Source organism: Acinonyx jubatus, chromosome X, assembly GCF_027475565.1.
Source record: "Acinonyx jubatus isolate Ajub_Pintada_27869175 chromosome X, VMU_Ajub_asm_v1.0, whole genome shotgun sequence".
Classification (NCBI taxonomy): domain Eukaryota; kingdom Metazoa; phylum Chordata; class Mammalia; order Carnivora; family Felidae; genus Acinonyx; species Acinonyx jubatus.
In genome coordinates this window covers 95452100-95504153 of record NC_069389.1, presented here as the reverse complement: position 1 = coordinate 95504153, position 52054 = coordinate 95452100, and the positions used below count along the sequence as shown (strand labels likewise).

The following is a 52054-nucleotide window of genomic DNA, read 5'->3' as shown; positions in this document are numbered from 1 at the left end:
CTGACTGTGCGTTTCTCTCACTTGGTCCTTCACTCTGCTTACCTAGTTCTGATCTCAAATTTCTGACCACCGAGGACCAAGACATCTGAGTGTCCAGGGCAGGAGGCCCTACGGTAATAAATCAGACCCCACTTGACCTGATCATACTCGCAGGAACATTTTGTAGCTGTTCCTAATGATAAGTGGGCGTCTTTGGGAGAGTCTCAGGAAATACTGGGCCTCAGAGACAAGGCAACAGGCTGGGAAGTTCAGAGTACCTTGGAGAAGAAAAATGGGATTTCATGAAACTTATATGTCTTGTGGTCAAAAACAATCTCCTGAGGTTCAGCAGTTCCTTCAATCTCCTGTGTTTCTTTTTCTTCTAGTAAATGAAGTAAAATTTAAATTTAAGATTTTTCATCTTGTTTACCACATATGTAGTATGATTCCAGTCTTATTAGATTCACTCTGCATACACACATCCATTCACCCTTTCTTCTTCATCCTTGTGTGTGTAGGGGTGTCTGTAAGAATATCAAGCAATATTGAATATCACCAATACCAACTCTGATTATTTCTTCTTCATGAAATGTGAGTAGATTTGTTCTTTCGGCTTTGGACTTCTATGAATTCCTTGAATTTTCATAATGCCAATCATGCCTTATGACTAAAATAAAATATTATATAAGAGAGCAAAAGAACAGAAATTCAAAACATTTTAAATGCATCAATATTTTAATCTTGTTGATTTCCAAGATTGGAAAATAAATTTGCCCTGGCAGATAAAGTGCAGAACTTTCATTTATATTTGAATTTCGAATAAACAACAAATAATGTTTTAGTATAAATATGTCCCGAATATTGCATGGGACATTCTCATTGAAAAAATAGTGTTATTTGTCTGTAATTAAAACGTGATTCAGCCTCCTGTATTTTTTATACTGAATAATGCAGCAGCAATATAAACATATTGCCATTTCTATAGAAAATACTTTCAATACTTTGTACTTTTTTTCCCATTCCATTCACATTTTTCTTTTAATTCAGGAGAGATTAAAAAAATATGTGCTTTGAGGGGCGCCTGGGTGGCTCAGTTGGTTAAGCATAGGACTGTTGATTTCGGCTCAGGTCACGATGTCACGGTTGGTGAGATTGGGTACTGTGTTAGGCTCGTGCCGAGAGTGGAGCCTGCTTGGGATTCTCTCCCTCTTTCGCTGCCCCTCCCCGCTTGTTCTCTCTCTCTCTCTCTCTCTCCTCTCTCTCTCTCTCAAAATAAATAAATAACATTTTAAATATATGTATGTGGGGGCACCTGGGTGGCTCAGTCAGTTAAGCATCTGACTTCAGCTCAGGTCATGATATCGAGGTCCGTGTGTTCGAGCCCCGTGCCGGGCTCTGTGCTGACAGCTCAGAACCTGGAGCCTTCTTTGGATTCTGTGTCTCCCTCTCTCTCTGCATCCTCCCCTACTCATGCTCTGTCACTCTCTGTCTCTCAAAAATGAATAAATGTTAAAAGAAAAAAAAAATTTTTAAATGTATATGTGCTTTGACTTGAGCCATTTCTATATTATTGCACATGTATTATATATACACATATATGCGTAGAGATATAGGACACAGTAGACAGCCTGTATCATGTAATATGTGATACACACACACACACACACACACACACACACACACAAGCTGAATGGACCGTACTGTCAAGCCTGGCTCTCTGTGAAATGCTTTCTGGCCCATCGCCTCTCCCTTCAGTCGTTTCAGGCACCGGGCTGAGAAAGGACACGGTCTCTTATTCAGCTTAGACTCCAATCTCCGAGGAACTGGAAGGATGCAGGGAACTGGGTACTTCCGAAGCTCATTTCCTTGGATGCGCACAGCCCGTTCGGTCGTGGGCAGGACCCCACTCTAGGCGCGGGAGGGGCTTTGTCGACTTCCCTGGAACTGGTTCCAAGTCTCCGATTTGGGCAGGTGAGTGGCATCGCATTCCAGAAGCCAAGGCATCACTCGTGGCGACAGTGACTCCAGTGGCTCCAGTGGCGGGTTTGCACCCCCAAGAGCAGGAGGCCTGGGGCTCCGGGGGTAGGGGGGCAGTGTCACAGTTGGTCAAAGAGTCTGGAGCCCCCCAAATCCGCCCGCTCCCCTTGGGGCAGCCGCTCTCACTCTCACCCTTGCTCTCCATCCAGTAACTGGAATGGTCTGAGCCATTAGCGTGCTGGCCTTGACCAAGGCTCCTGAAACCAGTCATACCCATCCCTCTCCTGATCACGCACGCGCCCTCTGTGCCACGGGGCATCCCCTTCTCTTCTGTCGCGTCTGCTCCCCGCGCCCACCCTGCCCCCCAACCAGAGCGGAGCAACAAGCCATGGCCTGGCCTCTGGGGACAAGGAGAGGGAGGAGGTGAGTGAGACGGACGCACCTTTGCCTTGAGGAGCCCACCTGCCTTTAGCGTCCCCTTCATCGTTCATCCCGCTCTGGAGCGATCCCATTGAAGCGTTTTCTGTCTTCCTTGCACCCATTTTCATCCTTGTCTTCAATCCTTCCAGTCGAGCCCTTATAAATCCTACTCCCTTACATTCTCACACTTACTCGAGTCCCTTCATATGGTGCCCTGGCCTCCCACTCACCTTTCCACCTCCCGACTTGGGGCTGACAAAGCCAGCGCCTCCTACCTACTGGAATTTACTTGTTTACTTTAATTTTATTTTGCTTTAGTTAATACTTTTCCAGCCAGGTCAGGCGAAGCAGCCCTGACGATCAGCGAGGTGATGAGAGGCCCCGTGCAGATCGCCTTCAGGGCAGGAACTTACTTGTTTTACGTTTCCTTTTGACACCATGTTTTATTCCCCTACTAGATTCCTGCATGGAAGGAAGGAGCCCCATTTTTTTTAAGTGTTAAATTCTAATTCCAGTATAGTTAACATACAGTGCTATATTAGTTTCGGGTATACAATATAGCGATTCAACAGTTCTATACATTACCCAGTGCTCATCATGGGGAGTGTAGTCTAGGCGTACATCAGTACATCCAGGAGTACTCTGGAATTCATCACAGAATTCCATAGGCACTCAGCAGCTGCCTGGGGGATGATGAGCAAACGGCTTTAGTTTGAGATAATAACAGATCTGTAAGTGCAAATTCTTTGTTGGGAGTTGGGGAGGGTGGAGAAAAAGGGTTACAAGTAGGAGAGGAAAGCAAGAAGACCGTTCTAAGTGCTCTATAATACTTAGCTATTATTCCTATATAACGGTTAGTTATTATTCCCATGATTGTCGTTGCAGATGCCGTTCTTTTAAATGTCCTTACCTGGTGTTCTTTACCAGTTTCTTCTTCCCGCGCCTCTATTTCTGTGTCTGTTTTATTCTACCTGAATTTTTTCAGCTTTATTGAGGTATAATGGACAAATAAAAATTCCATATATTTAAGAAGTACAGCTTGATATTCTTTTTTTTCTTTTACAATTTGATATTCTGATATATGTATGTATACATCGTGAAATGATTGCCAAAATCAAGATAATTAACATATCTGTTACCTCACGTAGTTGCCTTCTATTTCTGGAAAGAACACTTAAGATCTGCCTTCTTGGGGTGCCTGGGTGGCTCAGGCACTTAAGCGTCAGACTCTTGATTTTGGCTCAGTTCGTGGGTTTGAACCCTGCGTCGGGCTTTCTGCTGTCCATGCAGAGCCTGCTTGGGATCCTTTGTCCCACTCTCTCTCTGCCCCTCCCCAACTCTCTCTCTCTCAAAAATAAATAAACATTAAAAAAAAGGGATTTGGGGCGCCTGGGTGGCTCAGTCGGTTGGGCATCCGACTTCGGCTCAGGTCATGATCTCACGGTCCGTGAGTTCGAGCCCCGTGTCGGGCTCTGGGCTGACAGCTCAGAGCCTGGAGCCTGCTTCGGATTCTGTGTCTCCCTCTTTCTGCCCCTCCCCTGCTCATGCTCTGTCTCTCTGTCTCAAAATAAATAAATGTTAAAAAAATTAAAAAAAAATAAAAAAAATTTAAAAAGGGATTTGACATTTATATTTATGTATTTTAAAAAATTTTTAATGTTTATTTTTTTAAATGTTTTTATTTATTTTTGAGACAGAGAGAGACAGAGCAGGAGCAGGAGAGGGGCAGAAAGAGAGGGAGACACAGAATCTGAAGCAGGCTCCAGGCTCTGAGCTGTCAGCCCAGAGCCCAATGCGGGGCTTGAACTCACGGACCGCGAGATCATGACCTGAGCTGAAGTCGGACGCTTAACCGACTGAGCCACCCAGGCGCCCCTAATGTTTATTTATTTTTGAGAGAGAGAGAGACACACACACACGGAGCGTGAGCAGGGGAGGGGCAGAGAGGGAAGGAGACACGGAATCCAAAGCTGGCTCCAGGTTCTGAACTGTCAGCACAGAGCCCAAGACAGGGCTCAAACCCATGAACTTCAAGATCACAACCTGAGCTGAAGCCGGAGTCTTAACTGACTGAACCACCCAGGCCCCCCTACATCTTTTTGTAAAAAAAATGTTTATTTATTTTGACGAGCAGGGAAGGGGCAGAGAGAGAAGGAGATAGAGAGAGAATCCCAATCAGGCTCTGTACCGTCAGCACAGAGCCCGACTTAGGGCTCAAACTCAGGAACCGGGAGATGATGGCCTGAGCTGAAATGCAGAGTCAGACGCTTAGCTGACTGAGCCACCCAGGTGCTCCTGACATTTATATCTTAAAAAAAACAGTCTACCCTCTTACCAAATTTCAAGTATCAATATGGTATTGTTAATGTACTCACCATGCTGTACATACGGTCTCTAGAACTTATTAATCTTGCATAATTAAAATTTTGCACCCTTTGTCCAACATCTCCCCATTTTCCCAAACCTCAACTTCTGAAAACCACCATTCTAATCTCTGTATGAGGTGAATTCTTTTAGATTCCACATATAAGTGAGATCATGCAGTATTTATCTTTCTGTGTCTGGCTTCTTTCTTTCTTTCTTTTTAAAATTTATTTATTTATTTTGAGATAGAGAAAGAGAACCAGCAGGGAAGGGGCAGAGAGCAATGGAAACAGAGGATCCTATGTGGGCTCGGTGATGACAGCACCTTTGTCTCATGCGGGGCTGGAACTTGAGAACCATGAGATCGTGACCTGAGCCGAAGTCAGATGCTTAACTGACAGAGCCACCCAGGTGCCTCCTGGCTGATTTCATTTAGCATAACGTCCTCCAGGTTCATCCAAGTTGTTGTAAATGACATTCCCTAATTTTTAAAGGCCAAATGATATACCATTACACACACACACACACACACACACACACACACGCATTTATTTATTTCACCACATGGAGCCATGAACAGTGGTGATTCTACAAGTTTCTGGGTCATAATGGTCTAATATATCAGACACAATTGAAAGAAAACTCATTGAATTTTACCCTTAACACCAGATTACAGCAGAGGGACACGGTGTACCAGGCTCTAGACTGGAATTTAATGTGCAAATGATACAGCTTCCTGGAACAAACCTGAAGAGTCCATGGTGTCCCAAGATAGGGCAGTGAACACAAAATCTGCTTAGCTTTTTAAAAAAAAATCTTTATTTTTGAGAGAGAATAAGTGGGGGAGGGGCAGAGAGAGAGGGAGACAGAGGATCCCAAGCCGGCTCTGTGCTGACAGCAGAGACTCAAATGTGAATGCGGGACTCCAACTCACAAACCATGAGATCCTGACCTGAGCTGAAATCAAGAGCCAAAGGCTGAACCGACTCAGTCACCCAGGTACCCCGGGTCTGTCTATAACTTCCTCCTCTTCATTCTTTTTTTTTTAAGTTTATTATTATTTTTTTTTAGTACTCTCTATACCCAATGTGGGGCTCAAACTCATGACCCGGAGATCAAGAGTCACACGCTCTTCCCACTGAGTCAGCCAGGCACCCCACCTCCTCCTCTCTCTAAGGCTGGAATTCTATATGCAAATAACTCCATTGAGATCTCTATTTCATCATTGCAGATGCAACAAAGTGTAAGTTCTAAAATTATTGAGGTAATCAGGGAAATCTAAATGTAGGCGACTGGGCGATGATTCCAAGAGATTATTGTTGTCACTGTGCTTATGTAGCCGAAATTTCTATGTTTTTTTGGAAAGTCCATACAAATAAAGATGTAGAGATGAAAACACATATTGTCTTGAGGTTCTTTTATTTTTTTAGAAGATTTTTAAATTTTTATTTAAATTTTTTTTAACGTTTATTTATTTTTGAGACAGAGAGAAACAGAGCATGAGCGGGGGAGGGGCAGAGAGAGAGGGAGACACAAAATCCGAAACAGGCTCAAGGCTCTGAGCTGTCAGCACAGAGCCCACACGGGGCTCGAACTCACGGACCACAAGATCATGACCTGAGCTGAAGTTGGACGCTTAACCGACTGAGCCACCCAGGCGTCCCTAAAGATTTTTTTTAATTTTTAAAAAATGTTTATTTTATTTGAGACAGAGCACGAGCAGGGGAGGGGCAGAGAGAGAGGGAGACACAGAATCCGAAGCAGGCTCCAGACTCTGAGCTGTCGGCACAGAGCCCGATGCGGGGCTCAAACCAACGAACCGGGAGATCATGACCTGAGCCGAAGTTGAAGTCTGACGCTTAACCGACTGACCTATCCAGGTGCCCCTATGTTTTTAAAAAGGATTTATAAAAAAATTTTAAAGTAATCTCTACACCCAATGTGGAGCTCAAACTCACAACCCTGAGATCAAGAGTCGCATGCTCCACCAACTGAGCCAGCCAGGCACCCCTTGAGTTTCTTTGAAATTGTCACAGCAAGAAGAGAAGAATGAATGGAGGAGAGGAGGATAAAAGGAAAGAATGGACAGAAGGAGGGAGGAGAAGATGGAGGAAGGAAGGAGAGAGGAGGAAAGGTAGGGAGAGAAGGAAAATGGAAGGGAGGTAGGGGAGGGGAAGGGAGGGAGGGAAGGAGACAGGAAGGGAGAGGAAGAAGGAGAGAGAGAAGGAAACTGTTTTTCCATACTTCATTCCGACTTCCTAAGAACTCTGTGAGTTGACCATCATTAATTTAGTAAACAGTGGTAGTAATAGGAAGAGTTGCCCTATTTCCAGTTGGGGAAACGGAGGCACAGAGACAGGAAGGCTTGCCAGTGTCATGAGGTGAGAATATACCATGAAAGCAGAAGAACGCGGCTGTGCCCGGAAACCAGACACGTGTGCTCCACCCAACTCCAGAGCCCGCTCGCTTTCCTCAGCCCCCTGTTCTCTGCTATAATATTTATGAAGGCGGAAGGGGGGGTTAGGGGCGCGGTCGCCACTCTAGCTGATGAAAGGTGCACACATCACCGTAACGCCACTACACGCACAGACGTTTACATTCCAATTCCAGGGGACGCCTCATGCACCCTGTGGACCGATGTGGCCTCCAAGCAGGGACTCTGGCTCTCCACCTTGATCCCCTAGCCCAGTAACTGCAGTGAGCCGAACCCAGAGCCATCTGGGACTCCCCTCCAAGAACCCCATCCTAAAACACTGTTTTCGTGAGTCTCGCTTGCCCCAAACTTACAGGGTTCCATCCTCCCAGATGCACATATCCCAACACCTCCCTTGAATTCGACCCCAACGTAATATTTAAACTTGATTTCCCTGCTGGATATGGAGTTCTCTGCAGACTCTTCTCTAGCTCCCTCTCGAGAGAGCCACCCTGGCTGTGTCTGGGTTTCCTGAGATCAGCTTTCTACTTCTTCCTTCCTGGGGTTGCTCCTGATACCCTTTCCTATTGTCTTTGTTGGTACGGACGTTTGTTTATTTAGAGAGCAGGCACGCACGAGTCGGGGAGGGGCAGAGAGCCGGAGACAGAGAATCCCAAGCAGGAGCCACGCTGGGCCGCAGCCCCATATGGGGCTTGATCTCACAACCACGACATCATGACCTGAGCCAGTACCAAGAGTCCGTCGCTTAACCGACTGAGCCACCCAGGCGCCCCTCTCCTCCCCCCTTTAACTGCAGTTCTGCGCACAGCCTGCTTAGCATTTACCAAACTTTGGCTCACTCTGAGACGTGAGGGAAGCCCCACTACTCCCCGAAAGCCAACTCCGCTTCTACCAGGGGCTGCCGGGAACACTCTTCAGAGGTTTGGATCCTTGCCCACTTCCACCAAGCTGCATAACCTTGGGAAGGTCACCCAACCTCTCCAAGCCTCCGTCGCCTTGCTTCAGTAAGAAACAGTGATGCCTCGCACCACTCTCCTCCCCTCCCCGCGGACAGCTGCAAGATTCGTCAGCCAGGCCCCGGTGCGCAGCCGGCACTCACGTGAGGTCACCAGCACGAGCAAGCACGGCCACGTTCACTCCACAGGCTCGCACATCCACCCAGGGGCAGGGGTTATGCTCCATGTCCGGCACCTTCGATCACAGCGAGGGCCCAAGCACAGCCTGAGCCCCCTCAGCCCTGACCCCTTACCTCCAGCATCAGCTCCGGTCGTCTGAGCCCGTCCTGTGGGCCTTCCTTCTATTACCTTGTACACGTCTCAGCTCAGGAGAGGGGGCACCATCGTGATCCCCATTGTACAGATGCGGCACGGGAGGCACAGGGATGTCAGCTGATTTACCTGGGCCACAGAGCAACTTAGTGGGGGTGGGGCTCCATCATTTTCAGCGTCTTTCTCTCATGTGGGCTGATCCCTCTGCTCAGACTGGGAGAAGCCAGGGCACAAAGGCTGAGTCTGCGCTGGAGGCACTGCCCACACTACCTGCCACGGGGCCCTGTAAGCACAGCAGGCCACGAGGTTTGGTGACTGGAGCCCAGGTAGGTACAAACAGACATGCAGCGGGGCGCCTGGCTGGCTCAGTTGGGGGAGTGTGACTCTTGCTCTCAGGGCCATGGGCTCGAGCCCCACGTTGGGTGGAGAGATTACTGAAAAAAAGAGTTAAAAAAACAAAGACCCCAAATGACGTGTGGCCCTGGAGACCTGACGGTCACAAGAAAACTTCCTGTCCTCGTTGTCAACTGCCAGAGAACAACCAGCACCTGTCTTCTCTCACGGACCCTTGCAAATAAAGAAACACAAAATTGGCTGAAATCAGAAATGCGAGACAGTGTGGTGTGGCCACCGGAAATATTTTATTTTTGTCACCTCAATTACTCCCGCAGCACCCTGGTGAGGTGGTGGCTATTGCTGTCCTCGTTATACGGATGAGGACACCTGAGGAAACCGAGACTCAGCAACTCAACAGGCTAGCCAGCTAGCCAGGGCGAGCAAGCCGCGGCGCAGACCCCGGCAGGCTGGCTCCAGAGCGCCCACGGCCATAAACCCGGCACATCGAACCCCAGTCGTGGCTATTTTTGCTCAGGACGAGGCTCCATTCGGTTGCTAAGGTTTGCAAAGTGTGAAGTTACTGAAGAAAATACTACCACAACTGATGCCAAGGTAGGGCAATAGTTGTCTCGGGACACGGGAGGGACTGAGATGGAGCCAACGGGAAGGCTCCGTGGGAACGGGAGACACGAAAGAACGCGCCCCCTCAGCGGTCACGGATGACCGCAGCTAGTCCAGCACAAACAGAATGAAAGCCCTCGTAGGCCGCTCACGCGATAACTAATCTCAAGTCGAAACTGGGCATAGGGTGTCCAGCCGAGGCGGGGCAGGTGCCTGCGGCATTCAACAAGGGCCTCCCTGAGGAGGAAACATCTGGTTAAAGTCATCAGGAGGACGCAGTCACCTTGCATCCCTCACCACCTCTTTGAAAACGAATTGGTCCGCAAACCTCTTTTAGTTAGTTTCTTACCCATCCTCCAGGGGCATGAGGCAGGGGCACTTATCCCTGAGACTCAGCGGGTGAGGTGACTAGGGCCCGTGATGCATTTAGGAACCCACAGAAATGATGGAGTGTCTGAATTCAAATGGGGGCGAGGAGAATGGCCGTGGGGTAAACGAGGGATATAAATCGAGCACGTTGTCGAGCATAAGGCCCACTGTGGGAAGCTGTTTTCAATATTTAGGGTATTAACGAGTCTTGGAACATCAATAAAACAGTTCTGGCGGGGAAAACCACAGAGCCCTCAATCTGGTCTGCTCCCTTTTATTTGACAAGAAATAAGCATGCATACCATTAAGTGGAGTTCAGTATTTGCTTACAGGTTTCCTCTGTTGATGTAAAAGTGACATACAAAAGAGTGCACAAATCTCAAACTTACATTTGTTGAGTTTTGACAAACTACATAAAACTATGTAGAGTCACTCTTTATCACGGATTCCTTGCTATACCCCAAATCTCTTGTCCCCTGTCTCTTTTCTGTACTCACCTGGAGAAACCAAAACCCTACATAAATTCAACTCTCCGACCAATAAAAACGTATCCCTGCCGTAAGAAAAATAAATAAATAAAAAAGGAAAAGAAAAAGAAAGAGAAAAAGGAAACAACCAACAAGAAACGAAATTTATTTAGGGGTGCCTGGGTGGCTCAGTCGGTTAAGCATCTGGCTTTGGCTCACTTCATGGTCTCTGGGTTCATGAGGTCCAGACCCCATCGGGCTCTCTGCCTTCAGCACAGAGCCCCCTTGAGATCCTCTGTCCCTCCCGCCCCGCTTGTGCTCGCTCTCAAAATAAATAAAAACAAAAGAAGTAAACTTCATTTATTCCCTCAGCGAGGGCTCAGGAAGATCTTTCTAGAAAAACCGAGAGGCTGAGGGAAGGGAGAAATGGCGGCGGGAAATTACCCGCGTCCCAAAGGTCCCAACCCTTGAGGGATATGCATGCTTGTATAGAGAAATCTATAGTTAGAGGCATAGCTGCTGTGCAGGAATGCTTCAGGATAGGCGGTTACAATGAGACAAAGAAACAAATATTTGAAAAAGAAAAATTGCAAGAAAAAAAAAGCAGGAGCTTTGTGCACTTTAAGCAGCCTTGAATGCACTGTGCAGGTCTGTAGCCCTGCACCGAGATGTAGCTTCGTCACTAAAATTCTGGAGGCACCGGACTTTCCCAAGGGGCACGTGTGGTTTTATTTGCATAGTGCATCCGAGCACCAGGCACGATCAGCAACCCCAAGCCCCAGCTCCTGTTCCCGGGTACCCGGGAGTTTGGCGGGCTCTAACTTCAGCATCTCGCTGAAAAAACTCAGAGTGTGCCACCTCAGAGCTGATCACATTCATTTGATGACTATTCCCTGCTTTGTACCGGCTGCTAGGTCCAGAGGTTGGGGGGTGGGGGTGGGGCTGGCCCAAGAGAGATTGTCCCAACATTTCTGCCAGGTCTCCAGACCTAGGGTGAGGTCTGTCTCTCACCCTATGGAAATAGGCAAACACAATGCAGCACAGCCCCTTGCTCGGGAGTGGGGGAGACATGCCGCCAGTTTGGGGGACACGAGCTAAGCTACAACCGAAGCCGCCAGTTCTGGTTACCCATAGTCCCCTCCGATGCCTTAGAGCAAGTGCTCCCCACCCCAGCCCTCTTGGCAGGAGCACCCGCCCACTTGGTGCCCAAGCCCAGCCGCATGCGCACCTCGGCGAGCCCAACCCCCACTAAAGGGTGGTATATATAAAGCGCCTAGCCGGACGCTGAGTAGCTGAACTCGACGGCACGGCAGCGTAGCCACCGCTTCACGTGTGACCCAGCGATCCAGCAGATCCAGACGCAGATCCACACAGGACGGCAGAGGGATACTATGGATCCTTTCAACCAATTCAAGCGCGAAGTCACGGGCTTCCCCAGCCTGGGAGTCGACGAGGACCGGGAAGAGCTGCGTGGTCTGTGCCCGTCGGGACCAGCGTCTTCGCCACGTCCCAGAAATGAAGGGTCCCTGGGCGAGGGGAGCGGTCTGGCCACCCCTCAGATGCCTCCCCTGGTCTCCTCCCCACAGCCCGGGCTCTGATGCTGATATTTGTCTCTGGATTTCTTCCTTTGCAGAAACCAAGCAAGTGGGGATGTCGCCTACCAGAGACCAAGCGGCTGAGGAAGCAGGGTCAGAGTTCGCACCTCAGCAGCGGGCGGCAGGCATACAAATCAAGAAGGAAGGAGATAGCCATGGGGACGACAACCATGGTGACGGTGACGGCGAGGAGGGGGCTGGCGATGTGGGCGCTGGATATCCGTGGCCCGCGGGTCGCGAAACCCGCGATGAGAAGCCGGAGGAGCCGAAGCCGGAGGAGCCAAGGCCAGAGGGACAGTTGCCCCCGGCCGTGGCTCCGGGTCCCGCTCGGGGAGGGAGGTGGACGGTGGGTCGCCTCATCAAGTTCACCCCCCAGCAGATGCGCCAGCTGGAGAGCTTGTTCCAGAGCACCCACTGTCCCAGCCCCACCACGCGGTAAGTTGGCCGCTGCGCTGGGCGCGGGTGCCCGGGTTCGGGGGGAGTGGCTGGGGTTGGCGGGGACGGCGCGCGGGGTGGGGGGGGGAGGCGGGGGGGGGGAGAAGGGATGCGGACTGGGGCGTTGGGGGGACCTCGGCGGAGACTGGCGGGGGGAGCGACGGCGGGAACGGGACGGCGGCGAGTGGGGGGGGGGTGGCGGCGAGTGGGGGGGGTGGCGGCGCGGAGGCTTGTCACGTGTCTCTCTCCTCGTGGCTGAAGTAAAACCTACCGGGCCCTCGAGGCTGCCGGTCCCGCGCCTCCCTTGGTTTAGGCGGGAGCTGAGGGCTCTGCGGGTGGGGACCAAGGGGGACGTTCAGGTGGAGTGGAACATCTGGAGCCGGGAAACTGTCCGCTGCGGCTAATAGAAGAAAAGTCCTAGAAAGTCCTACTAGAAGCGAGGGGGGGGGGGCGGGGGGGAAGGGGCGAGGGCGAGAAGTCTGAGACGCGGGAGCAAACGGGCTAGTAGGATCCCGCCTTTGCTTAAAATGGTGATAAATCTGCTCGTTGTGGATTATTTCTGCACCGGTTTTTAGTGTTATTTTTACATTTTAGTGTTATTTTTAAATTATTTACGTATTTGAGGTGATCCCAACTCACTAAAGTAATCCCAATTTATGTATTTTAAATACACCCAACGTGGGGCTGGAACTCATGACCCTTGACGTCGAGAGTCACAGGCTCCTGCAACCGAACCCGCCAGTCGGCCCTGCCCTGATTTGGATATTTTTAAATAGTGCGCCGGAAAACGGTCTCGAGTAGTGAATGTCCTGCATTCCCTTAAACTTTGCTAGAGGTCTTTAAAAATAAATTAAAATTTACAGAAGAAGAAAAGGGGCGCGGCTGGCTCAGTCCGTAGAGCATATGAATTTTGATCTCGAGTCGTGAGTTCAAGCCCCATTTTGGACCCGTAGCCTACTTAAGAAAACCGTAAATCGGGCGCCTGGGTGGCTCAGTGGTTGAGCGTCCCACTTCGTCAGGTCGAGAGATCTCTCGGCGTTCTGGGATTCCAGCCCCACCTCTGACTTTGCCTGAAATGCTTTGGATTCTGTCTCCCTCCCTGTTCACCCCTTCCACGCTTGCGCGTGGCGCTGTCTCAAATATAAGTAAACATTTAAAAAAAAGAAAAGAAAAAATAATAAAATTGAAAAAAAATTAAAATTAAATCGTGCCGACGGAAAAACTGCCCTCAAAGGAAGCCTCAAGCTACCCCTTACAGAATAGTGGGGGCGGGGATGGGGGGGGAGAGAGCGTGTGTGTGTGTGTGTGTGTGTGTGTGTGTGTGTGTGTGTGTTGGGGGGTGGATGGTGGATGGCAGGGGGGAAGTTAGTGATAGAAAAATGTAACAAAGCACGACCAAGGAATAAACAGCAGTTTGTGCCATCCTTTAGCCTCTAGTGGGCATGTACTCTTAACTGGGTTCATTACTGGTAGATAAAGAGAGATGGGGGAGGGGACGGGATGGGAGGGGAGGGGAGAGACAGAGAGAGAGAGAACGCATGTTGTTTTAGGGCTCTAATTTATCATTATTTTTTATTTTTATTAAAAATTTTTTTAACGTTTATTTATTTTTGAGACAGAGAGAGACAGAGCATGAAAGGGGGAGGGGCAGAGAGAGAGGGAGACACAGAATCTGAAACAGGCTCCGGCTCTGAGCTGTCAGCATAGAGCCGGACATGGGGCTGGAACTCACGGACCTCGAGATCATGACCCGAGCCGAAGTCGGACACTCAACCAACTGAGCCACCCAGGCACCCCTTAGGGCTCTAATTTAACCCATAAATTGGGTAAGAGCAATGACTGAAAGTCCACACAGATAGTTCCTCAGTCAGATTCTTTTTCATTTTGGTGTTGATAACACTAAAAGAAACTGAATTAGAATGTCACGTGTTCTTGGGGACTGTGCCTCCTTTACCCACCAAGACTTGGCTTCCCTTAAATTCTTTGTCAACTGAACCTCACTGTAAATCCTGAAATGGCGTGACTTTTCCCAGTGCAGAAACTGGTTCATAAAATGTCACTGACATCTCCCCGAAAACAATTTTTCAAAAGATGAATGAAAAATGCTGTATTTTAACTCACTGCCAACTCCACATACTGATCCTTGCGATTTTTCTCCCCTCAGCCAGGAACTTTCGAGATTCATGAATGTGCCTGTAGCCAGAGTGCAGGTCAGTAAACCCGAAAAAAACAATTTCGCTGGGAGCCATTTTAAACCTGTTTCAGGATTTGGGGCACCTTGGTCATAGACTTTCTCACGTTTCTGTGTTTTCGTTGCCTTTTTTAGATTTGGGAAATAAGTGTTGAACTTTTGGGTCTTGTGGAGGGGAAGGTGGGATACATAAAGCCCAGGTTTTGGAAATTGCCCGTTACCAGAGGGAACATGATTTCCTAAAGGAATGAAAAAATTGGTATAGTATAGTATCCCTTGCATACACATATATATACACCTTTGTCTAAGCTACATCTTACTGTATGTACTTTCATAGGTCACTAAAGTAGATTTATAATACACATTTTTATAATTATATGTCACATGTATAGTATACTGATTTTTATGTGCAATATATATTTACGTGCTAATATAACTATATATGTATTTTATATATATTATAAATACAAAAATACGTGTGTAATGTAGTAAATATAAATTATATAAGATATACAATACATTTAATTCATAGAATAATGCTTATATTTATCTAAAGTAGAAATACACTTAATATATAAATGTACATATAAAAAATATGTAGTATATTGCACGTATATTCCTTTTTTAAGTTGAGAGAGAGAGAGAGAGAGAGAGAGTCTGTTGGAGCAGGAGAGGGGCAGAGAGAGAATCCCAAGCAGGTGCTGAGCTGTTAGCACAGAGCCTGACATGGGGACTTAATTTCCCGAACCCTGAGATAATGACCTGAGCAGAAATCAAGAGCTGGACGCTTAACCAACTGAGCCACCCAGGCGCCCTATGTGCTGGTTTTCCTTTTGAATATGATCTTTTGCTCTAGGATCCAGACTAAAGCAATTTTATTTTTTAATTATAAAATTCGTTTGATTTATTTTTTAAATTTTATTTAAAAATTTCAAAAATGTTTTTTATTTTCACTGCTTATTGCTTTTAGTTAAAGTACCTGGGTCTCCTGTTGTTGGTTTCCTTTTGTTTTGTTTTGTGTTTTGTTTGTTGTTTAACATCTATGATTTGTTACTCTAGGATTTGGAGTAAGGCAGTTTTATTTTTTAATGAAAAAATTATTTTATTTCAACATTTTTAAATTTAGTTAATTCCAATTTGGAGCTATTGCTTTTAAGTGTTTGGTAAAGGGGTGTGGAGAGTGGCAGGCCTCCACTTTAATTTCCCAGAATTCTTTGATCTGTCAGCCTGAAAACATAGTTAAAGAGTAGATTGTGCATTATGGTAGACGTGGGGGGGGGGGGGAGTCGCAACCTCTGAAATCTGTCCAAGACAAAATAAACTCAAACAACAATTTCAAACCAGGTTGCATCAACTCAACAAAGGGGGAAGCCAGTCTAACGAGGTGGAGGGTAAGGGGAGAATTATTTGGGGATATCACTCACGTTCAAATTTGTGAGAGTACCAAACGCATTAGCGAATGGTCCTTCGAGGACTGTCTGACACCTGAGATTTTGGTCTTCTTTTTCTGTTTTTAAGTGTACTTATTTATTTTGAGAGAGGGAGAGACAGGGGGCACAAGAGCAGGAAGGGGGCTCCCAGCTTGCCGCTGTCAGCGTGGAGCCCTCTTGGGATCCTCTGTCTCCCTCTCTGTCTGCCTCTCCGGCCTCGCCTGCTCGCGCTCTCTCTCAAAAATAAACAACCATTAAGAAAATTGAATCTCTTAACTGCCATACGTACCACGTGGCAGTGTTAAGTCTAGTCGTTATGTTACATTATCTTCCTGGTACGTATTTATCTCAAAAGTGGCCATTTTTACCTTGTGACCGACTCTAGGCCCTTCCTCCACCCACCCTTCTAGCACTCACAGATCCGATGTTGCTCCATGAGTTTGTTGAGCTTTTTTTTAGATTCCACATATAACTGAGAACATAAAGCGTTTGTGTGAAGAACATTTCAATGGGTGTCCCCTCGACCATTTTGCGAGTACAGTTAAGAGTTGTTTTGATAACCCAGTATTAGGTATGTGGAACTAGTATCAGTGTCTACCTCAGTTAGGCTGCTTTGCACTTGTGTAGACTTGGCCTCTGGTAAACTTGGATCCCCAAAAGGAGCTCCCAGCACTGGTTTCTTTAGACTTTTCATATTCAAGCAGCAGAAAGACCAAGTAACTACTAAGCTGGGAGAGGGAAAATGAGGCAACAGAGAGAGTAGAGGCCCTTAGTCTCAAGTAACCTTTGCCAACTGGGAATGTCTACAAATATTAAATACAAAGGAATTCCATTAATACGATGTGGAAAGGACAGTGGAGTCCAAAGGACAGGAGTTTTGTTTTGTTTTGTTTTGTTTTTTGTACTGTTCGTAGCTGGCAGATAGGCGGGAGGAGCCATTTTGTGACTCCTCTCCCACATGCTTAGCTGTCTTCCTAAAGTGTCAGTTTCGCCTTGTTGCCTTAAGAATACCATATGATTTCACTTATGTGTGGAATCTTACCGAACGGACAAAACAGAAGCAGACTGTAATACAGAGGAGACTGGAGGTTGCGGGGTAGGGGGAGAGGGACGGGCAAAATAAGTGAAGTGCATTAGGAGGCGCCAAGTTCCAGTCATGTAGTAAATCAGTCCCGGGGATGAAAAGTACAGCAGAAGGAATATAGTCAAAATACAGCAATGACTTTGTATGGTGATGATGGTGATTACACTGATCGTGGTGAGCATTTTGTAAGGTAGAGGAATGACGAATCACTGTGCTGTCCACCTGAAACTACTATAATATCGTATCGTCAGCTATGCTTCGACTCAAAAAAGAAAGGAGAAGAAGGGATGGGATGGGGCTCTCCTGGTGGAGGAGAGGGGCTTAGGGGGCCCTGCCCTGCTGGGCAGCAGTGGCTCCTGTCCAGGGTCCTGGAACTGTAGCCAGAGCAGAGGGCGCTGACCGGGTGCTGAGCCCAGGGAAGTCTGGAGGGTGGGGCAGGGTGGAGGGTGCAGAGTGGACAACGGTGGTGTGCCTCTTTGCCCCCGAACTGTTGGCTGGGCAGAGATTTTGAGAACTTGAGTAAATGTGGTCCTAGTCAGGCTAAACCTTCGTTGCCCCCGAAGTGTAAAACATCCAGGTGCTGTCCGGTGCTTCAGCTTAACTTGTGTCCCAGCAAGACAAGCCACAGGCTCCTGGGCCCTCCAAGCCCAAGCCTCGCTCACAGTACCATCCTTCAACTATGAAGAGGTTTCAGAAAATGAATGAGCCTTTAGTCATCCTTCAAAGAAACCTTTGGTTTCAAAATCCCACACGTGCCTGTGGATTACTTACTGCACATTGAAGACGGGCTTTGCAAACTGGGGGTTGTCGCCCCAGCAGGACTTTATGCTGAGCTTCCCCACAAGCAGGGTGACACTAGCCTAGTGATTAGGAGTCAGTGGCAGCTGGACAGCTGAGGGCCAGCTGTCAGGACACAGCCCAGCACGTGTAAGAGTAACAGCAGGGACGGAGTGCCATTCCTCAGCTACACCTGTTTGTCAGGGTGGGGAAAAATAATACGCAAGGTGGGAGGACAGAGTGAAAGCAATAAGCCAAGCCACAGCCTGGCACATAGTGGGTGCCGTCTGAGGGTGAGCTGAAGGGAGACCCCTCGGTGCTAACTTTCCTAGGATAATTTAGCAACAAGGAAGTAGCTTCCCTGGTGCAGTTTAAAACCCTGAGGGTGTAGAGAGTAGCCTGCTGGTTTTTTTTTTTTTTTTCATGTATGACATTCAATGCTCAACATACTAAAACGATCCTTTTTTTCTCTCTGATTGAAGGTTTGGTTTAAGAATAGGAGGGCCAAGTTGAGAAGACAGCGGAGGGCACTGAGGCTCAGAAACATGCCCCCCATGGCCACGGTCCCTCCTCCCATCATTAACATGGGTCAACCCTACCGTAGCATCTTCATTCAGCAGCTGAATTTTGTGTGGATTTTTCAGGAGCCAATGATGCCTGGGCCACCTCGCCCGCCCAGGCCACCCTTTCCTCCTATGTTCCTGCTTCCTCAACCTTGGTCCTGTCTAGGTTTCCCTCCCTATGTCTGCCCTCCACCCTTCCTTCCCTATGGCTACTTTCCACCTTTCCCTCCCTATGGCCGCCCTCCACTTTTCCTTCCCTTCGGCTGCCCTCTACCTTTCCCTCGCTATGGCTGTCCTCCTATGGCCCATCCTGGTGCGGTACCACCCATAGCTCTTCTTTAATTCTTTTCCCAAAGAATGGGATCTGTGGAAGTTTTTTTTCCGAGGTGTTTTTGAGCCAGATTCAAGTTTCTGTATCTGTCGCCATAAAGAATAGTTCATTCAATGTGTGCTGAATGTATTAAAGAGAAGTCAAATTCACTGACCCTCTATTTTAGGGCACTTTTTACATTTTCAATAAAGTTGTGAATTCTCTACAATTGTTTTTGCGTGTGGTGTGGGGTCAGTCAGTTGCATGGGCAATGCCATTCATAGGGAAAGGCGAGGACACCTGCTCTCACGCAGTACTGTCCCTGAGCCACCATCGGCAGGCCAGGCACATCCCCGAAGGTGCCCACGTGCCCGGGGCAGGGTTACAGAGACCCACCCTCTCCTCGGCCACCCCGTCCTCCCGCCCCGCGCGCAAGCCCGACCCCGCAGAGGTGCAGGACCGGGTGGCGTCAGCCCCTAAGGAGGGACCGGCGGGCTTCCGGGCGGGGCTGGACCCCAGTCGCCCCGAGGAGCTGGGGCACAACCGAGCACTGGCAGGGAAACTCGGAAGGGGCTACTCACAGCTCCCGGAGAAGCGGCATGTGCATCTGGTGCTCTCCAAGTTGCGTCCGGCGCCTGCCCCGCGGGCGGACCAGACCGGGCCCGCGGCCTTCCAGCGGGAGGGTCCGGCGCCGGCGGAGGCACCGCGAGGCGAGACCCCCTTCCAGGCCGGCGCTGGGCTCGCTCTCTCTCCCCGGTCCCCCACTCCCCAGGGGTGCAGGGCCCGGCATCGCTCGGCCCCCAGCTCGCAGCTGTCGGGCACCTTTCCGCGAAATCCTTCCTATGGCCCGCCGTCCTCGCGTGCGGTCATTTCAAGTCCGCAGCTGAGAAAGGACCTGGGTCTTTGTCCCCTCGGACTTGGGGTGGCGGAGGGGCTCCTGCGGAACCGAGACCGTGTACCTGGTGCCCGATCGGGTTGTTTACACTGGCACACACAGCCCTTCTCGTTGCCAGGACGACCCCGGCCCCGGGGACGAGTTTTGCCGGTGCACCCAAAATGTCTCCCCCCGTCCCCCAGGTTTGGGTTGTGGCGCCGCAGCGGGGTCTGTGAGCCGGGGCGTCGCAGATCTCCCGGATCTGATATCGGGGGCCACCCCCCCCCGGGACCCCCCCCCCCCCGCGGTGGCGATGGTTCCAGGCCGTGGCCTCGGGTTGGCGGAAGCGTAGGCTCCCATCGAGGCCGGTCCCCCGCCCCCTGCCCCTCCCCCAGCGCTGCGAAGCCGCAGGCTGTCTGCGTAGCCGCCGCCGTGACTCACCTTCTTCTTCCCTGCCGGGACCTGGACGGCCTGGGTCTGTAGCCGTGGGCCCTCCACCCAGGCTCCGCAAGCCCATCCTACATCTCCCCGGGCAGGTGTGTTTGCAGGAGCAGTCTGGGCACCATCGTCGTTTCTGACCCCAGGATCCTTGCGTGTAAATAGCAATTTTTTTCTTTAACAGTATGAAACGTTTTTACTACACATGATCTGTGGTCCAAATCAGTAATTACAATAGTCAGATCTTTGTATCATATATATTAAATGTACACCACAATAAAATCACCTCTTCCATGAAAATTTTGTCGGTTCACTTTACGTGTTATCAAACGCAAGGCTCACGTGAGACTGTATAACACTTAAAAGTCTGTTCACGTGCCAAGGGACAAGGCTAAACAGTAAATTAAAGTGTTAAAATATCTTATGCCAGGACAGTTTTCTTTTTGAATTTGATAAGCCAAGGACCATCAAGGACTATTTAGAACCTGAATAGAATCCAGTGGCTATGAAATGAAAAAGCGGGTTTGAGGGAAAACAGATAAGCATCCCCCCCCCCCCCCAGTTTTTTGTTTAGTTTCAGATAGCAAGTCAATGGGAAACTTTTAACCATAACATTCATTTTCACTTTTTAGAGCTTGAATAACCACCTCTTCAGCCCGCCTTGCTAAGGTTACTGAGAAGATTAGTCATCTTCTCAGGTGGGAGGATTCCAGACTCACTGGGCTACTGTCTAGATCTGCAGTCTCAATAGCAATTTTTGAATCTACTTCCAGGTATGTTCCTTGATGGAGATCAATGTATTCTTTTTGTTATTCTTTTTTGCGTATTTTAATAGTGTCAGATGCCAGAGGAAAACTGGGTATTTTTAATTTAATTTAATTTAATTTCTTTAAAAAAAGTATTACTCTTAAAGTTTAGTTGATGTACAATCTTGTATTCGTCTCTGGTGCACAATGTAGTGATTCGATAATCAAACTGGCTGTTTGTAATTGTAATATCTGGCTTCATGTGTCCTCATCACTATCCTGAGGGATTTAACCACCATGAGACCTTAGATGGAATCGTGCCTTGACACAGGTCACGTTTTCAGTGCTCATTCAAAGTCTTACTTGGCAGTATCTGCATTCATTTCAGTGTAAAAAAACTTAAGGCCGAAAGTAGCATATGGTTTTAAGCTCTACCTGATCTTGAAATCTGGATATTAGACCTTATTTATCCACAGGGGGAAAAAATACCATCAAGCCTCCCACAATTCAAAATTTGAAACCAATTTCAGGAAGAACAAAAAATACAAAGGGATTAATGACCTACTTTTAGATTTTGACCCTTTATACCTTCAGGCTTTCTTTCTCAATGTTCATTCTATTATTGCCCGTTTCATCAGTATGTGCCCAGACAACAATTAGATTTTCAGGAGAGTGGGATTGAATTGGGGGAGCATAGTACATACAAGAGGCCTATGAGCTTCAAACTGATGCCTTGTCCCACATCTTCGGCCACTTGTGCCCTTTATCACAGTCTTTCCATAATGATTATTTTTCCCTTGTATCTTTTTTAAAAGTCGTGGTAAAATTCAAATAACAAAAGTACCCACTTTAAAGTGTACGATTCAGTGGCATTTAGTGCATCCACAATGTTCCCTTTTTTTTCAATGTTTATTTATTTTTGAGAGAGAGAGAGAGAGCACATGAGCAGGGGAGAGGTAGAGACAGAGAGAGGAGGACAGAGATGTAAAGCGGGCTCTGCATTGACAGTGGGGTTCGAACTCGAACCGGGAAATCATGACCTGAGCCCAGTCGGACACTCAACCGACTGAGCCACTCAGGCGCCCCAATTCACAATATTCTGCCACCATGACCACCATCTAGTTTCCAAGCTTATTCATCACCCCAAAATGAAACCCCTTATTCATTTGGCCATCATTCCCCCAATTCCTCCCTCCTCCAGCCCCTGGCAACTTCTAGTCTGCTTCCTGTCTCTATGAATTTGCCTCATCTGGATATTTAATATTTATGGAATCATAAAATATGTGACCTTCTGTGTCTGACTTCTTTCACTTAGCGTAATGTTTTTGAGGTTCATCCAGTTTGTAGCAAGTATTAGTACTTCATTCCTGTTTTGAGTTGAATAATAGTCCATTATGTGAATATGCCACATTTTGTTTATCCATTCCTCAGTGGATGGAAATTTGGGTTATTTCCACCTTTTGGCTGTTGTAAATAGTGCTTCTATCTACATTCATGTACAATTATTTGTTTGAGTACCCATTTTCGATTCTTTAACGTATATACGTAGAATTGGAATTGCTGGGTCACAAGGCAATTTTATGTTTGAATTTTCAAGGAACTGTCACATATAACAACTGTACCATTTTACATTCCCACTTGCCATGTGCGGGGGTTCCTGTTTCTTCACATCCTCACCAACACTTATTATATCCCATTTTTTAAATTATAGACATCCTAGTGGATGTGAGATAATATCTCGTTGTGGCTTTGATTTACATTTCCCTAACGACTAATGATATTGAGCATCTTGTCATGCTTGTTGGCCATTTGTACATATTCTTGGGAAAAAAACATCTAATCATTTAATTTGGTGGTTTATTTTTTCACTGCTGAGTTGTAAGGATTCTTTATGTATCCTGGAAACTACTCATTTTTAAGGGTTTTTTTCTTAAGTTTATTGATTTGAGAGAGAGAAGGGGAGGGACAGAGACAGAGAGGGAGAGAGAGAATCCCAAGCAGGCTCCGTACTGTCAGTGCAGAGACGAGGGGCCGGATCTCACAAACCATGAGATCGTGACCTGAGCTGAAATCAAGAGTTGGACACTTAACAGACTGAGCCACCCAGGCGCCCCTGGAAACTATACTCTTATCAGATATATGACTTATAAATATTTTATCTCGTTGTGTTGGTTGTCTTTTCACTATCTTAATAGTGTCATTTGATGCACGAAGTTCTTAATTTTGATGAAATCCGATTTATGTAATTTTTCTTTTGTTGCTATTATGCTTTGGTGTCATATTGAAGAATCCATTGCTGGGGCACCTGAGTGGCTCAGCCAGCTAACCATCTGACTTCAGCTCAGGTCATGATCTTATGGTTCGTGGGTTTGAGCCATGCTTTGGGCTCTGTGCTGACAGCTCAGAACCTGGAGCCTACTTTGGGTTCTGTGTCTCCCACTTTTTCTGCCCTCCCATGCTCATGCTCTCTCTTTCTCAAAAATAAATAAACATTAAAAAAAAAAAAGAATCCATTGCCAAATCCAAGATCATGAGTTTTTCCCTGTATTCTCCTGAAGAAAAGGAGTTTTATAGTTTTATGACTCCTTCTTCCTCTCTCTCTCCCTCTCTCTCTCCCTCCCCCCATATATATCTCACTATATATATATATATATATATATATATATATATATACACACACACACATATATATACATATATATATATATATATACACTCTGTCTCTATATATATAGTGGGATATATATATATATATATATATGTAGAGAGAGAGAGTTTTATATAACTATACATATGAGAGTTTTTAAATTTTAACTCATATTTAGGTATTTTGTCCATTTTCAGTTAGTTTTGGTATATGATATGAGGTATATTTCCAACTTAATTCTTTTGCATATAGCTATCTAGTTGTCCATCATTTCCTGAACAATTATTTCCCAGTTGAATTATCTTGGCACCTTTATCCAGAATCGATTGACCATTGGTGTATGGGTTTATTTATGGTTTCTGGTTCCTCGAGTCTATTCCATTGATCTGTATGACTATCCTTATGCCAGTACAATGCTGTTTTGATTAGTGTAGTTTTGTAGTAAGTTTTGAAATTTAGACGTCAGGGTCCTACAACTTTTATTTTCTTTTTAAAGATTATTTTGGCTTATTATATTCCCTTATAATTCCATATGATTTTAGAATTCTTGTTCCTTGCATTTCTTGTTAAAAACCAGAAACTCTGAATATTAGAATGTGACAACTTTGGAAGACACATCTTCTCCCCTCTTATAGGTTTGTTGTTCCTAATTGTTTGGGCTGCTGTGGTTGGCTTATTTAGTGACTTCCTAAGCTATTTTTTGCAATATCTGTGTTAGTTTTTTTTAATTTCAGTATTAAAAAATAAAAATAAATACAAAGAGAATAAGTAAAATTTCACTATATTTGACATGCAATATTATATTAGTTTCAGTTATACAACTTAGTGATTTGACAATTATATACAACATGAAATGCTCACCACAATAAGTGTAGATATCATCTGCCATCATACAAAATTATTATAATATGATGGACTATATTCCCTATGCAGTACTTTTCATCTCCATGACTCATTTATTTTATTTATTTATTTTTAAGTAAACTCGACCCCAGATGTGGGGCTCAAACCCATGACCTCAAGTTCAAAAGTCACATTCTTTACCAACTGAGCCAGCAAGGTGCCCCGACTCATTTATTTTATAACTGGAAATTTGTACTTCTTAATCCCCATTCACCTATTTTGCACATGTCCCCCCCACCCCCACCCCCAGCCTTCTGGCAACCACCAGTTCGTTCTCTGTTTATGACTCTGTTTCTGATTTGTTGTTTTTTGAATTCCATATATAAGTAAAATCACATGGTATTTGTCTTTCCTCTGTCTGATGTATTTCACTTAACATAATATGTTCTGGTTCCATCTATGTTGTTGCAAATGGCAGGATTTCATTCTTTTTTATGGTTTGAATAATATTCCATGCTGTGTGTGTGTGTGTGTGTGTGTGTGTGTGTGTGTATGGCATCTTCTTTACCCATTCATCTATTGATGGACACTTACATTGCTTCTGTATCTTGGATATTGTAAATAATGCTGCAGCAAACATAGGAATACATATATCTTTTCAAATTAGTATTTTGTTTTCATTTGGTAAATACCCAGTAGTGGACTTACTAAATCATATGATATTTCTATTTTTAATTTTTTGAGAAACCTCCATACTGTTTTCCATAACATCTGCATTCTTTGTCACGTAGAGCCACTCAAATCTACATTCCGTTAGCTTAGTGGCCAGCAAGTGTTTTGAAATACTTACCATCAATTCCTGGATTCAGAAATGAACAAAGATCAACAAAACAAAAAGGCAACCTAGTGAATAGGAGAGCATCCAACTTTGGCTCAGGTGATGATCTCAGTTTGTGAGTTCAAGCCCCACATCAGACTCTCTGCTGTCTGTGGAGAGCCTGCTTCCTATCCTCTGTCTCCCTCTCTGCCCCTCCCCCGCTCACTTTCTTTCTCTCTCTCTCTCTCTCAAAATTAAATATTGAAAAAAAGAATAGGAGAAAAATACTTGCAAATGATATCTTTGATAAGGGATTAATATCCAAAATTTATAAGTAACTCCTACTACTCAATACCAAAAAAAAAAAAAAAACCCAAAAAACGACACAATCAAAATATTAAATGAGCAGGGGACCTAATTAGACATTTTTCCAAAGAAGACGTACAGATGGCCAACAGACACATGAAACATCACTAATCATCAGGGAAATGCAAATCTAAATCACCTCACATCAGTCAGAATGGCTAATATCAAAAAGACAAGAAATAAGAAGTGTTAGTGAGGATGTGGAGAAAAGGGAACCCTTGAGCATTGTTGGTGGGAATGTAAATTGGGACAGTCACTATGGGAAACAGTGCGCAGTTTCCTCTAAAAATTAAAAATAGAGGGGCTCCTGGGTGGCTCAGTTGGTTGAGTACCCAACTTCAGCTCAGGTCATGATCTTATGGTTCATGAGTTCAAGCCCCGCATCGGACTCTGTGCTGACAGCTCAGAGCCTGGAGCCTGCTTCGGGTTCTGTGTCTCCCTCTCTCTCTACCCCTCCCCAGCTCGCACTCTGTCTCTCTCTCTCTCAAAATAAATAAATGAATGAATGAATGAGTGAATGAATGGAGTGAATGAATGAATAAAATTTTAAAAATTAAAAATAGAATACCCTACAAGCCAGTAATTCCACTCCTGGATATTTAGCTGAAGAAAACAAAAACACTAATTTGAAAAGATATATGCACTCCTATATTTATTGTAGCATTTGGGGGTATAGCTCAGGGGTAGAGCATTTGACTACATTATTTTTAATAGCCAAGATACGGAAATAACCTAAGTGCCCATCAATAGATGAATAGATAAAGAAGATGTGATACACACACACGCACACACACACACACACACACTGGAATATTCCTCAGCCATATAAAGAATAAAATCTTGCTGGGTCACCTGAGTGGCTCAGTTGGTTAAAAGCGTCCATCTTATGCTCAGGTCATGATCTCATGGTTCATGGGTTTGAGCCCCATGTCAGGCTCTGCACTAACAGGTATGGAGCCTGCCTGGAATTCTCTCTCTCTCTCTCTCTCTCCCTTTCTCTCTCTCTCTCTCCCTCTCTCTCTCTGCCCCTTACCCACTCATGCTCTCTCTCTCCTTCAAAATAAATAAATAAAATGAACTTTAAAAAATAGGGGGCCATTCTCTGCACTTTTCTCCTTAAGATCAGGAGATCAGGTTTGGCCCAGCCGTGAATAAAATCTTGCCTCGCTTCTAAAAAAAAAATAGGGGTGCCTGGTGGCTCAGTTGGTTAAGTGTCTGACTTCAGCTCAGGTCATGATCTTGCAGTTTATGAGTTCAAGCCCCACGACGGACTCTGTGCTGACAGCTCAGAGCCTGGAGCCTGCTTCGGATTCTGTCTCCCTCTCTCTCTGCCCCTCCCCTGCTCAGGCTCTGTCTCTCTCTATCTCTCAAAAGTAAATAAATGTTAAAAAAAAATCTAAAAGATAAAGAATAAAATCTTGCCATTTGTGACAACATGGATGGACCTAGAGGATATTATGCTAAATTAAGTAAGTCAAACACCCAAAGACAAATAACTGTATGATTTCACTTATATGTGGAATCTTAAACAAAACAGACAACATACACACACACAAAAACCCAGAAACAGAACAAACTGGTGGTTGCCAGAGGGGAGGAAGATGGGGAGATAGACAAAATGGGAGAAGGGGATTAAAAGGTACAGGTTTCTGGGGGGCCTGGGTGGCTCAGTCAGTTAAGTGTCTAACTTCAGCTCAGGTCATGATCTCAGTTTGTGAGTTTGAGTTCTGCATCAGGCTCTGCGCTGACAGTGTAAAGCCTGCTTTAATCCTCTGTCTCCCTCTCTCTCTGCCTGTCTCTCTCCAAAATAAGTATTTAAAAAATAAATAAATAAAAGGTACGTGTTTCCAGTGATTAAACAAGTAATTCAGGGTGAGGAGAAGTACATCACAGGGGATACAGGCAATAATCATGTGATAATTTTATGCGGTGACAGCTGTTAACTACACTCACAGTCATGAGCATTTCGTAATGTATATAAAGTTGAATCACTGTGTTGTACTCCTGAAGCTAATATAATATCATATGCCAACTCTACTTCAAAAAAGCAAGACGAAAAAAGAAAAAGGAGACGTAATACTCTCCCAGTGTTTGGGGATCGTGTCTGTGCTATGCTTTTCTTCAGTGCTTAGCCAGACTATTCACAAGTCTGCCTTCTCTCTTACTTCCTGCTTGCACAGAGCCTGAGAGCCATCCGGAAGTGAAAGCTTGTGGTCCTCTCAGCTGTTTCTGAGCATGTGGCTAGCACATGACCTTCTTGATTCCTCTGTATACCTGAGATCTTTTCAAAGCCTTTGTTCTTCCATCTACATTTTCTCAAGCTTGTGTTTCCTACTCTTTTCAGTTGTCTGTTGCTTGTCCTGACTGTTGTCTCTTGCCCCAGGATGCTGTGGCCAGTGCTTGTGCCTTTAAACGCTTTGAGCAAGCAGCCTCGGCCCAGGGTTCGCTCCTAGTCAGACAAAACAAAGGCAAAACACCATGCCAGTCCTTGAGGGAGCCGGCAGAGTGGAGAAGACCCGGAACCACAATCCTTTGAGAATAAGGTCCATACTGCTCCCTCTAGTACCAGGAGTGCGGGCCTCCCATCCTCAAGGCCACTGCAAGTCTGGGGTGTGAGGGATGGTAGGCAGACAGTTTGAAACACCAAAGTGTTCTCTTACCACTGTCGGGGAGGAAAAATTTGCCTCTAGACTTCCAAATTCTTCTGGGCAGTCTTAAGAATTAAATTGACATGAGACAGATTAACAAGAGAAAATCAAGTTTAATTCATACGTATGGAGGCCTCAATGATGCAGGACCTAAGAAATGATCAAGGCAGGGGCACCTGGGCGGCTCAGTCGGTTGAGCATTGGACTTCGGCTCAGGTCATGATCTCACGGTTCGTGGGTTCAAGCCCCGCGTCAGGCTCTGTGCTGACAGCTCGGAGCTTGGAGCCTGCTTCAGATTCTGTGTCTCCCCCTCTCTCTGCCCCTCCCTTGCACTCTCTCTCTCTCTCAAAAATAAACAAACTTAAAAGAAATGATCAAGGCAGGTAGCATTTATACTGTTCACACAAAGAAATGATACATTTGTGAGGGATCAACAGGACAAAGAAAACTTCTGTTTGGGAACTTCAGTTAGTAAGGAATTCCAAACAAAATTTGGGCTGGGGTAGTAAATTAGTAGTCAAAGTTACAAGGTTTGTTTACATAGACTTCTTGGGCCCTGACTTCCCTGTCTCTGATGTTAAAGATGTTTCTCTACCTCCTGGTGCAGAGAGGGTACCTTTCGCATGGGAGATTTATTCCCCACTTTCTGGAGACAAAGGGGGATCAGAGTATTGTTCCTGCACTGGCTGTTTATTCACTGTGGCATATCTTGGGGTGGCCCACCTTGAGCCCCCACACCACAAAGCAGTGGATTCTTTTTACACCAAACCTTATGAGGTTGTTGTGAGTTTTTAGCTGAATTCCAACATTCACCGGAAATGGATTCTGACAGCTTTTGCCAGCTCAGTAGTTGCTCTGGGGGGTGGGATGGAGCCCTGGAGTTCCCTTCTCCACATTAGTCATATTCAAATTTCTTTAACACTAGGGGGGCCCGGTGGCTCTGGTGATTTCAGCTAAGGTCCTGATCTCACAGTTCTCGAGTTTGAGCCCCACGTCGGGCTCTGCGCGCTGAGAGTGCGGGCCTGCTTGGGATTCCCTCCCTCTCTCTCTGCCCCTCCCCCCCCCAAATAAATAAACTTAAAAAATTCTTTAATACTAAAAAAAAATTCCTCTGGACTTTGCATTCTCCTTCTGGCAACTTCCCAACATCTCTCCTTCACGTCTCAGAAAAACTTTCTTCAAGGAGTAGTTTTCATACCCTCCCTCAGTTGTGATAAACAAAAATATCTCCAGACATTCACTAATGCGACCCAGGTGAAAAGTCATTTCAGATTGATACCCACTGTAGTAACTCCAATTCTGAACATATTTTGATTTAACCTGTTTTCACATATACTTTTTAATTGTTTGGGGGTTTCGTTTGGTTGGTTCTTGTTTTTCATTTGTGCTGTACAGCTCTATGAAATTTTATCACATGTGTAAATGCATGTAACCATCACCAAAATTAGGATATAGGACTCTTCTATCCATACAAAGAAACTTCTTGTGGGGTGCCTAGGTGGCTCAGTCGGTTAACCGTCTTGATTTTGGCTCAGGTCATGACCTCACAGTTTGTTGGTTCGAGCCCCACATCTGGGGAATTCTCTCTCTCCCTCTCTCTGCCTCTTCCCCTCTTGCACTCTCTCTTCCTCTCAAAATAAATAAACTTTAAAAAAACAAAGAAACTCTTGGGGCGCCCAAGTGGCTCGGTCATTTAAGCGTCTGACTTTGGCTCAGGTCCTGATCTCGCGGGCCGTGAGTTCGAGCCCCACGTCAGGCTCTGTGCTGACAGCTCGGAGCCTGGAGCCCGCTTTGGATTCTGTCTCCCTCTCTCTCTGCCCCTCCCCCGTTCATGCTCTGTCTCTCTCTGTCTCAAAAATAAATAAACGTTAAAAAGAAACTCTTTGTTGTTATACAAACGATTTTTCTAACCAAATGGCATAAAGGTGAAGAAAATTGTAAAATTCTACCTTTGTGTAACAAAGGGAAGACACAAGAACGTGTTTTTGTATTTTTTAATGTTTATTTTATTTATTTTTGAGAGAGCATGCAGCATATGCACACAGGGTCGGGTCAGAGAGGGAAACAGAGGACCCAAAGTGGGCTCTGCGCCGACAGCAGAGAGCCTGATGCGGGGCTTGAACTCATGAACCATGAGATCATGTCATGATCTGAGCCAAAGTTGGACGCTTAATCAACTGAGCCATGCAGGCGCCTTGTGTTTTTATATTTATGCTTGCATAAATAATACACTGGGTAGTAATTGGGTACATGTGGGGCAGGGGATTTCAGTGATTCTTTTCACTGAATATATTATATTTTGGATTTTTGAGCTATACCATTATGTTAAAGATAGTAAATGAAACCAAATGAATGGCATGGTTTCCAAGTAGCATTTCAACAGGCTTTAAGAGCAGATGACATATCGAGGTGTCTGGCTGGCTCACTCGGTAGAGCATGTGAGTCTTGATCTCCGAGTCATGGGTTTAAGCCCCACACCGGGTGTAGAGCTGAGTTAAACTAACAAATAAACAAACAAATAAATTACTGATATATGCTACAATTTGGATGAACCTTAGAAAACTTATAAAAAAGAGCATATCACGTATTGACTAGACCACATCAGTCAGAGCTGCTATAAGAAAAGTTGAGAGAAATAGACAGGCATCAATAGATTCAAAAGTAGACTTAGTAATATCATCTCCATGGCACCTAATTTGTCTTCCTTTACAGAGACAGTTCCCTTAACAGTCAACTAAATTAGGCCTGTGAAGCACTTAATCAACACTAGAGATTGCAGTACATGAAGTTTATACATCTTTCCCTTAACAGTTAAAGGTCATTGCCTTATCATCGGGATGGCACAATATAAAGTATTCCTCTAGGCTGGAAGGCTACCTGCTTCCTTCCGTAAACTCTGCCCTATATGATGGAGTGAATGCAGTCACACAGGGCAGATGTTTTTAAGGTCATCATGAGATCAAAAGTTAGATTGCATAGGGGCCCCTGGGTGGCTCAGTCGGTTGAGCGGCTGACTTCGGCTCAGGTCATGATCTCGCGGTCCGTGAGTTCGAGCCCCGCATCCGGCTCTGTGCTGACAGCTTAGAGCCTGGAGCCTGTTTCAGATTCTGTGTCTCCCTCTCTCTGACCCTCCCCCGTTCATGCTTTGTCTCTCTCTGTCTCAAAAATAAATAAACGTTAAAAAAAATAAAAAAAAAAAAGTTAGATTGCATAGGGGCACCTGGGAGCTCGGTCAGTTAAGTGTCTGACTCTTGATTTTGGTTCAGGTCATGATCTCATGGTTTGTGGGTTCGAGCCCCGTGTGGGGTTCTACACTGACAGTGTGGAGGCTGCTTAGGATTCTCTCCCTCTCCCTCTCTCTCTGCCCCTCCCATGCATGCTCTCTCTCTCCCTCTCTCTCTCAAAATAAATAAATAAACTTAAAGTTAGATGGCACAAAAGATCATGATACACGATTTTGTTTTCTCACTTGCAGATACTGATGTCAGCTGTGACACTGATGTGTACATAAGGAGCAGTCATGCTCTTACAGATGTTATTTGGTTTCATTTAAGGGTGGACATGCGACACTTTATTTGAGTTGACCACTACAATCTCCTTGTACTAGACATTTCAAAAACTGTTTCTGGTTGTGCCTGTGGTTATTTTGTGGTCGTCGTTGTTCCTATTCTATACCGACATCAATATCAATGTTTACACAAGTATTATGTGTTAGATACCATACAGAATGCATGAAAGCTGGAGGTTAAATCTCAGTTTTAAGAGAATCCTAACCGAAAATTTTTTAAGTTTATTTATTTATTTTGAGAGAGAGAGAGAGAGTGCAGGCGCTCAAATGGGGAAGGGGCAGAGAAAGAGGGAAAGAATCCTGACCAGGCTCCACACTGTCAGCAGAGAGTCCGATGCGGGGCTCGAACCCACGAACCCTGAGATCATGACCTGAGCAGAAACCAAGAGTCAGATGCTCAACGGACTGAGCCACCCGGGCGCCCCCTAACTGAAAATTTAAACATTCTGGGTTGCACACAGAAAAGGGACTAGAAAGAAACAATACTTTTTGCTTTTCCTATATTGCTCAATGATCTACCTTTTATGAAGTATTAGGCACTGGGCACAGTGATAGGTGCTTGAGATACATTATGTCTATAATTTTACAAACTTCAGTTGTGTCCTAGTTTTTTTAAGTGATAAAGATGCATTAGTTATATTTTTTTGGTCGTGTAATACTATTAAAATAAGTAAAATTTTCTTTTTCATCTTAATTTTTTAAAAGTAGATAGATACCATACAGATACCATGCCCAGTGTGAGGCTTGACCTCAAAACCCTGAGGTCAAGAACCCCATGCTCTACTGACTAAGGCAGCCAGGCACCCCTCATTTTAATTTAATTTTTTAATGTTTATTTATTTTTGAGAGAGAGAGAGAGAGAGAGAGAGAGTGAGAGTGGTGAAGGGACAGAGAGAGAGGAAGCCACAGAATCTGAAGCAGGCTCCAGGCTCTGAGCTGTCAGCACAGAGCCCAATGAGGGGCTCGAACTCACAAACCGCGAGATCATGACCCGAGCTGAAGTCGGACGTTTAACTGACTGAGCCACCCAGGTGCCCCACCCCTCATTTTAATTTTTAAAAAATTTAGTAATACATAACACACCTGCACATATATCATATACTGTGTTAGGAAGGAAAATTTTTTCTCTATCCTGGAAGGTCCTTCTGACTGGCCTAAATATTTAATTGACATCACACAGATTAACATGAGAATATCAAATTTAATTATGTAAATACAGGGAAGCCATATAAACAGGAACAATTCCATAGACAGGCAAAATGAGGTATGTAAGTCATGCTGGACTAAGTAGAAAGTGGGTAGGGATCTGGAGTTTTCAAGGGAAGGAAGGCAAGTCACAGGAAGAAAGGGAAGAGTAAATGTTTGTTAAACAAAAGGTTTTCTGGGATATCAAGAAACAATGAAACATACCATGCTAGATTTCTCCTTGTCTACCATACCTAGTTCATATCATATATAGTTATGTATGGTGATAGCTCCCTTCCTGGAACAGGTCCTCTATCTAAATTCTTTTAGGCAGTTAGCAGGAAGGCAAAAAAGAAAAACTTCTTAAAGTCTTCTGTTTCTTAAAAATAACTCCCTAGGGGTGTGTGGGTGGCTCAGTCAATTGAGCATCTGACTTCGGCTCAGGTCATGATCTCACAGTTAGTGGGTTCGAACCCCACATTGGGCTCTATGCTGACAGCTCAGAGCCTGGGGCCTGCTTTGGATTCTGTGTCTCCCTCTCTATCTACCCTTCTCCTGCTCTCTCTCTCTCTCTCTCTCTCTCTCTCTCTCTCAAAAATAAACATTAAGAAAATAAAATAAAATAAAAATAACCACCTAATATTCAAATCAGCAAAGAGGAAATAAACTTTTACTCTTCACAGACGACATGATACTCATGGAAAACCCAAAAGACTCCACCAAAAAACTGGTAGAACTGATCCATTAATTCAGCAAAGTTGCAGGATATAAACTCAATGTACAGAAAACAGTTGCATTTCTATACACCAGTAATGAAGCAGCAGAAAGAGAAATCAAGGAATCGATCCCATTTACAATTACACCAAAATCCACAATATACCTAGGAATAAACCTAACCAAAGAGGTGAAAAATCTATACACTGAAAACTATAGAAGGCTTATGAAAAAAATTGAAAAAGACACAAAAACACAGAAAAACATCCCATGCTCATGGATTGGAAGAACAAATATTGTTAAAATGTCAATACTACTCAAAGCAACCTACATATTCAATGCAATCCCTATGAAAATAACACCAGCATTCTTCACAGAGCTAGAACAAACAATTGTAAAGTTTGTATGGAACCAGAAAAGACCCCAAATAGCCAAAGCAATCCTGAAAAAGAAAACCAAAGCTGGAGGCATTACACTTCTAGACTTCAAGCTGTATTACAAAGCTGTAATCATGAAGACAGTATGGTACTGGCAGAAAAACAGACACATAGATCAGTGGAACAGAATAGAAAACCCAGAAATGAACCCACAAACATATGGCCAACTAATCTTTGACAAAGCAGGGAAGAATACCCAATGGAACAAAAACAGTCTCTTCAGCAAGTGGTGCTGGGAAAACTGGACAGCGACATGCAGAAGAATGAACCTGGACCACTTTCTTACACCATACACAAAAATAAATTCAAAATGAATGAAAGACCTAAACATAAGACAAGAAGCCATCAAAATCCTAGAGGAGAAAACAGACAACAACCTTTTTGACCTCGGCGACAGCAACTTCTTACTCTACATGTGTCTGCAGGCAAAGGAAACAAAAACAAAAAATGAATTATTGGGACTTCATCAATTAAAAAGCTTCTGCACAGCAAAGGAAACAATCAGCAAAACTACAGAAAACTGTCAACCAACAGAATGGGAGAAGATATTTGCAAATGACATATCAGATAAAGGGTTAGTATCCACAATCTATAAAGAACTTATCAAACTCAACACCCAAAAAACAAATAATCCAGTGAAGAAATGGGCAAAAGACATAAATAGACATTTCTCCAAAGAAGACATCCAGATGGCCAACCGACACATGAAAAATGCTCCACGTCACTCATCATCAGGGAAATACAAATCAAAACCACAGTGAGATATCACTTCACAACTGTCAGAATGGGTAAAATTAACAACTCACGGGGCGCCTGGGTGGCTCAGTCCGTTGAGCGTTCGACTTCGGCTCAGGTCATGATGTCGCGGTTCGTGAGTTTGGGCCCCGCGATGGGCTCTGTGCTGACAGCTCGGAGCCTGGAGCCTGCTTCAGATTCTGTCTCCCTCTCTCTCTGCCCCTCCCCCACTCACACTCTGTCTCTCTCTCCTTCAAAAATAAATAAACATTAAAAAATTTTTTAAAAATAAAATAAAATTAACAACTCAGGCAATAACAGATGTTGGCAAGGATGCGAAGAAAGAGGAACCTTTTGCACTGCAAACTGATGCAGCCACTCTGGAAAACAGCATGGAAGTTCTACAAAAAATTAAAACTAGAACTACCCTATGACCCAGCAATTGCACTACTAGGTGTTTATCCAAAGGATACAGGTATGCTGATTCGAAGGGGCACATGTACCCCAATGTTTATAGCAGTGCTATTGACAATAGCCAAAGTATGGGAAGAGCCCAAATGTCTATCAACTGATGAATGGATAAAGAAGATATGGTGTGTGTATATGTGTATATATATATATACATACATACATATATATATGTGTGTGTATATATATATAGTGGAATATTATTTGGCGATCAGAAAGAATGAAATCTTGCCATTTGCAACAACGTGGATGGAACTAGAGTATATTATGCTAAGCGAAAAAAGTCACAGAAAGACAAATATCATGATTTCATTCATATGTGGAATTTTTTTTTAATTTTTTTCAACGTTTATTTATTTTTGGGACAGAGAGAGACAGAGCATGAACGGGGGAGGGGCAGAGAGAGAGGGAGACACAGAATCGGAAACAGGCTCCAGGCTCCGAGCCATCAGCCCAGAGCCTGACGCGGGGCTCGAACTCACGGACCACGAGATCGTGACCTGGCTGAAGTCGGACGCTTAACCGACTGCGCCACCCAGGCGCCCCTATATGTGGAATTTAAGACACAAAACAGATGAACATAAGGGAAGGGAAGCAAAAATAATATAAAAACAGAGAGGAAGACAAACTGTAAGAGACTCTTAAATACAGAGAACAAACTGAGGGTTGCTGGAGGGGTGTTGGGTGGGGGGGGTGGGTTCAATGGGTGAGGGGCTTTAAGGAGAACACTTGTTGGGATGAGGACTGGGTGTTATATGTAAGTGATGAATCACTAAATCCTATTCCTGAAATCATTATTACACTATATGTTAACTAATTTGGATTTAAATTAAAATATATATATAACTACCTAAAAGAATCCACACTCCAATGAGACAGGTACATGTACGGTGAGGGGGTCCGAATTGTGCTGCCCTACACAGCCAGACATAGAAGGGTAAAGGGAAACTTATTTTTCCTCCGCTTCAGCGCTCTGAGACAAGAGGATGTCCTTCTCCCTGGGGACCACCGTGGCAGGTAAAGGAGCCCACGGGGCGGAGACGGCAGGCTGAGGCTGAATGCTGAGGACACTGGGAGCAGTCACCTTAGTAAACGGCAAGCTTGTCTCTGCTGCTGTCACACTTGCCTCTGCTGTTGAAGATGACATCACTCTAGCCTCTCCCCACAGGGGTATGGAGGCCCCCCATCCTTGGGCTGAGCTGGCTAGTGCTCCTGGAAGTGACTAAAAGGCAGAGAGGTTGCTACTCTTGTCCCTCCCAGGACGGAGGCTGCCGTCCTCTGGAACAGGTGCTTCAAACTGATGACGGAGCATGGGGCAAGCTGAGGGCAAAGTAGGCTGAAGGAGCCCGCCTCCTCCACAGGTGGAATATGGGTGATATTCCTTGGACAATCTTGACTACCCAAGAACAAAGGAAAGGGGTTTAAGCGTTTGCCATGGTGATGTGGGAAGCTAAGGCAAGTGAGAAATTAAACTCCCTTACTGCCTACAGCCCATTGACAAGTCCTTGAGACCAGGAGAGTGTCCTCCCTCTAGGAGCTCAGCTGCCTTGATGACACTTTACTATTGGCAAAAGGGAATCTTGGCTTAACATTATCCTGACGCCCCCCCCCCCGCCATGATCCTGTAAGTCTACTGTAACATGTAAAAATTCCTTTGGAAACTTCCTTTATCTCAACTCCCCCAAGATATATGCTGACAATCATACTTCAAGCTTATGGCCCCTGATATACATCTGAAGGGTCTCGTGAATGAGGCTTTACTAAATGGTAAAAATGGCCTTTTCCTAACAGCAGCTGGCCCTTCAAGATCCTGGAAAGCTTGCTTAAAAAGTTCCTTAGAAACTTATGCTGTCCCTGACCCCCTCCCAACCTGAGGGTATCTAATCAATTACTCGTCACAACCCCAGTGCAGCTCTTTCTGCCCACGGGTCCTATCCCCTCACTTTAATAAAATAAATCACTTTTTGGGGGCATCTGGGTGGCTCAGTCGGTTAAGCATCCAACTTCAGCTCAGGTCATGATCTCGCAGTTCATGACTTTGAGCCCCACATCCGGCTCTGTGCTGGCAGCTCAGAGCCTGGAACCTGCTTCAGATTCTGTGTCTCCTCTCTCTCTCTGCCCCTCCCTTGCTCACACTCTGTCTCTCTCAAAAAAAATAAACATTAAAAAATTTTTTTGAAATAAAGATAAAATAAAATCACCTTTTTGCCCCAAAGATGTCTTCAAGAATTCTTTCCTGGCCGTTGGCTCCGAACCACCCCACCATCACCCAACAACCCCATCATTTTGTGACTTTAACATGGGCTTCGAGTCTTTTCATCTGGGCTCTGAGCTGGTGCAAACCCGGTGAGTACTTTCTCTTTTCTCCCTTTACTCCCATTTCAGGGGCTTTTCGAGGAGGATGGTCTTACCGGAACACTTTCATGTCAATTGCTCAGGTCGCAATCCTCTAGCCCGTGGCTACTCTACGGGGAGGAGAAAGCCGGCCTTTCGGCTGGAAGTTAGTACCCTGGCCGGAATGGTAGTAAGACCTGGAAACTTGATGCCCTCTCTTTATTCCTGTCCTTATACAAAGTTGTCTGTCTTGGGCATGGGACAGCCACTAAGTCACCAGGATGGCTGTCAGTCTTAAGACTCCTGTTTGAGGTTTCCTCCTCATTGGTCTAACATGATCCCCTCCACATCTCTGATCTAGCCGCTTCTGGCTGAGAGACCTCCACTGGGAGCCGGCCGAAACCAGTACCCCATTGAATGAAAACCCAACTGGGGACCGTTTTCTAGGGAAGTTGGCTGTAAAGACTACATGTATTGGAATGTTCTTAGCTCATGATGGATTTGTCTTTACTGTTTTTAGTCAATGTTCTCTGCTAACTACTACTTAAATTACAAAATTGGGTGATTCCCCCTTGTAAAACTTTTCCAGTATTCTCCATGGGTTAAAAACAGCAGTTTCTTCTCTGCCTTCTTAGCAAGACAAACTCAGGTCCATACGCTGGCACCCACCTGTAGCCTAGGATGCAATGGGGAGGTGGGGAGACACTAGCATCTTTCCTCAGGGGCCATAGCGACTGGTCCATGATCATAGCGACTTCATTTGAGGGATGCTTCAGGTCGCTTTAACACCTCAGGAACCTCTGACATATCCTGCACGTGGGATGCCACGTGTCAGGGGGATTCTCGTGGCAATGGACCTTCACTACTTCTCTGTCTCTGCTCTGGAGAAGCATGGGAGCTTCTCTTCGGTCCCCAGGGACTCTCCCCTGGGATGCCTTTTTAACCACTGGAAACAAATCAATGAAAACATTGCAAAATGTAGGAAAGGACTGATCTCCTGTAACATTGCATGGCCTTAGTAAACAGGGCAAATGGACGGAGGTACCCTAGGTCTAGGCCTTCACTGCTCTAAATCAGGACCTGGACCCAAGGGCCTCTTGCAGAACATGTTTAGTCAGTAACCAGGCCAGTAAACTCCCTTGTGATATACCGGATGATAATGATCTAAATAGGCGTCCTCCTAATAGAACTCAGTCGCTGGAGGAAGCACCGGCCATCCCTGGCAAAGGAGACGCTGACTCTTTCTGCCTGTTCCTCCTCCTAATAGATGTGAGGGCTTCTCCCTCATTCATTTCCCAGGTTAATGGCTATGATAACTGGAGCCAACTCTGGTTAGTCTACCTCAGGACGGGGACTTTAAGGACTATTCCCAAGCAGCTGCCAAAACTCCATTTGTTTCCGGGAAATTCCCTGTCTACTCCAGCCAAACACGGACTCTGTATTTCCACGTTGGTGGAAAAAACATGGCGTCTGCTCCTCTGTCCGAGTGGACAAGGTTTAGAACCGGGAATTCTGTCTGCCTTCCGGGGGCATCTCATCTCTCCTGCCTTCCCCTCCCCCTCTTCCTGTTTCTGCACCACTTTGGGCGTGGCCTACATTACTGGTTCCTATACCATCCTCAGCCAGCACCACTGGCTCCTCCTCCCACCCTCGATGTCAAGGAGTGAAGAGCATCCACTTGGACCGCCCACCTCAGGTTCCTGCACTGGTGTCCCAGGTAAAAACTGACAATGGGGAAAAATTGATTGACTTTTAAATGGATGCAGATGAAACATATTCGGTGCTTAAGCTAATTTAAGTTTGCTGGTTTAATTAAGATAGATCTGTCTTTAGAGTTACCAGCATTAAATATAAAACTTTTAGGGGCACCTGGGTGGCTCAGTTGGTTAAACATGCAACGTTGGGTCAGGTCATGATCTCAAGGTTTGTGAGTTCTTGCCCTGCGTCTGGCTTTGCGCTGTCAGCTTTGGATTCTGCCTCTCCCTCTCTCTCTGACCCTCCCCTGCTCACACTCTCTCTCTCTCTCTCTCTCTCTCTCTCTCTCTCTCTCTCTCAAAAAGAAATAAACATTAAAAAAAAATTTATATGAAACTTATTCTACCAAGGTTCACTGAAGGTCAAGTAAACTCATGTTATCTCTGTTGCAATTTGTTAGCAAAGAGACGACTTTAATGGTTAATTTTGTCTGTCTCAAAGTTTTTATGGGTAATTGTTAAGATAGCCTTCAAAGCCTTTGGTAACCTAAAACTTTAAAGTTTTGATTGCATGATACATGGGATTAAATTCATTGGATATCTAATGAGATAAGAAGCTAAAGCATTGATTACTGGATGTAGGTTTGTGCTTTTGACTTACTGCAGAGAAACTAAGGCTGTTTGGGTCTATTGGTAAGCAGGCTTTTGTGGTTAATTGATTTGCAAATTTGCCATCTAAAGAACTGTGGTGTAACAGTTTACAATTGGTTACTACGTTTTCATGGGAGATGAAGGTTTCTAAGAGTTAAAATTCTGCTAAGTGTACTTAAGACTGATGGAAATGAGGAAAAAACTCTGTATGTAGAAAAGTAGGTGATATGTAAGAAAGATACAAGGAATGGAAATACATTTTTTGTTGAAGGTAAAAGAAAGTAATTTTGTCCTAAATGAGACTGTTATTTGGAGAGAACTGGCTTGGGAGAAAATCTGAAGGCAAAGGAAAGTTGTAGAAGGTTCGTGAAGGGATATCTTTGGAAAGGAACTATATGTGTGGTCAGGATGGACTAAGGTTGAGATTAATGGATTTTAAAAGTATCCTGGTACGAGATTAAAATTCTGCCATTCTTTCTGCTCAAAAGACAATGTTTTCTTGGACTGTTGATCTGCTCTTGATAAGAAAATGTAAACAAAGGCGTTTTTCTCTTTTGTCTGCAGGGAAAACCAAAGCTTATGTTTTGACTTTTTCAGGTCTTTGATTACTTAGTTAAAACTTCTCAGTGTTAAAGGAGCGTAGCTTTGCTAACAAGTACAGAACCCTACATATTTGCCTTTGAATCTCTTATTGGCATCTTGGGTAAATAAATAAAGATTTGTAATGATCTGTAATCCCATGTAGGATGTGCTTTATAAACTTTCTAAGATTTTAACAAACTTCCCAGGGTTTAAATTGTAAATGAAGTCTTTTTATTTGGTATGTTAAGTTACTTGGAAAAGCACTCTCAAATAATGGTAAACCTTAGGTTGTATTTCATGAGTAAGTGCTATAACTGCTCAAGTATGTATTGCCGTTCCTAAAATTTTAATGTTTTGGTATAAGGTCCTCGCTTGATATTCTGATTATTGAAGTGTTATATGTCACAGAAAGAACAGTTTCCTTGTCAATTGCATCATAATGAACTCTCCTCAGATCTGGCACAATGTCCATTTCTGAGATTTTGTCATTTATAATTGTTCTTATTCTGTCACAAAATGAATTTCATCTTCAAGGAGATTCATAAAAAGGACTTTTAAGACAAATACAGGTATTTGACATCTTTAAAATCCTAAAACTAAAATGGGTAAGAATTTCCAGAACTAAAAAGTTGCATTCAAACGGAACAAGAATTAGGAACATGGGACTAAATGAACTGAGGAAGATTATAGTTTTGTGACTCTTGTTGGAAATATTGCTGGTTGTCTAATGTTTGCTCTTCCAGATTGAGGAAATGTTCTCTTTCGATATATATAATATACAGAAATTTCATAAAGTATTCAATTGTAAACTGAAGCATTTATATTTTCTCTCTACCTGAACCCTCTAAAATTCAAAAAGTCTCAGTGAGTATTCTTCCAGCAATCATACTTTTTACATAATTTCAATAAGAATCTTCTCCTTGTAACAGGACACCATTGGAAATACTGGTTGCTTTACCAAGGCTTTGACTGGAATGTCATACTTGTGAGACATGCATAGACTCAGATATGACCCTACAGCTCTAAGGAGTTAAGGTTGACTTTATGAAACCTGGAGCCATAAAGCCCCTTGGAAATGTTGGGCTGATACCTTGCTTACAGAATTCCTACCAGGCTTACCAGGTGAGTAAAGAATGTCACTTCCTGGCAGGGGCAGGAACCTCAGGATATCTTGGGGACCTTGTGAAGAGGAATTCACCCAATTCTACAGGTGTTGCAGGCATGTCTGAGGGCAAGTACTTGCGTTGGCTTCTGGCCTGGAGAGGCAGGTTCTGGCAAAGCAAACTTAAAATTTTTTTTAATGTTTATTTATTTTTGAGAGAGAGAGAGAGAGAGAGAGAGAGAGAGAGAGAGAGTGGGGGAGGGGCAGAGAGAGAGGGAGACAGAATCTGAAACAGGCTCCAGTCTCTGAGCTGTCAGCACAGAGCCTGACGCGGGGCTTGAACTCATGGACCATGAGATCACGACCTGAGCTGAAGTCGAATGTTCAACTGAATGAGCCACCCAGGTTGGCAAAGCAAACTTTAAAAGACCCTTATGATCAATCGCTATTCTTGCTGAGCATATGTAAATAATTAGGCCAAGTTTGTTAAACTGGATTTGTTTTACAAAAGAATTAGTCTTGATTTGGCTGTCTCTGGAAATGAGGATTTTTAAGAGAGAAAAACTGTTTCAATAATGTACCATATGGATGTTAAATTCTAGTTCTGGTTGTCTTTAAATGTTTGTTGTTTGCCTAAACTAGACAACTTCAGAAAAATTGTCCCAATAAGTACAGGTATGGACAATTGCCTTGCTTGTTATTCTGTGGGAATAATAACCCCATGGGCATACTATTTAAACAACTGGAAATGGGATGGATTCCTCCAACAATTGTACATAAAAAGACTTTTCTCAAGGTAATAGATAAATAGATAAAGACTATGGTGCTTTATTAAATTATTCACTTGAGGTTAATTCATAAATCTCTCAGTATGCAAACCATATCCTCCCTAAACCTGATCTGACAGTTACTAGAAACCCACCCCCCATAAACCCAAAAGACCTGGTTTATTTAAAGGATTGAAAGCCCAATACAACAGAGGATTTAACTCTAAAATGGAAGGGTCTATATTGGGTCATATTATGTACTCCCACTGCAGTCAAGTTAGAGGAGCAGTCTTCATGGGCTCCCGTATCTAAATAAAACCTGTACCCCCTTTACAGGAAATCAATGAGCAAACTAATGTGCCTTCCTATTCCCGTAAACCTGTAGAAGACCTCAAACTTCTCTTCAAGTGGAAATAATGGTTGTACCTTTCTTATTCATTCCCCTTTCCCAATTTCTATTCACAATTCCTTCTCATAATGGGTCGTTCAAAAGGATCACCCCAGACATTTGAGTTACAAACCAGAACGACCAATTTGATTCCAGCTGCCTGTTCCCACTCCCATCTGAGGATGCTTCAAGCCTCACATCTAAAAATCTCACTGGTAGACACTGGGTTTCTAATTTGCTCTAACCACTAACCTATATTTTTCTTATTTCTGTAAAAGGGCCTCTTATTAATTACCTAATTGCTTACTAAATAGAGTCTATATGATGGCTAAACACCACCTGCTACACAGTGAAGGACTTAAGTGGCTCTCAAAGTAACATTATATTATTAAATGCTAAAATACCTCATATGCATACAGCCATTCTACAAAATAGAATGGCATTAGATGTTTTAGCTGCTGTACAAGGTGGAACTTGAGCTGTCATAAAAACGAAATGCGGCGTATACATTCCAGATGACTGCAAAAATGTTTTTGGATTTCTAACTGCCATGAATACTCGAATTGGCACTTTAAACAATCCCTCTCTTCCCTTTCGTGATTGGTTAAACTCCTAGACTAGAGGATTTTTGTCAACTACCAAAGGACTTTTATTTGGGCTAATCTTTCTAGTTATTCTCATTATCTTTGGCTGTTTTCTCCCATGTCTCTGTCTCTCTGCCTGGTGCCAAGACTCCATCACTGCAGGAACTTCAAGCCAACAGACGATCCTTTCTACTCAAGAAGGTTCATCCACGTTGTCCGCCTTGGATTCAGCTGCCTCCACCTTAACTCCCCTGTATGTTCCCTGACCAATATTGACCCATAAAGGTAGGGACATCTCTACGCCCTTCCTCAGCAGAAAGGAGCTACAGAATATGAGACCTTCCACCTTCAGCAACCATAAAGGTTTAAGGGTCAAAATTGTTCAGGGGGGATACGATGAGGGAGCGTGGGGCAAGCTGACAGCCAAGTACAGGGTAACAGCACTGCCCCCCCCCCACCCTCCCATCAGGTGGGATATGTGTGCTATTCCTCGGACACTCCTGGCTGCCCAAGGACAGGGGAAAGGAAAGAAAGCAGATAGTTGGCCGATAGAGATGACAGTCATGCAGGACAGGAGTCTCCTTCAGTTCACGGATAACTTAGAAAACTGCAAGAAAAAGGCAATCTTCTCCATAGCCTAATCTCCAGAAACCTATAGACTCCGTTTCCTAGAGCGCTAATACCACCCTCACCAAGATGGAAGGGGGTTTAAGTGCCAGCCATGATGATGTGGGAAACTAAGGCAAGTGAGAAAGTAAATTCCCTTACTGCCTACAGCCCACTGACAAGTCCTTGAGGCCAGCAGAGTGACCTCCCTCTAGGAGCTCAGCTGCCTCGATGATAACACTTTGCTAGGGGCAAAAGGCAATCTTGGGTTAACATTATTCTGACACCCCAGGATCCTGTAAGTCTACTGTACCATATAAAAATTCCTTTGGAAACTTCCTTTATCTCAACTCCCCAGAGATAAATGCTGGCAATCATACTACAGGCTTCTGGCCCCTGATATACATCTGAAGGGTCTCATGACTGAGGCTTTACTAAATGGTAATACATTGCATTTTCCTACCAGCAGCTGGCCCCCCATGATCCTGGAAACCTTGCTTCCAAAATTCCTTAGAAACTTAACCCCCCCCAACCTGAGGGTATCTAATCCGTTACTCATCACAACCCCAGTGCAGCCCTTTCTACCTTGCCCCGGGTCCTGTCCCCTTGCTTTAATGAAATCAGCTTTCTGCACCAAAACATCAAGAATTCTTACCTGGCTATCGGCTCCAGACCACCCCACTATCACCCCCAAAAGCCCATCACATTCGAGCCCCACATTGGGCTGTCTGCTGTCCACATAGAGCCCCCTTCAGATCCTGTCACCCTCTCTCTTTGCCCATCCCCAACTCACCCTCTCTCAAATAATAAAAATAAAACATTAAACAAAAAGATTAAAAACATAAAATTCACAAGGAGAAAAGAGAACAAAGAGGATGATGGTGGACTGGCTTATGTCCAACTAACCCATTTGCCAGTAACAAGTATAAATTCTGGCAAAAGTGAAAAACTGCTTGCAGGCATTAGAGAGCGACCTAAAGGAGGTAGAAATTGAAAGGGATCAGGCCATGGGAAGAAGGGAATAGTTCACACCCCCATCTGCAAGGTTTGTTGCCCCAAAATAACCCCCATGCTGTGTGGCATGTGGCCATAGAAACTGAGCAAAGCTGGAGTCTCCATGGTCTTTGCAGGCAGAGAACAGCGTTCAGGGGGTGTTAGGATGGCTGCGAATGTCAGGGATAAACTAGGAAAGGGAGGTTCTATGGGGAGCGGAGGAAGGGAAGCTCTCAAATCTGCATAGAAGCTTCTCTCAAGTTCTTTTTGTTTGTTTGTTTGTTTTTAAGTAGGCTCCACACTCAACATGGGGCTTCAACTCAGGACCCTGAGATGGAGACCTCAGCTGAGATCAAGAGTCGGATGCTTAACCGACTGAGCCGCCCAGGTGCCCCAAACTTCTCTCAAATTCTTGAGAGACCCCTAAATTGTACATGTGTGGAGTTAAAATCCAAAGAGTGCAGGTGCAAGGCAACAGCTGGACGGTGAAAAGACATGAGCTAAGAGTCCCACTGTGCCCACCGCCGTGGAGACACATGCAGGAGTTTATTCAACCCAAGTTAGGGGCACTGGACAAGACACCAGGATTCCCACAGAAAACATAAGCCACATTTTAGGATGAAAGAGCATACACCTGGACCAGGAGATTCTCCCTGGAAAGAAAAGGAAAACTGACAGACGTGTGCTCCCAAAGGACACAATCTGTCAGTAATGTAACTAGAAGAAACCATAACGTGGTTTAGGGGAAAATAATAGAAAATCCAGATTATCAAACACATCGTTTCCCCAGTGGTCAGGGAATGAATGAGTGAATAACTCATGAAAGTGAAACAGTAACCCTCAAATTCCCCTAAATTGATCTCTATATTTAACGCAATTCCTACAAAAATTCCAGCAATGTTTGTTGCAGACATAGGCTAGGACGTTCTAAAATTTATACAGGAAGACAATTGACCCAGAAGAGCTAAAAGAATTTTTTTTTTCAGTAGGCTCCTCGCCCAACGTGGGGCTTGAAGTCGGGACTCCTCAAACAGCCAGGCATCCCCAGAGCTAAAAGAATAAAAAAAAAAAAAATGAGAGGAGGAGGAATTATTCTACCAGATGTGAAGTTTTATTATATACTTAATGAAATTTAGAAAGTGTGGTATTGGCAGAAGGAAAGAAACATAAATCAGTAGAACCAGATAGCCCAAACACAGACTCACACATATATGCTCAAATTATTTTTGCAAAAGCTGCAAAAGCAATTTCATGGGAAAAGGGTAGACTTTTAAACAAGTGATGCGGAAGCAGTCGGACATCCGTAGGTAAAAAGCTGACCTTGAATCAGAGCTCACTTCTTATGCAACAGTCAACTCAAAATGCATCATGGGCTTAAAAGTAAAATTTAAAAACTTTAGAAAAAAACATAGAAGAGAATATTTGGGATTTAGGGCTGGGGTGGGGGGAAGACCTTCCCACTAACTGCTTAAAGAATTTAGAGGGGCGCCTGGGTGGCTCAGTCGGTTAAGCATCCGACTTCGGCTCAGGTCATGGTCTCACAGTTTGTGGGGTTTGAGCCCTGCATCGGGCTCTGTGCTGACAGCTCAGAGCCTGGAGCCTGCCTCACATTCTGTGTTTCCCTCTCTCTCTGCCCTGGCCCTGCTCCTGCTCTGTCTTTCTCTGTCTCTCAAAAATGAATAAACATTTTAAAAAATTAAAAAAAAAAAAAAGAATTTAGATAGAGCACCCGCTCCAGGAAAGGAGCAGTCACCAAGGACAACTACATTATAATATGAACTAGGGGTGGTAGGCAGGAAGTTAGTAAAATCTGTTTGTTAAAATTCTTCTCTAAGTCCCATTGTCTCTATGACCCATAAAGATTTGTTTACCAAACATCTTTCCGTTCTTCCTGTGAATTGTCCTCCTTCCCTCTGAAGCCCAGACTCCTCACTCCTCCTCCTTAGTCCAGAAGGACATTTATACCTCATTTTATCTGTCTGAAATCTCTCATGTTTATGGTGGCTTCTCCCCATATATGTAATTTTGATTCTCCTGTTAGTCTGTCTCCTGTCGATTTTAATTCTTAAAACAGCGAGGAGTACCTTGAAGGTTAGAGGAAACAGACTATAAAAAACAATTTGAAGCAGGGGCGCCTGGGTGTCTCAGTCAGTTAAGCGTCCGACTTCGGCTCAGGTCATGATCTCGTGGTTTGTGAGTTCAAGCCCCGCGTCAGGCTCTGTGCTGATGGCTCAGAGCCTGGAGCCTGTTTCAGATTCTGTGTCTCCCTCTCTCTCTGACCCTCCCCCATTCATGCTCTGTCTCTCTCTGTCTCAAAAATAAATAAACGTTAAAAAAAATTAAAAAACCAACAATTTCAAGCAAAGTTCCACCCACCTAACAAAGGTAGAAATGTTAGGGGAGAATTATGCCTTAGGGATATCGGTCACATTCAAAATTCTGTAACTACCAAATGCAAGAGTCAAAGTTCTGAGAAATTTCTAACACCTCAAATTTTTATCTTCCTTTTTGTGACCTATGCTGAAGACCTTGTCTGGAACTTGTCACTGATGGGGGCTGGCTATTACCTCAGGCTGGATTCTTCCATGTATTAATTCCAAATACTTTTTCATTGGCTTAGTCAGTGATGGCTGATCTGTGGGTCCATGGATCAAGGGAGGATTGTTTGTGACCATAGAAAACCCTAAATTGTATCAAAGGATAATTTGGAGAAAAAAAATAGAATAAGGAGAAAATAAAGCAGAAAAGGAAAACTCAGAGTGGGTTTATTAGCCTTGCTGCAGAGAGTGTGAGTAGGTTTGAGATGGAAAGGTCGAGCACAGGTGGACCTGGGGAGGCCAGACAGGCAGCCGGACGAAGCGGGCCCCGGAGACAGGGCACGGGGCTCCCAGGCAGGTCTGGCCAGGGCTTGGGAGGCCCGGGCCTCTCTGCTTTGTCAGGCCGGCAAAGCAAAGCTCAGGAAAAGAAACCCTTCAGTTTGGTGAATTTGGCTGAGTTGATTTCTGCCCCCCGGGCTTGCCTAGTGCTCTCTCAATGGAGTTCTGAAGGGAAAAGGAGCCACAGGAAACAAATCAGAAAAAAGACATCTTGTTCTCCTCCGTCTCCAAACTCGACGCATGAATTCTTGAAGAAAAATTTCCCCCTTTTTATTCAGATACAATTGATACACAGCCCTGTATAAGTTTAAGGGGTTCAGCATAATAATGTGACTTACATACGTCGTGAGGTGATTACCACGATAAGTTAGTCACCATCCAGCATCTCCTATAGATGCAAACAAAGAAAACGATGTTTGTGATGACAGCTGCTAGGACTGAGCCTCTTCCATATCCTCCCTCCTGCAGGGCTGCCTATAGATGGCCCTTGTGCATTGCACCCGGTACTTCCTTTCCTTACAGCGCGAGCTTGTGCCTCTTGAACACCTTTGTCCAGCTCCCCCTCCCTACCTCCCCTGCTAACCACAAGTCTGATCTCTTTTTGTAGGAGTTTGGGGTGTTTTTGTTTTTGTTTTAGATTCCACATATAATTGAGGCAATAACGTGTTTGTCTGAAGAAAATGTTAGTGGACACCCCCCTCTCTATCTTGCAAATACAGTAAGAGTTGTTTTATGCAACCAGCCTTAGAAATATACAACACTAGTACTGATGGGGTTTTGGGGTGATGGGGGGAGGTCCAGAGCCTCTCTGCAAGAGGCCTTTTGGTCTGGGTCCTGATTTAGAGCCGTGAAGGCTAGACCTAGGGTACTTGTGTTCCTTTGCCCTGTTTAAGGCCATGCAGTGTTACAGGAGATCAGTCCTTGTCTACATTTTGCAATCCAAATTGTTTCCAGTGGTTAAAAGGCATCTCAAAGGAGAACCCTTGGGGACCGAAGAGATGCTCCCATGCTCCTCCTAGAGAGAAAAGTAGAGAGAGAGAGAAGTAGTGAAGGTCCATTACCACGAGAATCCCCCAACTCCCTGGTGGCGTCCCACGTACAGGATATGTCAGAGGTTCCTGAGGTGTCAAAGCAACCTGAGGCATCCCTCGAATGAAATCGTTATGACTGCTGACCAGCCACTAAGGGCCCCTGAGGAGGGATACTAGCGTCCCGCTGCTTCCCCATTGCATCCTAGGCTACAGATGGGTGCCTGGTGTATGGACCTGAGTTAGCCTTGCTGAGAAGGCAGAGAAGAAACCTCCGTCTTTAACCATGGAAAACACTAGAAAAGTTTTACAAGGAGGGATAACACAATTTTATAATTTAAGCAGTTAGTAGAGGACACTGACGGAAAACAGTAAAGATGGAAATCCGTCATAATCTAAGCGACATTCCAACACCTAGTCTTTATAGCCAACTTCAGTCCCCCCTATGGTTTCCATTCAATGGGGTACTGGTTTCGGCCGGCTCCCAGTGGAGGTCTCTCAGCCAGAAGCGGCTAGATCAGAGATGTGGAGGGGATCACGTTAGACCAATGAGGAGGAAACCGCACACGGGAGTCTTAAGACTGACAGCCATCCTGGTGACTTAGGTGGCTGTCCCATGCCCAAGACAGACAACTTTGTATAAGGACAGGAATAAAGAGAGGGCATCAAGTTTCTGGGTCTTACTACCATTCCGGCCAGGGTACTAACTTCCAGCCGAAAGGCCGGCTTTCTCCTCCCTGTAGAGTAGCCACGGGCTAGAGGATTGCGGCCTGAGCAATTGACATGAAAGTGTTCCGGTAAGACCATCCTCCTCGAAAAGCCCCTGGAATGAGAGTAAAGGGAGAAAAGAGAGAGTACTCACCGGGTTTGCACCAGCTCAGAGTCCAGATGGAAGGATTTGTAGCCCCAAGCTGGGCACCATATGATGAAGTTTTGGGATGATGGTGGGGGTTCTGGAGGCGACGTACAAGAAACAATTCTTGAAGACGTCTTTGATGCAAAAAGGTGATTGTATTAAAGCACGGGACCAAGACCCGTGGGCAGGAAGAGCTGCACTGGGGTTGTGAAGAGTGGCTGGTTATATACTCTGGAGTTGGGGAGGTCAAGACAAAAGGGAGGCCTCCAGAGGGACTTTGATGTGCTAAAGAGGATTCCTAAGATACCTGAGGCCTTGCTGTTGTCAAGCGAAGGTTGTTTTTCCCTCTAGTAAGGCATTGGCATTAGGGCAGCAGGGTTTCCTGGAGAAATGTTATACTCTGTATTTGCCTCAAGTATTTGTCAATGGGCTGCAGGTCATAAGGAAATTTAATTTTACCTGCCATTGCCTTCCTGCCCTTGTTCCCCACATCATTATGGAGGGGTGATGTTGGGGCTCCAGGAAACTGAGTCTATAGGTTTCTGGACATTAGGCTATTGACAAGATTGCCTTTTTCTTGTAATTTACTAAGATATTTGCAAACTGATGGGGACTCATGCCCCGTATGACTGTGACCTCTATCACTTAACCATTTGTTTTCTCTCCTTTCCTTTGTCCTTGGGCAGCCAGGAGTACCTGAGGAATGTCACACATACCCCACCTGGGGGGGGGGGAGGTGCTAGCTTGCATTCTGTCCTCAGCCCACCCCACGCTCCCTCATCTGTACCAGCCGATTCTTCAGTTGGCCCGCTTTGTGCTTTGGCTTATGTTCATGCAGATTTGACCTCCAGGAAACTTGGGTCCCCCCAAACTGGGCTCCAAGCGCTGGCTTTTTTAGACCACATACCCATGCGGCCGAAGGACCACGTACTGACACGGGACAGGGCGAGGAGGCTTCAGCTAACGTTTTCCGTTGAGTCGGCCTGGGTCGGCACGAGGCCCACCTTCGGTTGGGCAGCCCCCCACACCAGAAACTCCACCTCACCCAGGTGTAAGTGACCCAGGGTGAAGCCTCCTCCGGGAGGAATCCCCACCTCCCACCCTACTGGGGATTTTTGTCTCCTGTGCTCCGGCAGCCAGTTGTTTCCTTCCAGCCCCCGTTAAGTGGAGCTGACGCCCCAGCAGATACATTCCATGTAGCCGGCAGCCCCCTTCTCGCTCGGTTCCTGGATTACGCCCTTAGGGAAAGACTGGGCCAAGGTGTGTGTGTGTGTGTGTGTGTAGGGCAGCTGGTCCCTCCTTGGCCCTCCCACTTTACCTTTTCTGTCTTTATTACTGTGGGTGGTTACAGCAAAGCAGAGGGTCACTTCTCATCACCATCAGGGAGGTGTTGTGCCGCCTCCTCCGGGAGCACGCCCGTCCTCTTCCTCAGGTGAGCCTCCCTGAGGCTCCGTCTCCCCCAGAGGCTGAAGCCTCTACCTTCTTTCCAGGCAGTGTCCTCACCAGATGTCTGCCCGGGGAGAAGCAGTGCGGGACAAAGCCCAGCGTGTCTGATGGTTTTGGTGAGGTCTTGGGGTGATGTTGGGATTCACAGCTGATGGCCAAGAAAGAATTCTTGAAGACATCTTCGGTGCAAAAAGGTCATTTTATGAAAGCACGGGGACAGGACCCGTGGGCAAAAGAGCTGCACTGGGGTTGTGATGAGTAACTGATTAGATACCCTCAGGTTAGGAGGGGGGTCAGGAACAGCATAAGTTTCTAAGGAATTTTGGAAGGAAGGTTTCCAGGATCTTGAGGGGCCAGCTGCTGGTAGGAAAATGCAATGTATTACCATTTAGTAAAACTTCAGTCATGAGACCCCTCAGATGTATATCAGGGGCCAGAAGCCTGGAGTATGATTGCCAGCATATATCTCTGGGGAGTTGAGATAAAGGAAGTTTCCAAAGGAATTTTTATATGGTACAGTAGACTTACAGGATCCTGGGGTGTCAGGATAATGTTAACCCAAGATTGCCTTTTGCCCCTAGCAAAGTGTCATCATCGAGGCAGCTGAGCTCCTAGAGGGAGGTCACTCTGCTGGCCTCAAGGACTTGTCAGTGGGCTGTAGGCAGTAAGGGAATTTACTTTCTCACTTGCCTTAGTTTCCCACATCATCATGGCTGGCACTTAAACCCCCTTCCATCTTGGTGAGGGTGGTATTAGCGCTCTAGGAAACGGAGTCTATAGGTTTCTGGAGATTAGGCTATGGAGAAGATTGCCTTTTTCTTGCAGTTTTCTAAGTTATCCGTGAACTGAAGGAGACTCCTGTCCTGCATGACTGTCATCTCTATCGGCCAGCTATCTGCTTTCTTTCCTTTTCCCTGTCCTTGGGCAGCCAGGAGTGTCCGAGGAATAGCACACATACTCCTGGGGGGGGGGGGGGCGGTGCTGTTACCCTGTACTTGGCTGTCAGCTTGCCCCACGCTCCCTCATCAGAACTCATGAACC

General features: G+C 45.2%; 2 protein-coding genes and 1 long non-coding RNA gene across 6 annotated transcripts in view; 2 read left to right on the top strand and 1 right to left on the bottom strand.

Moving 5' to 3' along the window:
- Positions 1-10266: 10266 nt before the first annotated feature.
- LOC113597605 (rhox homeobox family member 2B-like) lies at positions 10267-18827 on the top strand. Its single transcript, XM_053201613.1, has 4 exons — positions 10267-11708; positions 11869-12265; positions 14430-14475; positions 18230-18827. Exons 1-4 carry the CDS (start codon positions 11627-11629, stop codon positions 18650-18652), a joined length of 948 nt encoding a protein of 315 aa, XP_053057588.1. The 5' UTR covers positions 10267-11626; the 3' UTR covers positions 18653-18827.
- Positions 18828-18891: 64 nt separating this feature from the next.
- LOC128310970 (basic proline-rich protein-like) lies at positions 18892-20608 on the top strand. Its single transcript, XM_053201654.1, has 2 exons — positions 18892-20089; positions 20565-20608. The coding sequence occupies exon 1, from the start codon at positions 18892-18894 to the stop codon at positions 19975-19977; it is 1086 nt and encodes a 361-aa protein (XP_053057629.1). The 3' UTR covers positions 19978-20089; positions 20565-20608.
- A 20874-nt stretch (positions 20609-41482) lies between these two features.
- The window catches only part of LOC128311430 (uncharacterized), an 11820-nt gene continuing 1248 nt past the window's right edge, over positions 41483-52054 (bottom strand). The window contains exons 1-4 of one of the 4 annotated variants that reach the window (XR_008289848.1): positions 50886-52054; positions 49574-49664; positions 48553-48698; positions 46855-48071 (exon numbers count right to left, since the gene is read on the bottom strand). The exon at positions 50886-52054 is cut by the window's right edge and continues 1248 nt beyond it. This is a non-coding gene — a long non-coding RNA (uncharacterized LOC128311430). The other 3 variants (XR_008289846.1, XR_008289847.1, XR_008289845.1) reach the window with 3 other exon arrangements.

Coding starts and splice junctions, on each gene's coding strand:
- LOC113597605 (XM_053201613.1), top strand. CDS start 11,627: ATGGATCCTTTCAACCAATTCAAGCGCGAAGTCACGGGCTTCCCCAGC. Junction 11,709..11,868: donor GGACCGGGAAGAGCTGCGTG/GTCTGTGCCCGT, acceptor CTTCCTTTGCAG/AAACCAAGCAAGTGGGGATG. Junction 14,476..18,229: donor TGCCTGTAGCCAGAGTGCAG/GTCAGTAAACCC, acceptor CTCTGATTGAAG/GTTTGGTTTAAGAATAGGAG.
- LOC128310970 (XM_053201654.1), top strand. CDS start 18,892: ATGCCATTCATAGGGAAAGGCGAGGACACCTGCTCTCACGCAGTACTG.